The sequence below is a fragment of the Erigeron canadensis genome, chromosome 2 (genome assembly GCF_010389155.1).
Source record: "Erigeron canadensis isolate Cc75 chromosome 2, C_canadensis_v1, whole genome shotgun sequence".
Classification (NCBI taxonomy): domain Eukaryota; kingdom Viridiplantae; phylum Streptophyta; class Magnoliopsida; order Asterales; family Asteraceae; genus Erigeron; species Erigeron canadensis.
In genome coordinates this window covers 14,686,570-14,758,658 of record NC_057762.1, presented here as the reverse complement: position 1 = coordinate 14,758,658, position 72,089 = coordinate 14,686,570, and the positions used below count along the sequence as shown (strand labels likewise).

At 35.3% G+C, this 72,089-nt stretch overlaps 2 protein-coding genes and 1 long non-coding RNA gene across 3 annotated transcripts; 2 read left to right on the top strand and 1 right to left on the bottom strand.

The window, feature by feature from the left end:
* Positions 1-11,681: 11,681 nt before the first annotated feature.
* On the bottom strand, positions 11,682-13,466 carry LOC122587763. Its single transcript, XM_043759929.1, has 3 exons — positions 12,981-13,466; positions 12,171-12,902; positions 11,682-12,005 (listed from the first exon to the last, which is right to left on the bottom strand). Exons 1-3 carry the CDS (start codon positions 13,464-13,466, stop codon positions 11,682-11,684), a joined length of 1,542 nt encoding a protein of 513 aa, XP_043615864.1.
* A 28,974-nt stretch (positions 13,467-42,440) lies between these two features.
* Positions 42,441-56,637, top strand: LOC122587762 (probable serine/threonine-protein kinase At1g54610). Its single transcript, XM_043759928.1, has 7 exons — positions 42,441-42,899; positions 44,735-45,019; positions 46,557-46,874; positions 51,564-51,785; positions 55,196-55,290; positions 55,741-55,849; positions 56,243-56,637. Exons 1-7 carry the CDS (start codon positions 42,441-42,443, stop codon positions 56,591-56,593), a joined length of 1,839 nt encoding a protein of 612 aa, XP_043615863.1. The 3' UTR covers positions 56,594-56,637.
* A 7,989-nt stretch (positions 56,638-64,626) lies between these two features.
* LOC122586526 lies at positions 64,627-66,200 on the top strand. The gene is made up of 3 exons (XR_006322020.1): positions 64,627-64,722; positions 65,570-65,718; positions 66,056-66,200. It is a non-coding gene; the product is annotated as an uncharacterized LOC122586526 (long non-coding RNA).
* The last annotated feature ends 5,889 nt before the right edge of the window (positions 66,201-72,089 follow it).

The window sequence follows — 72,089 nt, the reverse complement described above, 5'->3', positions numbered from 1 at the left end:
ATGTTGAGGAGAAGAGTGTTGAGGAGAACGGTTGTGATGAGATGACAAAGCGGGAGGTGACAAGTGTGGTGGAGATGGTTGTGGATTTGTGTGATGGAGAAGTCCAGCAGCTTCAAGTTCTTTAAATAGTTGGCGTTCTTCTGGATTAGCTTTAAGCCTAATGCCATCTGGATTTGGAGGAGGGCTAGAAGTTGAAGAGGAGGATGGAGAAGTGACCGGGGCTTTTCCTTTATTAATAGGAGAACAGAGCACACCAATTGGTGGCGGTTGAGTTGAAAGAGCAGGAGCGGCCAACATAGATGTCATTTGCACACTTGTAGGCTCCGTAGGGTTTACAGTGTGGCCTGAATGGTGTTGGCCATCAGGACTTCCCAATGATTTATGAAGCAGTTGCTCTACATTGGTTATTTCAGAACAAGTTGGCTCAACACAAGTGTCGGGCTCAACGTTCCGGATGGTTGGACTTCCGGGTTCTCCAAGATTGCCCGTTGTACTGGGAATTGTATCCCCAGCGCCTGTCATATTATCATGAGCAGGACTTCCAGACACTCCTTGAGAAGGTGGAATCACCGACTCTCGGTCTGTTGTTGCAACATCCAAAGGATGTGCGTGCTCAGACACATGTGACCTAGGCGATCTAGACTCAATTGTGTGAGAAAAAGAAAGTGGGAGAGAGGCAAGAGTCCCCGCTGCTTCAATATCGACATCCTCCGAGTGAGGAATTGATAGTGGATGTGGTTGGTGCCTGTGCAAAAATGAAACTGGATCCTGTAAAGAGAATCCAGAGTAGCGAGTAGGTGAAACAGGCGAGGGTGGGGAATCGTTTTCTTTTTGCCCTATTCATAGCCCTGGCCTCTCATCCTCTCCAGTCTGTTTTTCAACCCCTCCCTCAGGACCACCTTGTACCTCCGGAATTTCCAACACATTATCACAAGAAGGAATTTGATCGTTAATATCGTTGTGATCAGAGGAAGAGCGTTCATCATGTGATTCCTCTGGAATTGGTTGAAGAGAAGATCTTATAATGTTAGTGGAAGAAGGAGAAGGTGATGAAATAGGATCGGAGGAAGAAGATGAAGGAGTGAGAGGAGAAGGAACAGAGAATGTTGATGAAGTTGTTTTCGATTTTGATTTTGATTTTGAGTGATGACGAGTTTTTCGTTTCTTTTGTGAAGGAGCTGAAGATTGATGAATTTGGATAGAAGAAGAAGAATGAACAGATAAGCTAGGTGTAGAATCATCTTCTAACCCCTCTTTTCTTTTTCGAGACCTAGAACCCTCACTTGGTGACCTATGCGAGCGAGGGGAAGGCACACCTTGGTTTTGAGTAGCCATACGCTCAGCTAAATACGCTCTGTAAATCCTGAGATCAGGATTATCTACGGGCACCTGGCTGAGCAGAGATTCAGAAATTGGCATGAAATTGATGTGAGCAATGCGATTGTTTGTATATACATGACGAAAGCTGGAGATAACTACACGTCTTGAAGCAAGAAAACGTTTGATGTTGTTGTGAGTGTTGACAAAATGCTGCATAATGACAGACAAGAAACGGATAAACGCGATATATTTCTTGTTAGCAGTGTGTTTACCGTTAACTTGGAGTCGAAGATGATCAAAAGCAATGGCAGCAAAATCTAGATGGACATCGAAAGCGATTCCAAAAAGATATGTTAGAGTGGCCTTGGTGAAGTCGTTTTGACCTTTTCTTGATGGACATCGAAAGCGATTCCAAAAAGTTATAAGGTACAATGTGAAAGTTGTAATGTGCAATGTGAAAGTTTAAAGGTGCAATGTGAAAATTTTGTGAGAAATGCATACGTAAAAGATTTATGAATTATGATGTTGAACTTTAAGTAGCATATGCACTATAAAATAATGTGATTATTATGAAGCATGAAATTATTTTTGAATACGACTTGTTTAAGTTACTGGGTGATGAGACTGATTATCTAAGAATGAACTGAAAGGGGATATAGGTATGACGAGTAATATGAAATTCTATAGCCGATATGGATATAAGAGCTTTTATTCTCTAAGTTTGGACTATTTGAAATATGGATATAAGAGCCCTTACTCTCTATGTTTGAGCTATTTGAAATTAGCGTGTGAATATTGTGATGATTATGTAGTCATGCCTTACTATTGAGATACTTATTGCACCCTAAGGTTGAGTTATATAAGGACTAGTGCGTAGATGATGTAATGACTATATAGTTGTGCCTAGTTATGAGATAGTTCTGATGCTCTAAGATGTGACTATTGAGAACCAATAATTGCTTGATATGATGATAATATGGTTAGTCCTTACTATCAAGATAGATATTGTATGTCGAGATTCGACCGCTTGAGAACTAGTGATTGCCCTTGGGAAATTCATTATAAACTAGAAATTTTCTAAGTATGAAAGTTGTCATTAAGTACCCCTCCGATATTCGTTCACTCGTGCTTTTTAAACTATTCAATATCCTTTTTCTTATGACACCGTTATTCATTATTTACATACGACGACGCGATATCACCTATAAAGCATCCACTCACGAGCGTTTGACGATATACTCTAAGGATTATAATTCCAAGATATGACGCGACTTGAAGATATCTACGCACAAAATTTTTATGCGATCTGAGATGGCGCAAAACATATGGGGAATGTCAAACTAAGTCGGAGATTTACAAATGGTGAGCGGCACTAAGGCCTTATCACGATACAACGTCACCGGTCAAACACGTACCCATATATTCTAGATGACACACTGTGAGGAATGTAGCCTCGAAATTTGGTGCAATATTTCTATTTTAACACGTATACACGAACATCTATCTATACTATCTAAGTCGGTGCGACATATGTTGACGTCATCGAAAGTTGGAGTCCAATGGGCAACATAACACATAGAAGTGATTTCTTTAACTCGCGCAAAGAGTCTGATTCAAGTCTTAATGAATCTTTTGTTTCTATATCGTTATTTCATTCATTCGAAACCAAATTCTATATCCTTGACATTCTCATAATTCAAAGTATTGATCACCACCGCTTCCCTTCAAAAGTTAATAACCTAACAACATACAACTCACTTACCCAACACTCAAAAATAGCAAAATCAAGTAAGTGATACCCTACTCTCGCTGCGACATCAAGAGGTGCGAATGATGTTTAGTCATCAGATGTCCAAAAGTGACATGCTTGGGATAAATATATAGCATAGAAGATGCTATTGGATCACAAACATAACATAGGCCATGAAAGATATGTTGTATGTCAATCAAAGTACAAAGAAGCAAATTTTCGCAAGCGGCGTTGAAGCATTCCGTTTAACTCACCTAAAGATATTAATCTGGGTTGACGTCTTATTCTCGCTACGAACTCTTACTCCTCACTTCCACATTGAAGCTAGCCAAGTGAATTTTGACAAACTCGAGGACCAAACACGATGAAAGCATGGTCATTCTTCTTTTCCAAAGATTTACGATTCCCTTAATCCACGGATGACTAGACACAACACCTGAAAGTGGTGAGACCAAATAGCTAACACCACCCACTCGCAATGACTTTAAGAGAAGGACTCACTCGATACAAGGAAATTCAAGAAACTAGCGAGTCAGAGAAGTATAGTATAGAAGATACTATAGACTAGTATACCCAATGAAAGCGATGCCTTGGATATGGTCTACATATGAGCGAGTGTAGAGGCAATTGAACTGAGGCCTCAAAGTGATGAAGGAATTAAAGGTCCTTTTATCCATGTAAAATGAAGCCTCGACGGAAATTAGAAGAAATCCAAAGTTACCGTTGGAGCGAAGATGCAAAATTGAGAAGGATAGGAAGTAATGTAAGAATTATGTGACCCCGTGATTTGAAGATAAATGAAAAATGATTTGGGACTACACTAGAGGACTAGAGTAGTTACAAGTAGGATTAGGAAATCTGGAGAATGATAAGAAGTTTTGGTGGATTGAAGACTGGCAAAGAACGTAAAAAAACAAGGTGATTCAAGGAACCTAGTTAAGTAGGTGTCTGAGGAGCTTGCTTAGAGGAGATAGCGAGATGATACGAAAGGCATGAAATCCCTTACATTTTTCTAGAGGAAAAATGTTAAGGGGGTAATCACAACAAAAGACGATAGTTGAAACAAGGAAAGCGAAGCGCAAGACTATACTTTATCGTTCAAGAGGAGTTATTCAGTAGCATCACTGAAGGTAATATAGAGCAGAAAGTGAACTACAGGAAGGCGATTTAACCCAAACGGCAAAGTGAAGACATTGACGTCATCTACAAGATGTAGTGTTAGAGGTGTTCATCTTTATGGCGCTCCTCATGTTATTCTTTGAATATCACATGGAAAACCTCCACAGAAAGACAAGCTACTATCAGAGCATATCAACCGGGCTAAAAAGAAACAGGTATACGCTTAATGCCGGTAGAGGCTAGCCCTACCAAGGAAGAAAAGTATGGTAGGTGAGTAGAGAAAGCACGATGACTTGTGATGGCTACTTTCTCAAGATCAACAAATCGTATGGAGGTAAGCTAAAATAAGATGAATTTGGGTGAGAAAAATTTCAGAACACATGGTGAATAGTCAAGAGCCATCGACCCACGAAGAGGTGCGCCCAAGAAAAGTGAAGAAGGAAAACAACATGAAATTTCTAAGTTATTTGTGAAAGCAAATAGGGAAGACGACACTAGAATTCAAGGCACATATTGCCGCAACGATCAAGGAAGTTGATCGCTGACCTAAGTCTCAAACAACTACGAGGTCTGGAAACAGCTGGTCATGGAACATTTGAATGAAAGTGTGATAATTCGCTTATGTGATAAGCCAGGACTAAAGATGAGTACCCCTGAGATAAACTCCAAGAACCATCGGCTACGCGTGTGTCATCCATGATGACAATTACTCTAGTAAGAGATGGATCCGAGTAGCGAAATGGCAAGGAGTATGGTGAGCCATAAGAACACGAAAGAAAAATGGAGAAAACTAAATGGTTGATAAAAAGGATGAGGTGTGAAGCTTCACCAAAATTATGTTATTTCACAACTCCTAAGAACAATAGGCTAGCGTACTTGAAAATGGGCTTAGCTTAGAAAACTAAGAATAGATATGAGGCATTAGAGAGCAAGCTCATTGGAAATTTTGTGGAGGCCTGAAAGGACCCAAATACGAATTGTCCTTAAGAAGGAACCCATACTAATGAGGGCTTGAAGTGTCTGTCTTATCAAGATGGTGAGGACATGATGTAAGCATAAGGATTGTGTAAACTCTATCGTAAGGAATGCATAAGAATAGAAGAGAAATGGAAGAGGTTATATGTGTAATGCTGAAAAAGGGGTTAGCCGGAAATATGTCGTAAAGGGGTAATACCTCTACATTAAGAAGGAAGAAATAAAGGTGCCATGAAACGATTCGAAAGCCAATAACAGCAGGAGCAAGAGAAATTAGTAACGATATGACTTAGCGAATGACGGAAAAAGGTGACTTTGGGAAAATAAGGGCGAAGTTGAAAGAACATAGGTACGTATAAGGAATAAGATGGAACTATCATCATACATTACATGACCAATTTCCCTTGCACGCCATGAGACACTAAAGACGAACTAAAAACCCTAGAATGAGGTATTATGGGGATGTATCCTTGAAAACTTTAATACAACTTGGCATCCTGGATTAGCATCACCCTTGTTAAAGGGGTAATGCCTTAACAAGTGATTAGTCACAAATGAAGTTAATATTTTCTAGTAGCGGCAAGCGTGTCCAACATCAAACCAAAGAAAGATAAAAGTAGGCGAGGAGCCAGCGGAGGATTCTTTATTGGGGAAAGCAAACGATAAAGGGAAGTATACAAAGTGACAATAGGAAATGAGTGGCCACCAACGATCGATATTCCAACGTCTCTTACTATTTTTGTTATAACTCACGTTACGAACCGTTTGCTCATATTACACCTCCGCATTAATATTCTTGTCATCATCCCATTACTTAACATTGATCTCGGTAGAATGGACAACCCACATTGATTTCTTACGATTAATCTCAGGACGTCTCAAGAAGTGAGCGACAACTATAACTCTTTCAAAGCTTTAATCAAGTGATATTTAGGGCACCAAGGAAATAGATTCCCCCGACTATAGAGGTTAAAAAGTTCGTAAGTAACCGAAAGGTCGTGATAGTACATATATGAACTCTCACATTTTGTACGACTCCGTGAAGCTATCCTTATCGTCAATCTATTCATTTTATCACCGTGTGAACGAGAGAACTTCGTGGACGAAGTTGATGTTAAGGGGGTAATGATGTAACAACCCTCAATTTCCAATTAGGATTACTTACTTAAATTTATCTAGGTGTCGATCCCTAGAGGTTTGCTAAGAGAATTGACCTACTAGATATTCAAAGCATAGTGATAATTGCTCCTAGTTCCAGTAAAATGCCTTAGAAATACCATAGATGACTAGCTATCTTAGATTTGCCATAAACAATAACTAATCATTTAAGACAATCTTAATGTGATTAAATTATGACAATCTTATGAGAATGTAACTTAAACAAACAAAATCTATATATCCAAAATTTATTCAACAACTCAAAGCACAACAATATACATCAATGAAATTAACAAGTCAATTATAAATATGTACATGCATATACACGAAATATGTGTATATATTTACGTACTTTCATAAAAACTAATATCTAGCATAAATCAAATTATACTTACACAAGTTAAATTTATATCATTTTAACCACTACATCACAGTTTGTTCCAAAAATCACCCTCAACATGAACCTAGACCAAATTGAGACCATATTCAAACTCCACACCACTCACTACACCTCCTAACCAATGGCTATCACTCCACCACTTCTAGAGACCAATGGACATGCCTCCGACTTCCTTTCTCCTGCCCATTCACATTGCTATGCCCCTCTCCCACTTTCATTTGCATCAAACAACACACACACATCAAGAAATGCTCTCAAACTCTCTCAACTATCTCTTCCTCCCCTCCTCTCCTTCTTGGCAGAAAAATTGGGTAAAAACACCCCCAAATCTTAACAATAAATTATGAAACAACAACAATAACATAATAACATAATAAGGGATCAAGCTATGGTGGATTGGATCATGCATGGTGAAGCAAAACAGCCCCGAAGAGCTCTCAAAATCGTGATTCAACTGCTGTCCGAACAGCCCTCTTTCTTGATTAGTTTACATCATCAAAGGTTGATTTTAATGCTTCTCTTTGTTGTCTCTTCCTTGTCCTTTCATCTTGTAACCTTCTTGCCCTTTTTCCTTCTCATTTTCGTGTCATCACAGCCCCCAAGGAGCTTGAAATCTGCCCTCAAGAACAAGACCCAACAACACTCTTAATCTTCTTGTTTTGATCTTCGAAGGTTGATAACTCGTAATCTTTTGATTATCACTCTCTTTATCTTTCAGTTTTATCACTAAAAACACATAGATCTTCACATGCATGCATATTTAAAAGAGTGATCTAGAAGAAATAATTATGAATGCAAGAGATAATAATGGATTTAGTGTATGCATGATAAGATTTGCACTAGTTTAATTTGGTTTTGATATGGGACTTGAGATGGATCTTTTAAGGATGATTGATGAACTTGAAATTGATTGAAATCTGTATATTTGATGTTAAGAGATACAAAATAAAGTAATAATTTTGTTAGTGGGAATCTAGAAGTTAAAGCAAGCAAACAAAACCATTGGTGGAATGCATTAACCAATAAACATTCTGACAGAATTGGTCTTCTGTCTTGTAACGAATAAACTGAACATTTGAGGACCTTTTCAAGAAAAACTATCAAAATAAAAGCTGTAGACAAATGAGTTATGATTAACCTCCAACTGGAATTACTCAAAAATACTAAGCCAAACGAAAGATATGATTTTTCTACTGAAACTGGTCAAAACTGTAATTTAGTATGAATATCTTATAAACTTTAACAATTTTTATCTCCTAATCCATAAAGTTCCAGGAGGTCATACTTGGTGGAAAGTAATTTCAATGTGTTGTGAACTTAAAATAAACTCATGGGATTTTTCTAACAACCAGAACATCAAGAACTTTTATAAAACTTCTGATGTCGCAAGCAGTGCCCATTCGGGACAGTTTGTGTTTGGATAATTTTTACGGACACCAAACATCATCTAAAAATTCACCAAAAATTCACAAAAATACTAGATACATGTAGGTCACTGTGTAAAAATCATGAAGGTCCAAATAATTCGTCTTGACCCCAAAATAGTAGCTATCATTTCTTAAAAATAAAGTATAAAACAGAAAATTTGTAAGTAATCTTATAAATGGCATAATGGGCTAGGTAATGAACTAAGAACCATAATGGGCTAACCCGGCTCAAATAATGAACCCAAATAAGGTAAAGCCCAATAACTAATGTAAGCCCAAAATATTTAAAAGCCTATGACACTTAAGGCCCAATTGGTAATGGCCCATAACACTTAAACGAACTTCATGAACCAAGTAATCGTAAGACAAATCGAGGAATATACGAGTTGAAGATAAGTATAATCACAATAAAACAAAGATGATTAAATGAGATTGACATAAGTAATTATGTTAACCAAGCTATACATTGATATCACAAATGTTAATTCACGCTAAAATCGGTTACACAACAAATGATGAATAAAGAATAACATAACTTAATATGACATTTCTATATGATAACCTAATATATCAAGTGAAACCGCAAATGAAGCCAAGTTGCCGAAAATCTAACAACTTATAACTAGCTACGTAAGTTTAATCTGTCGTCTTCATGACACGACCCCAAGTATAAGTAAGGCACTTGATTGACAGCTTGTGCAAAGATAAGAAGTATTATAAAGCTTGGACTTGAAAATGGTAGTAGTAGTGGCTCAAGCATTTACTCATCAAAATTATGTAAATTATGCCTTCGTGGCTAAATGAAATTGATATTGAATTATGCCTTGTGGCTAAGTGAAATTGATATTAATATTGTTAATAATTGGAAATTGTTTGAACATACGGATTGGGTATCGTCCCTCATATGTTATCTTCAAAGACGTTGAAATTGGTGATATTGAAACGATTTTGGTAACTGAATGATTTTGGTATGGTATACGATTAATCGATTTATATACTTTTTCTCTCCTGATGATTTGACGAATGAGAATCCGAAATTTTATTATGGATTTTTCCAAGTCTTGATATGACATTGTGGTATTTGGAAAAAAACTCGATAATATGATATGAGAATTTTTGTCGGTCATATGGTTTGGGTGTTTCGAAATGTAATAGTAATCGGTTTTCTAAGTAGTAAAACGGTGATGTACCAAGATTTATATATAAAAACCTATGCACTCACCAACTACGTTTTCGTAGTTGACACTTTTTCTTCATGCTTTTCAGGAATTAGCATAAGCTTTGAGGATTTATATGCATCATGATTGTTTGCATTGCACTTTTAGTCGAATATCAAACCTTGTGAAGGGCAATGGAATCCGCCCTGATCATTGTAGTATACTATTCATGTGCTTGATATTTGTTTCGTGAACTTAATATTCAAGTATGGTGGACGCATTTGTACTTGGAAATTGGTTCACATGCTTGTACATTTGTAAATTCCTTTTTATCAAATAAAGTTGTGGTGAATGTTATTTATAATCCTTTGTTTTGAATACTCGACTTTCTGTACATCTCATTGTTCCGCCTTAGTTGGGGTGTTACACCTTCCACATATGAAACACGTTTATCAGACTTGACTCTCCTAGATGCATGTAAATGTCTATCTTTAGGAAGCCAAATACTTTGACAGTTTAAACATAAGTCACCTGAAACATGAACAGTTTTAGAATTAGAAGAAGACTGTTTGTGATGAACAGGAGACACTCATTTCTTTGGAGTAGAAGAAAACCAACCATATTGATCTTGGTATCTATTTATTCCTACAGCTTCATCTCTAAACACCTTTAAAGTGCACCTAGGTGTGGTTAGAGATTGTTTAGGGTAACCAAAAAGCTTTCGATTCTTGGGTTGTTGTTGAAGTTTCATTTTAGTTTTGAGAGAGGGGTTGGTGTGGACTGTAGAAGTCTGGGAGTTTTTGTACTTGCAACTGTCAAGCAAGTTCCTTGGTCTAGTAATGATTACCTTTTGTTTTGGTGTCTTCCATGGTAATGAAGCTGCTTTCAAGGGATGTGAGGGTGGAGTCTTTTTCAAAGAAGGTTTGTTTTTCTTGAAAAATTTATTTTCAAAATCCGGATCATAAGTATTATTTTCTTCCAAAAATTTGTTTAGATCAGGGATTTTAGAAATATTTAGATTAAAACCGTTGTTCTTTGAATCGGAATCCACAGTCACTTTAGAAACAGAAGTCTTCAGAGAACTTGAAGTCTCTTTGTATGAATTTGATGCATTATCATTTGGACAAACGGGTTGGTGGCTCATTAGTTCTTGAATGATCTTACAGTATCGCTTTTCTGTTGTTTCAAAAAGTGTTGACTTAATTTGAAATTCCTTTTTTACTTTTTCTAATGAGATGTTCAATGCATCAATTTCATCCAAAAAGACTTGGACATTGATTTGAGAAGTGGTCGAGTTGATGGAGGAGAATGAAGTATCAGTAGATGACTTTGAATCATGAGACAAATGTGGTAGAGTCACATTGGACACAAATTTTGAAAAAGGACCTGAGGAAAGTAACTTTGTTACCTTTTCAGTATTGTTATCCACAAAAGCTTGAAGTATAATGTTTTTATACTCCATTTCAATCTTAAGTTTATTGAGTTTAGTGAGCAAATTCAGTCTTTGATTTCTTTCAAATTCATATTGTTTGGAATGAGCGTTAAACTCGTTACAATACGACTCAGTTTCTTTAGAAAACTTGATTGGCTCAGTATCAAATAGATTTGGAAAAATGTGTTCAATTTTATCCACCGACATTTGTTCATCATAATCTTCATCATACACACAATCAATGTTAGAAACACAATCATCTTCAGTTTGGGTGGCAACAGAATTGGTCTTAATTGAATCCCACTTGGGATGCACAGAAACATCTTCAATGTCACACACTTCATCATTTAAGGAGCAATTGTTGGGATTCACAATGACACACACAGGTTGGCTAAGATTAGTACAGTCATAAACAACACTGGAGGAGCTATTGGGGACAGATTTGTTATGGTGATTTTGAGATAAAAGAGCATTTATCAATCTTGTTTTTCAGTTATAGTTTGTTTCAAATCTTCTATTTGTTTTTCCAAAACACTTTGTGGAATATATAGTCGAACTGGAGCTGGTTTTGGATGAACGAATACTTTTTCAAGTTTGGGCTCACTTGTATGAACAACAGATTGTTTTTCAGTTGAGTCTGCACTTGAGTTTTCATCCAGTTCAACTATAGTAACAGAGTGTTTTTTTGGTTTAGGACAAAGTGGAAGATTAAACAAATCATAAGAATCATTGATTTGATCATAGTTAATTTTGATTTTACATTTGAATAACTGTTCTTCTGTATCAAAATCATCATAACTGGGTCGAACAAATTGAGTTTGCAAACCATATCGCATCATGTTTGTTTAAAAATCTTCAAATCATCAAAATCTCTTGGTTTGTTTAAAAAGATTTGCTTGTTGGATTGATCAATTCTATAAACCTTAACTTTATAAAACTTGATTTAATCAGTGAGTTCATCAATTTTATTTTCAAGTTTTTGGTTCTGAGAATCTTTTATGCAACATGCATGATTTAAATCAGAAATTTGATTTTGTAATTCTTTCACAGAAGGGTTGGAACTGTTGAACTTAGACTGGAGGGCTTCAAGATCTTCAGCCAAAGCATTTGCTCTAAACATTTCATTTGATTGAGCAATTTTTAAATCTTTGATGGTTTTGTTTAGTTCAAATACTTTGAGCTCAAGTTCTTGATTGGCAAGATGTAATTCAGAAGAAGCAGTAAATGAAACCGATGCATTACTGGTTGAAAGATCTTTAAAGTCCTTCTGAAGGGTTTGAAATTTGTTTTGAAAATCAGTTCAAGAGTTTTCTTTTTCTTGTAAAGCATTGGTTAAGTTTGCTACTTCTTCTTTTAGAGATGTATTTGTGAGAGCAGTCTGTTCACATTCATGCAATAATTGTTCTAAAGCAAGTTTCGGAATTTCGCATACCTCATCATCATCAGTTTCTGATTTGTTACCTTCGTCACTCAGCTCATTGGAACGCTTGATCTTAGTCATGAAGCACACATTAGCAGCAAGTTCTTCAGTTTCTTCATCAGAGAGATGTAGCCATTTGTCATCTTCAGCAAAAAGAGCAACTCCACTTTCTTGTTGCTTCACTAACATGAGTTTGTTTTGATAGTATGTGGAGTTCTTCTGACGAGGCTTGGAACAATTGATTGCTAAATGACCAGTTTGACCACAGTTGTAGCATTTCCTTTCTTTAGGTTTCCTTTCAGCAACTTTCTTCTCAAGTGACCTTGGAGATTCAAACTTCTTTTCACCAGTTGTGTTTCTCGGATACTGATCAAATTTAGGAGCTTGGTTGTTCTTGACATAAGATGAAACAGAAGATGTTCGAAGTTGATTATTAGTCGGTCTTCTTGTCATATACTTTTTCTTGAAGGATCGAGTAAAATATGCAAGATCTCTGCACATCTCCTTTTCTTTATCATCCATGTCAGATTCGATGAGATCATTATCACCAAGATCAGAAAAGGTGTTTTCATCATTGGAGTTCATAGAGAGATGTGACATTCTGTTGGCCATAAGAGCAAGAGGATCAGTGGAAGAACTTTCTTGAAATTTTGCTTCTTGTTTCAGAACAGCTTTTTCATTCAATCTCAACTTTTCATAGAGATTGTGAATGTTAAGCTTATTAAAATCTGGTTGAACGTTTATCTGTGTGCCATAAGGTTCTCAGACTTCTTCCAAGCATCGGAGAAACTTCACATTGAGCTCAATCTCAGTTTTGTTCACCTTTTCTTTTCTTAAATCATTGATCACATTGTAGAAATGATCATATGTTTTCACTAATGGTTCCCCTTTCTCCTGTTTGAAGGTCTCATACAGATCAATTACAAAAGAAAGTCGAATGGTTGTTGAGATTTCTGACCCTTGAAACTGTTTTTCAAGTTCATCCCAAATTTCTTTCCCAGTGGTATACGAATCAACGTTTCGATATATTTCATTAGGCAGAGCAAAGTACAGATATGTAACAGCAAGATCATCTGCTTGGGATCGGTTTCTCTGAGTGGTATTCCAACTCTCGGGTGGTAAAATTTCTTTAGTTACAGGATTTCTATGAATAGCCAGTCCTTCTTTGAGAGATGTCTTTACATCAGCACCATTAGGTTGTTTAGCAACCCAGTTCAGAAAACGATTCCTCCATTGGGGATAGCAGTCACGATAGAGGACAGGTGGGCGAGTTTCAGAACCTATGATTAAAGAATCTTGAGAAGCCATGACACAGTGTGAGGAATTGGTATTCAAGCTGAAAATTGAGCAGCGTAACTTTTCCACAAAATTGATGAAAAGAACACTAACACCGATTTTGGTATAAACCAGGTATTACAACATACAACCACACAGCAAAGCACAACAGAAACCGGTTTTCCAGAAAGGAAGAACTAATACCGGTATTCGTAAGTAGGAATACCGGTTTTTAGGACAGAAATTGAACAGAGTTTTGATTAAGAAAAATGATTAATGGAGGAACGAATACCGGTTTTGGAGTAAACCAGGTATTAATACATTCAAAACACAACTTAAACCAACAATCCTTGACTAAAACCGGTAATCAGTAATAAGGGTACAAATACCGGTTTTCTTCAAAAAATTTGAAGATAATAACAGCTTGAAATTTAACTATTAGAGAAACAAATACCGGTTTTGGAGTAAACCAGGTATTATAACATTCAAACAATGGATCAAGTACTAATACCGGTATTCTAAAAGTAACAGAAAACCGGTTTTTGAGAAATTAAATCAAGATTAATTAGAGTTTTAATAACCTATAAATGGGAGAACAAATACCGGTTTTGGTATAAACCAGGTATTCTTATTGAAATTAAAAGTTCTTGAGAAAAGTAAAACCGATATGGAAACCCCGTTTTAGTATGTTCTAAGCAGACAGAAACACCGTATTAGAACTGTGAAGGAAAACCGTGATTGAATCTCGGTTTTTGAAACAGAAACCTAAAATTTGATTTCAAGACATTGTGATTAGAGATAGGAAAAGATACTTTATGGGTGATATCTTGGGATGATAAGGAGTGAATTAACACAAGAAATTCAATTACTTTAACATGGTAAAGGGAAAAAGATTGAGGATTTCGGTATGGAAGTAAAAACACAAGGATGAACAAGGATGAACAAAATCAAGCTATGGATCTCTCACACGTTGTGATTTTGCTCTGATACCAAGTGTAAACTATGCTAAAATGTGAATTGAACCTTTATAAGAAATGGAAAAGTAGGTATTTAGAGAGAAAGTAGGTATTATAACTATGAAAGATTAATTGGTCAAAAGGTTAACTTTTCATTATTTGTGGAGGTTTATATAGCCACATAAATTGCTATTAAACCCCTTGGATAATTACAAACAAGTACATGTCTAATTACATGATAAACCCTTCACCAAAACATAATAAACATAAAGGACAATACAAATGTTAATATACAAAACACGCACTACAAATTATAAAGCTAACAATATCTATTTTCAATATTCACCTGATTCGACGAACCAGAAGTACCTGAAGTAGACAGTTTAGAAACTGGTCTATATTCAAACTTCTATTTTTGCTTGTTAACATGCACACCATGTTTAGAAGCTGCCTTCTTTTTCTTGGACACTTCTTGGAACCCTTCAGCGTCGATAATAGGAGTTTTCTGCACCTATTTCACAGCTTTAGGTCACCCATGGTTGTCATGCCCAACTACCTTGCAATGATCACAACGAGGAGGTTTCCATTCATACTCTACTTTCATATTTTCCTTCACATACCCATCGCCCTCCATATCTGGAATTGCCATAGTCAAAACATCCTTAAACACGTTATTTGCAGTTAGTTCAATCATGGTTCTTGCGTAACTACTCCTGCCCCATGATTCTAAACACATAGTAGATATGTAAGAGTCTAATAATTTAGGTCTACCTAACTTTGTAGCAAGCAAGCTCAGTCCATGTTCAGTGTAAGCAGCCATAGGAACGTTATGTATCTTCACCCATACCGTTACCTTTTTAATGTCTTATTTCCTCAAAATAGTTGACGGAGTCTACATATTGAGGAAAATAGGAACATTACGAATCAGCCAAGGTCCTCCTTCAAGCACATTCATCATCCCTGTTTTTGTTGCAAAATTAAAAAAGAAAAAACCATTGGCATTCATCATCAATCGTTTAGACCAAACTTCGACCATACATTCTTTGCAGAATTCTCAACAACCGGGAAAGCTTGCCTTTTACCCAGGAAATAACCACACAAAGTATTTGCAAATCTATCCTGAACCACTTTTACTGATTCCCTTGGCAAAACAATGTCAACTTCTTCCATTTTTTCATCAGACTCTAGAGTCCGAAAATTAACAGTTCGTCTCTTTTGATTAGTTTCGACGCTAGAGTTAGCATCTTATTTATTGATCCTTTCTTGAACCTTCATAGCATATGAAACTTGACCAGGGGGTGGTGACATATCAGTAACCACATCAGGGTCCACTTCACTTATGTCAACTCGATCATCAAGTGGTTGCAGGACTGGTGGCCTATCAGTGGCCACATCAGGAGCCCTCACACTAGATGGTACCGGTACATTCTTTTCCAAAGATGCATTATCAGAATTTTTATCACTAGATGTTGCATTCAGATCATTATCATTCTTAAAGCTAAAAGCAGCATCAACCGCCGCAGCTTTATATGGAGAAAGAGGACTCAGAATAGCTTTTCAAATCACCCGCATTTTCAACAAATGGCACACCAGCAGATTTTCAATTACTAGATTTAAGGTTATCTTCCTTTTTAGGGTTTCCACCCTTTTTCTTCTTTCCCAACATGGTTGGTCCAGAAATTATCTGCTGGCCATTATTACCAGTCTTCAATCTATTAATGCGATAGTATATTTCTTGAAAACTTAAAGAACTATCTCTCTTCATGCAAAAAACGAAACCATGCACAGGCAGAAAACGGAAAAAACGACCTCAGCACCAGAAAAACCAATGAACGGCAATTAAAAAGGAAACAAAGGAAACCCTAACCCTGTGGAGCCCTAAAACCAATTCTACCCTCTTAATCTGATAGCAAACTTCTAAATCTAGCTGGATTAATCAAGTTAGACGCGAATAGATAAAATGCTATAAGATCAGAAACGGTTGAAAAAGAATTAGGGTTATGGAGGAAAAAAACAAACGATTGAAAATCTAATCAAAAAAATCAAGACGAATCCCAAACATGCACATCAACTGATTCGAGAATCAGTGAGAGTGACACATTTACAAGAAACACTAGATAAGATCGATTAGATTGACATGGGAAAGAGGAGCAGATTGCCGAACATAGGAGAGAGAGTTAGGGTTTTCTTTTAATAATGACAAATGCGAGGTCGTATTTCCGGGCTAGCAAACCCCTAAATACGAGGTCGTCGCACTGTTCATCTTCCCCAACATGGTTTCGCGATTTACCCAACCAAAACTTGTAAAAATTGTATCTATACGTTCGTATGTGTCTTAGCTAATTCAATCTCCCTTTTAAGATCAGTTACTTCGCTAGATAAGCCTATGCTATGATGACTTACAGAAACAAAGGTGTGTAAAGAAAAACTTACCTGTTGTTCAGGAGCTTCAAGATTTGCTACGAAGTTTACTAGCTCTTCTGTGCTTATCTCAATCTTTACACCTTTGTCTTTATTCTGCAATTGTGAAATGGATTCAGCTTTCGTGGAAACCTCTATGACCTTGGCAGTTTCGGCTTCAGTAGAAGCTCCTCTAACTTCAGCTCTTACTGGTTGTGATGGTTCCGTTTCCTCTTCTACCTTCTGATGAAGACTATCATGATCATCCGTGCTGGCATACAATGTATAGTCGAATGAATTATCAACAAGATCGTTCATCCCTCCATCATGATTCTGATCATCGGTACTAGTTGAACCCCATGAATGCACGATTCTGATCATCGGTACTAGTTGAACCCCAATTATATGTACCATCAGACTGAACCACCAATGCTCTTGAGTTGTCAACCTCTCTTAAGTTGCGGTTCCCAGTATTAGCATATGGACGCCCTAAATTCTGACCAGCAATAGAACCACCTTGATTGAAGTTCGGACGACCTGTAGCTGAATTGTTGTCCCGTCTTGGCCTCTGACACTCACATGCAAAATGACCAAAGCCATCACAGTTGAAACACTTCACCTTGGTTTTATCAAACCCTACCTTGCCGTCAATGACCTTCCTTCCAGTTCTATCAGTGAAACGCTGAACACTCAATGTTAACATAGCCAATTTCCAGTTAAGGTCCATTTCTTCCAGATCATCTGGATCAACTTGCTTGTAATCCTCCCTAACCAGTTCAGGATCAGTCAGTTTTCCTCCAATTAGCTTTTCATGAGCCGACACAAAAGAAGCGAGCATGCCCAGATGCCCCTCTGCAAATCTTATGCTCATCGGCATACCTGTTAAACCCGAGCTTGGAGAACTACTATTCTGATTACCGTTATGCACAACAATCGTTGATTCCGGAGAGCTTACATACAACAAGTTGTTGTCGGAATCCATCGTCCTCTTCATTTTTTATCATCTCTACTGTAGAAGGTAGTAATCCCTCCACTTGAAGATCTTGAGGAAGGAATGCTTGTCTTGCTATGATAGAGTTCCAACGCTGAACAAAATCACTGCTGCCTGCTTCCTTCGATTTTCTTTTCATATCTTGGCTTCTCAGCTTTTGAATAATCTGTTCCAGAGTCCATCTACTGAAGTCGGGATTTTGTTGGATAGAAGTGATAAATCCTTCCCATTTGATAGGAAGTGCCTCCAACAACTTCTCGATCACGTCTTCTAGATCCGGATTGTACCTAAAGTAGGCAAGCTCAACCAGCAGATGACTATAACGAACCAGTGTCTCGTCAAGAGTTTCATCTTTAAAGCACATAATACTGCTTCTTCAACAAGTCTTTCCTACTCTTCTTGAGATCATCGTCACCTTCACAATGCTCTTTGAGTGCATTCCATAAGCCTTTTGTTGTATCATACTTTTCAAACAGATGCAGAACTTTCCCTTGGAGAGCCATTCGAAGAGAACCCAATGCCTTGCTTTCGGCTTCATAATCTTTCTTTTTATCGATGTCCATTTGCTCATATGAAGCAAGCCTAGGACTCCTCGAACCAGGAGTGTCACCTGGTATTGTAGGAGGAGTATAACCATTTGTAATACATATCCACATCCTCACATCCATCAGCCTGCAGTATGACTCGAATCTGCCCTTCCAATTGAAGTATCTGTCAAGGCTTATCAACTTTGGTGGTGAGTTGGCCTTTCCGGTTTCATGAACCATCAGAATCATTTGATTCAGCAAAGCCTGATAATTTGCGGGTAACTGAGACGTCATTTTCTTCGAGCTAGCAAAGTTCACGAACTTCTTAAAATAAACGAGGTCGTAAAGTTTACGAGGTCCAAGAATACGAGGTCGCAATTAGAACTCGAGGTCGTAATTGAGCTCACGAGGTCGTATACAAAATACGAGGTCGTAATTGAACAGGCGAGGTCGTAATTAGCTACCGAACTCGAAATACGAGTTGGATGAGGTAATACGAGCCCGCGAGGTCGTAAACGATGCTCATTCGATGATTCTCTTGAATTCAAAACCCTAAAAGCCAGAAACACACAAACGACGGCTGCAAACACTAAGATATACCATGAACAAGAGTTACGGTCATAAACTCGTGAAGGAATCAGTCTAAATGACCCTAAATCGATGTTGTTTATCACCAACAAACTATAACCTTCCAGTATTAAACCAAGAGGATCTGATAGCACTTGTAAGTCCCCTTGAAGCGGATCGTTAATAGTTTGATCCCGTTATCCAGAGGTGCGGAATCCCTCTCTATAACGTGGTGACTCACAATGAAAGCCCCTAGATCATCTGCCGCCTCGCAGATCTTCTTCGGGCTAGCGGAACAACCTTTGACCTATTAACCTTCACAAATATGCTTGATAATTCGAAAAATGTTCAACCCTAAACTCTGTTAGGGTTATGTATTTATAGGAAAACTCGACATGGGCTTCAGCGAGTCGACCTCGCATTTCCTGCCCAGCTCGACACCTTTACGAGGTCGTAATTGTGTCTTTGCCTCGTATTTGACCCTGCAAATACTAGGTCGTATTTTCTATATGTTGCCTCGTAATTGACCCTGCAATTACGAGGTCGTATTTCACTTAGCAGAATATTATTACACATTTAATACTTCAACTTAATCTAGTATTCTATGTATAATACAAAGTTCATTAATGACAATCACATGACAAAGACATATTACAATATAAGCCCAAACAATCTAGACTGCTATTGACATAGACGTGCACTTACAACTAGTCTTTATCTAGATCAGAATTACTTGCCAGTCGGGTTACTTGATATACTTGTTTTATCTTGTTATATTCGACTAACATCTTGTATAGGGACTCACATTTGGTATCAGAGCCTCCAGGTTAAAATTAATTAATTTGTACAACCTTTTGATCCTACAAGATGTCTGGCACTGAACAACCTAGCCCTAATGTTAATGCTAATACTCCACCACCACCTCCTCTCAACAACAATATACCTCAACATAGCGTCCATGTACCTTTTCCAAACAACCCTGTCCCTAAATTTAATAGGGACAGTGACTCTTTTATTACATGGAAGGCTTGTATGATGAAGTATATTGCTGGAGTTGAAAGACATTTGACCACCATTCTCTTAGAAGGACCTTATGTACCCATGAATGCTTCAGACTCCTAGGCAGTCACATAAGGAGAAGGATCATTAGTCTGAAGAGGATCATAGGCTTGAAGATCTTGACTCTAAGCTTCAGAATATGATTCTCTTTGTTGTTCCTGAGAACTTAAAACCCACTCTTGTTCTTCTCGAAAACTCTAAATTAATGTGGGAAGAATTAATGACAAAGTTTGAAGGTACAAAGGAAACAATTGTCACCAAAAAAGTTGCTTTGAACAAAAATTATGAATCTTTCTTTGCTTACCCTAATGAAACTTTAACTCAGACTTACATTAGATTTCCAAATCTACTAAACTAATTGAAAGCATAGGGTGTTGAAAAAGACAAAGAAATTTTGTTGGAAAAGTTTTGTGACATTTTATCTTCTAAATGGGAAAATTTGATCTTGGTTTTGAGACAAAGAAAAACCTTGCACAGCCACACTCTTACCTCTTTATATGGAGCTTTCAGATATACTGAGGAAAATAAGGATGAGAGAGCTATTGCTGAACAAGATGCAAAGAATCATGCTTCTACCAGTTCTGCAATGGTTCAGTATTTTGAGCCCCATGGTACTGCTCTACTATCTTCTAAGAGTGACAATTCTAACTCAGTGAAGAAGATGGTAGCTGAATTAATGAAAGCTGGTATTACTGATTATGCAACATATGAGTGTGATGAGGATGATAATGATGATCTAGTTGCAATGTTGGCTAAGACCTTTAATCGTTTTAAAGCTAAATCAAACAAAAATGGCAAACAATTTTCCTCAAACAATTCTAGTGATAAGTCTAATCTTCAATGTTTTAAATGTGAAAAGAAAGGACATTTTATGAAGGAATGTAGATCAAATCAATCCTCCTCATCACAATCAGCCCCTAACCATTCTATCTTTCAGAAATCTAACGATGTGTATAAGGCCAAGTATAAGAAATTGAAGGCCCATATTGCACTCATGGCACAGGAAGAATCCAACAAGAATAGCTGCATGGTGGCAGATTCAAAAAAATGGGAGAATTCTGATATGTCTTCTGATGATGAAGAAGAAGTGAGGGACATGTGTTTCATGGCTCGTGAAGATCAAGGTCATGTTGTCAAATCTGATGTGGAATCTGGTCGTTGGGTGGACATCATAATGAAAAAGATTAGTAGTTTTGGATTTGAAAAAGACCAGGAACAAAAATTGAAACTTTTAGTTCTTTTATAGGCCGACATTACTTTTGTTGAAACTTTGCGTTCAGAAAGTTTAAAAATGTCTGAAATCAATACTTTCTGAACTGAATGCCAGTCAAGCAAGGCTAAAGGAACTAAAGGATGTTCAATTGACCTTAAAGAATTACGAGTCTATGGTTGCCAAACTGGAAGTAGAAAACGAAGAACTTAAAATCATTCTTGAAAAAGAACAAAAAATAATCAAATCTTGGATGAAATCACCTTTCCCTGAAGCTGCCATTAAAAAGACTTTTGAAAATAAAAGAATTGCTTATGGAACTGGTGATCTTCATCTAGCATCTGTTATAATTGATTTAGATGCACTTCCAAAAGAAATGAGACCAAAAATTATTTTTAAAGAAATTGGCAAACCAAAGAAGAAAACTAATAAGGTCCCAGAACAATCTGAGGGTAGATCTGAAGCACGTCAGACCAATGTTTCAGAAAAGAATGCTAAATCTAAGAAGCCATCCCCTCATTCTTCATCTCAGATTCCTAGAAACCAAAAGAAGAAGAAATATGTCTCCCCTGCTGAGCCTTCTACCTCAGATTCTGGTAAGGCTCAGGTGTCTAATGAAGAATCTATTTTGTTAAGGATGGAAAGTCAGTTCCAAATGTTGGTAAGACAAGTGCAAAGCTGTAATGCACGATTAAAAAATGTGGACAGCACTCCCCTTAATCCTAAACAAAACCCAAAACCTTTTTCTAAACAAATCAAGCAGAGGAAACAAAAATCTAAGAAGAAAAAGGTTGAAGAATCCATCAAACCAACTGTTTTTATTTCATCTGAAATTTTGACTGAGATCCCCTTTGATCCTTATGTTCCCCAGATACCAAAGAAATCTGTGGCTGCTAAGGGAGAGCCTAGTGGACCCATCATGATATGGGTTCCTAAAAAGAACTAATCTTTGTGTGTGTGCAGGGAGATAGAAAGAAGTATATACGGTATCTGGACAGTGCTGCTGGCAGAACCATGACTGGTAATAAAACCCTGCTAGAGGAATATAGGGTGCAACAGGGGCCCTCAATAACTTTTGGAAATGATGGCAATGGACAAACTGAGGGATATGGTGTTTTGAATATTGGACAAGTCGAATTCACAAACGTTGCATATGTGAATAGTTTGAAATATTACCTGATCAGTTTGTGATGATAGCTTCAAGGTTTTATTCGATGTATCTCAAGACACCATATTTAACAGAGATTGGAAGGTAGTATTGGTTGCACCAAGAAAAGGCAACATTTATGTCACTCATATGGAAAGTTGACCTAGTGAACAATGTTTCTATACAAAGGCAGATGAGGACACAAACTGGTTATGGCATAAGAGGTTGTCCCATCTGAACTTCAAAAATATAAACAAGTTGTCAAAAAAACAACTTCCTGAAGGGATACCTCCAATGTCTTTTAATAAAGACAAGCCATGTCTAGGTTGTGAAATGGGAAAGAAGAAAAAAGCAACATTCAAGACCAAGCAAAATTTCAGTATCACTGAACCTCTCCAGATGCTTCACATGGATCTCTTTGGTCCTGTGAATGTTCAGACAAGAGCTGGGAAGAAATAAACCCTTGTAGTTGTAAATGAATATTCAAGATATTGTTGGGTAATCTTCCTTAGAAACAAAGGTGAAGCTACTGCTGAAATTATTGCCCTCATCAAATAAATTGAAATGAAGCACAAGCGAAAAGTACGTCAGCTCAGAAGTGATAATGGCACTGAATTCAGAAATTCCACTCTGGAGTCCTTCTGCACTGACACTGGCATATCTCAGAACTTCTCCTCAACTCATACACCAGAACAGAATGGTGTAGTAGAAAGAAAGAATCGAACGCTGATAGAAGCTGCCACAAGTATGTTGAATGAATCTGGTCTTCCTAAGAGTTTCTGGCTGAAGCTATTGCAACTGCTCATATGTCGTATTTTATACCCATTTCTCATGGTTAATATAGTTAAGTTAGCATGTTTGTTGAGTCGTTTTTGTATACAATTGTTGTGTTTATGGTATTTGTTAGTGTTTGAGGTGACTGACAAGTATGTGAGCGTAAATTTGGAGAAAATGACTTTCTGGAGCTAAAACAAGTGCTAACGGATGAATTCTGGAGCGTGTGGATGAAGAAATCAGCTGGTCAACAAAAGTCAAAGGCCATTGCGCCGCAACTCCATGCTGCGCTGCAACAATAAAGTCAAGGAATCTAGTTGCACCGCAATGAAACGATGTTCCACCGCAATACATCTAGTCTTCAGTCAGATCAAGTCAATGAAAGTCAAAGTCAATGCGAAAGTCAAACTTCATTACGCCGCTACTACTTGTTGCACCGCAATGGGGATCGGTTCTGCACAGATTTTTGGAAACATATATATATAGCGTGTTTCATTATTCCAGCCGAATTTTAGCATACTTTTGAAGGGTTTTTCATCTGAAGTTATTCTTGGAAGATTGCTAGCACGATTGGAGAGTTGTTTAGCCATTGTTTATCATTATCAAACGATTTCTACATTCGGTACAATATGTTTTCATATATTATTGTTTGTTTTTATTTGTACTTTAACATGAGTGGCTAAACGTCTTTTCATCCACCTTGATGGAGTGAGACAATATGTAAGGGTTGCACAATATTTTATAATTCAAGTTGATTTAATTTGACGTTGTGTCGGGATCTTAGTTTATTAATTCTTTGTCATTTAATTATTGGTTGCGGATAATTTTTGCACAATCTCAGTGGCAACTCGGGTTGGGTAGAAGTTATTTTGATCGCTTGGTTAGAAGCAATTGGTTCTATGACGGGTACGGTAGAAGGTAATTAATAATTAATAAGAATTAACGGGTTAAATGTAAGTGATGGACGCTTCCCAACTCATGACCCATACATCCATCCACGCCTTCCTCGCAATCATCCTTACCATCTTGGCCCAAGACAAGGAGAAAATCCCCACCATCCCGTTTATGGAGTACCCCCTCCACTTCCTGTGGGTATGACTCGGGAGGAAAGGGAACGAATGTGGGATATAGCCGATGGATTAAGGGATGCCCGAGTGAGGGTCCGACATCAAGAAGTCGTGATGGAAAGAGCCTTGGGAGTAATGAGGCGAATAGGAGATGATACGGGCATGGCAATAGATGGAGTGCGCCGGATTTATGAGGTGATATTCATGATGGGATGTGTTCTTGTAGTGGTGTGCTCCATTGTGGTAGTTCTTGTGCTTAGGAGATGACCCTAAGGATGTTTTATTCATGAACTTATTTGATAGACAAATGTTTGTACTTTGTTATGATTTTCTTGAACTTGTTTGTGGTTGTGTGACTATGATCACATGGTTGTTGGCATATGGCAATTTTGTAAACTAATATTGGATTATTTGAATGTGAGCTTGATGCCTTTCTATGATTATACGATGTGTTAATCTCTATATGTTATAGTTATGCTTATTGCAAAGTGATAGTTACAGCAGGAAATCAGTTCTGACCACTTTTGGTAGAACGGCCATATCTGGAGTTCTCTTTGGTATTTTGACCTGATTCCAGTTGGAGGTGAAACTTAACTCATAGGGCTACATTTTATATTTTATGAGTTTTTCCTAGATCGTCCATCTTGAGCCACTTTTTCGTGCTCCAAGTTCATACACAGATTCTGGAAAAATCTGTCTAGCAACCTAAAGACAAGATTGATATGTTTTAAGTTTACCCAATCTTTTGTTATTCATAATGATGAGTAGGTTGAGATTCAAGGAAGGAATATGAATTTAGAAATATATGTATACATATGCATACAAAGGAGGCCTTATTACACTAAGTGACTTAGATAAACACGTGTGAGATCAAAAGTCGTGAGTCGGGTCTATGCCATATAATCCTATATACGAATGACTAAACTATGTTCTCCTTTGTAGAGACATTGCACCACGAAGGACCGGCGAAGAAATAAGTACTGAGGCTAGGCGTCAGGAGGAAGAGGGCCGAAGGAGGACCGAGCTAGCCGACCTCATTTCTCAACAAATCAACTCCATTATGCCAACCATTGCCACCCAAATCGCTGAGAATGTGACCGCCACACTTAACACGGCTAGGAGACAAGATGGAGGAGGCAATGACAATGATAGGAATGCCTACAAGACTTTCACTTCTTGCAACCCTAAGGAATTCTATGGGATGGAAGGTCCTGTTGGTTTGCTCACATGGTTTCAAAGAATGGAAGCCATCTTGAACATCATTGATTGTGCACCGACCGACCGTGTCAAGTTTGCGGCTAGCAAGCTCCAAGGAAGAGCACTTGCTTGGTGGAACCTCCAAGTCACTACGAGGGGTCAAGTCGTGATGAATGCCTTGACTTGGGAGCAGCTCAAAGAAGAGATGAAGCGGGAATATTGTCCTAGATCAGCCGTGCAAAAGTTGGAAATCGAATTTTGGAACCATGATATTAAAGGAATGGAGTTGGAAGCATATGCAATTCGTTTCCATGGGTTGTGTGTGTTAGTACCCGACATGGTGAACACCGAGGCAAAGAAGGTTGAGAGGTTAATTTACGGATTGGTACCTGAGGTAAGATTGATGGTCACGGCAGCAAACCCCACCACACTTGAAGAAGCAATGAGTTTGTCAACAAGGTGGGTTAATGACTTGGTTAGGACCAGGAAATACTCGTGAGGCGAGTCAAGTTCAAGACAAGGAGGAGGAAGCCGATTTGGTGTTGCCGAAGTTAACCCCAACCCGAACCGTGGGAACTATGGTGTTGCCGAAGTTAACCCCAACCCGAACCGTGGGCAGCCTCAGAAGTGCAATCGTTGTGGATACAACCATCTTGGTGAGTGTAGGCATTGCACGATTTGTAACCGATTGGGATACCTTGCCGCAAGAGTTGGGGGAAACCCGGGAGTATGTCATGAATGTGGTGGTACAGATCATTGGAGGAACGCATGTCCTAGGCTGGAAAGAGCTCAAGGTAACCGAGGAAATGGAAATGGAAACCGTGGCAACTATAGGAATGTAGGCAACCATGGGAATCAAGGAAATCAAGGAAACAACAGGAACCAAGTGAATCAAGGAAATGGTGGAAACAGGGCAAACAATGGGAATCAAGGAAACAATGCAAACTGGAACCGTGGAAATCAAGGAGGTCAAGCACGAGGAAGGGTGTATGCAATGGGCGTGAATGAGGCAAGGGATGACCCTAATGTCATCGTAGGTACATTTCCATTAAATAATGTTTATGCCTCTATGTTGTTTGATTCTAGATCCGAAAGAAGTTTTATTTCTTTTGAATTTAAGGAAATGATTAATAAGAAACCTAGTGAGCTTGATGAAACCTACTATGTTGAATATGCTAATGGAAACGAGTATAGGACTAAGGAAATTATTTCTGATTGTAAGTTAACTTTAGACGAGAAAGATTTTAGTATAGACTTGATTCACATAGAGATAGGAAGTTTTGATGTGATAGTAGGAATGGATTGGTTGTCAAAAATGCATGCTGAAATACTTTGCCATGAAAAGGTCATTAGGATTCCCTTAGATAATGATGAAGTGCTTATAATACAAGACCATAAGGCGGGAGTCCAACCCAAGATAGTGTCATCTATGAAGGTAAGGAAATATTTACGTAAAGAATATCACACATACTTAGCACAAGTGGTGGATAAGAAAGTAAAAAGTAAGGACCCTCATAAGGTAATGGTGGTTAGGGACTTTCTAGATGTGTTCCCTGACGAACTACCAAGACTTCCACCCATGAGGCAGGTGGAGTTTATGATCGATTTAGTTACCGGGGCAGCTCCCGTAGCTAAAGCACTGTATAGGTTAGCGCCCTCCGAAATGCGAGAACTCTCTGAGCAATTGCAAGAATTGCTTGATAAAGGTTTAATCCAACCTAGTTCTTCGCCTTGGGGTGCTCCAATTATTTTTGTCAAGAAGAAGGATGGATCTTTGAAAATGTACATAGATTATAGGGAGTTGAATAAATTGACGATCAAGAATAGGTATCCGCTGCCACGAATAGATGATTTGTTCGATCAACTTCAAGGAGCGTCGCATTTGTCAAAAATCGATCTTAGATCCGGTTATAATCAATTGAGGGTACGAGAAGAAGATGTACCTAAAATGGCTTTTAGAACTCGCTATGGGAATTACTAGTTTCTGGTGATGCCATTTGGTCTCACAAATGCGCCTGCCGTTTTCATGGATTTAATGAATCGAATTTGTAGGCCGTACTTGGACAAATTCGTGATAGTATTCATTGATGACATTCTGATTTACTCTAGAAGTAAGGATGAACATGAGAAACATCTGAGAATAATCTTGCAGCTGCTTAGAGACGAGAAGCTATACGCTAATTTTTCTAAGTGTGAATTTTGGCTCCGACAAGTCCAATTTCTTGGACACATCGTGAACGAAGAAGGAATCCATGTAGATCCGGCCAAGATAGAAGCGATCAAGAAGTGGGAGACACCCAAGACGCCAACGGAAGTGCGTAGCTTCCTAGGCTTGGCGGGCTATAATAGAAGGTTCATCCAAGGATTTTCTAAGATTGCAGCGCCTTTGACCCAATTGACTCAAAAGGCAAGAGAGTTCGAATGGGGTGAAGAACAAGAGCAAGCGTTTCAAACGCTTAAGAACATGTTGTGTGAAGCACCAATACTAACATTGCCGGATGGAATGGAAGGATTTGTAATATTTGTGATGCGTCGAATAAAGGACTTGGATGTGTGCTTATGCAAAGGGATAAGGTCATTGCCTATGCGTCTAGACAATTGAAGCCACATGAGAAAAACTATTTGACACACGATTTGGAGTTGGGAGCCGTGGTATTTGCCTTGAAGATATGGCGACATTATCTCTATGGCACTAAATGCACCATATTTACCGACCACAAGAGCTTGCAACACATCTTTGATCAAAAGATGTTGAACATGAGGCAAAGGAAATGGATGGAACTACTCAATGACTATTAGTGTGAGATAAAGTATCATCCCGGGAAGGCGAATGTTGTTGCTGATGCACTCTGTAGGAAGGTGAATACTAAAGTGCCAAGGGCAAGAATTAGCCACCTACAAGTAAGAATGTCTCTAAGAGATCGTTTCTTAGAAGACCAAGCAAAGGCCTTTGAAGGGAAGAATATTGAGAATGAAGCATTGTGTGGTATGGAAATGAGGTTTGATAAGGATGATGAAGGTATTTTATACTTCAAGGGGAGAACTTGGGTACCGAAAGTGAATGGTCTAAGAGATGTACTTATGAATAAGGCTCATAATACGAAGTATTCAATTCATCCGGGCGCGGATAAGATGTATCAAGGCCTAAAAAGGGATTTTTGGTGGCTTGGAATGAAAGGCGATGTAGCTCGATATGTGAGCCGATGCATGACTTGTGCGATGGTCAAAGCTGAGCACCAAAAGCCATTTGGTCTTTTAAAGCAGCCAGAAAATCCCGAATAGAAGTGGGAGCAAATAGCAATGGACCTAGTGACGAAATTGCCTCGAACAAAGAAAGGTCATGATGCTATATGGGTGATTGTTGATCGTCTTACGAAATCAGCCCACTTAATTCCCATCAAAGAAGATTGGGACACCGAGCGTCTAGCTCGCTTGTACATTGAGAAGATTGTAACATTACATGGCGTGCCTTTGTCCATAATATCCGATCGGGATAGTAAATTTACCTCACGTTTTTGGGGTCATGCGCAAGAGGCAATGGGCACAACATTAGCATTAAGCACGGCTTACCACCCTCAAACGGATGGACAAAGTGAGCGTACAATTCAAAAGTTAGAGGATATGTTGAGAGCATGTGCACTCGAGTTTAGTGGAAGTTGGGATGAACACTTGCCATATGCTAAACTTACTTATAACAATAGCTATCATTCTAGCATACAATGTGCACCATTTGAGGCCTTGTATGGGCGAAATTGTAGATCACCCATGTGTTGGATAGAAACGGGTGAAAGAAGCCTTGCTACCATTGATTTTGTCTAAGAGACAACGGACAAGGTAGCGATCATTAAAGAAAAGCTTAAAGCTGCCAGAGATCGGCAAAAGAGTTATGCGGATCAAAGAAGAAAGCCCTTAGAGTTTGAAGTCGGCGACAAAGTGCTCCTAAAAGTGTCACCAAGGAATGGAACCGTAAGGTTCGGCAAAAGAGTAAAGTTGAGCCCTCGATACATTGGGCCATTTGAAATTGTTGCTAGAATAGGCCCCGTAGCCTATAAGTTGAAGTTACCCCCAAGAATTGGGAGATGTTCATGACACATTCCATGTGTCAAACTTGAAGAAATGTTTAGCGGGTGACTCGAAAGTTGTCCCACTCATGGAACTATGAGTGAAAGATAAGCTCCAATTTTGTGAGGAGCCAATAGAAGTTCTCGATCGCGATGAGAAGCGTCTTAAGAGAAGCAAAATCCCCATCGTTATAGTTAGATGGGATACAAAACGCGGACCCGAATTGACGTGGGAACGTGAGGACTTCATACGTGAGAAATATCCACACTTACTCCCCGAGCAAATTCAAATTCCGGGACGGAATTCTTCTAAGGGGGGTAAGGATGTAACAACCCTACTTTTTAAATATTATATATCTGCTAGTTAGGTTGTCTATGATCCCGCAAGCCATAGTTATACTTGAAGCTAGTAGATAATGGCCCTAAATTAGCAATCTAAAGCTATTGTTAGTGTTAAATTCAATTTAATAAAATGTCATTGAACAAAAACTTCAATTAATATTTAATTAACTTATAAATAATAATATAAGTCTCACAAGTTGAGCTAGCAATCAAAAATACTTATAAATGCCCAACAATTTAACCATCAAGCCAACTAAATAATATTTGGTCATGGAAATATATAGTAGGAGCATCGTGAAAAATTTGTAAGTACTTTATGTACATAAAATGCTTGAATAATAATAAGTATATGTATACATGTTTAATATATATACAAGATTTATAACCAATGTACCATGTAACAAATTAAAACACCAAAAATGTATACACACATATATATAAACACTAGACTAACTAACTAACTTATACAAACAAACAAATACATATTACACTTATAATACAAACATCCATCTAAATATATACAAACACACACACACACACATATATATACTTACACTTTATAAAAAAAAAAAAAAGTAAAAACCCCTTCATTCCCCCTCTTGGTTGTCCCCCCCTTCACCCACACACACACAATCCATTTTGAATTTACATGCACTCTTTTTAGTCTTGGAACTCTCATTTCTCACACACTCTTCACACACTAGTCTTTATTTTCTCTCAAAAAACTCTTTCTTCTTCCTATTTTCTTCATCATTTTCGGCAGCCAAAAGGAGTAAAAAGCAAGGCAAAAACTCATATAAATTCATAGTAATAATAAAGGTTCTTGCAAGGTTAAGTAAGGGTTGTATTTATCTAAGGTTTAAGGGTTATTGTGAGGTTAGAATAAGGGTTATTTGGTGCAAGAAAGGCCACGATTTTCTGCCCTCTTTTCTTCATCTCAAAGTGTTCTTCAAGGGTATATATCTTCATCTTTTTACTAGTTTAATCTTGTTCTTGTTTATATTAAAAAGGTGTTATCAAAAGATTATGTTTTCTTCATTTTTTTTTTTTAATATACACTTGATGAGGACAAAGTTGATAACATCTTTCTTTCCATGCTCATGCATGTTGAATCCATGAAGAAAGATCCAAGGATTTAACTAGTTTAAGACCCAAAAGTGTAGATATAAATTATATAACTTTTAAAATGAATTTTTCTTTGAAAGATGGTCATATTTATATATATATTGAAGTTATATTTTCTGGAAAATTTCATAAAAATATGTATTTGATTTGTGTTGTTAGATCTATGAAAGTTTGCATCAAAAAATATGGTTATATGATGATAGTTTGTAAAGGGACTTTTTGCATGAAAAGATGAATATGTTTTTATATGATTTTTATATATATTTTTTTGGAATTTTTCATAAAAGAATATTTTTTTATGTTGTTAAATAGAAGTAAGATAAAGATTTATTGTTAAAAAGTTGAGATAATTATATGTTTGCTAGATTTAAGAAGGTTGGATTTGTTGTTGGATTATGAGATGAAGCTAGGCTTGTCATAAGTGAAAAATATGTTAATCTTGATGTTAAATATTCTGGAAAAATTCACAAAATATCAAGGATATAAAGCTTAAATCAAAACTTGTTAAAATATGCTTGAAATCGTAAACTGAAAGCTTGCAAAAATGCATTTTGAGCACACACATGCACCATAATATTATGAGCATAAAAGTATAATAAACCCACTGGAAATATTGTATTTCAAAAGTATAAAAGTCATGTCATATGACTCATGGCAATAACAAGCTCAAAAATCACCTTTTCAGGTTAATTAATCACTAACCGAAAGCACAAATTTGCACATATCACACCACCACCACTACCACGACTTGCACTATCAAAATATGATGAAATTTCTAGAAATGCTGAAATAAGGACAAAAATCCAATTGGAAGTACTTAAATTGCTTGAAAAATGAGGCTAAAATCACTATTTCGATAAACGATTTTTAATCATAAAGTCCTCAATTTAAGCTATACACAAGAGAGGTTGAATTGATACAAATTTATCTTGATAAAAGTTTCCAAAAATGCCTGGGATTTTTGGACAAAAGCTTGTATGGTGATTTCTAAATATTTTTGTGATTTAATGAATTAAAATGGTAATTAAAGGATACATAAATTAATAAATAAATTATATAAACCATGAACTTGACTAAATTTACATCACAATGGTAAAATTAACTAAAACCTACTGGAGAAAAATAATTACAAGAGAAGAATCAAATTTCATACAATTTAAAGGTAATTTATTAAGTAAAAACCACTAATTAATCACTAATATCAAATAAATAAAAATAATGTATAAATAAATATATAAATCATAATATCACAAATAAAAAGATATAAAAATCAGTATATAATCCAAGTATAATTATCCATGTATTTTAAAGATGATTTAAGAACTCAAAAGCAATTACAAGGAATTATTTAATTAATAAATCAATAAAATGAATAAATAATTAATTAAATAATATTAAATTAAATAAATAAATAAAAATCAGAATTATATATTAACATTTATATTATGAGAACACAAATGTCAAATAATATTCCTAAACAAAGTATACAATGGAAATTATATAAAACAAAGCCAAACTACCGAAATTTCCAATAAACGTACAAAATCGTACAAATGACTTTCACCACCAAACATCTTCCAATCAAATGATGTGAACAAAATAATGCACTTGAATTCCATAATAAACAACAACCAAAGATGGGCAAGTCTACTAGCGTACATCTCATGATCTAGTTTACTAGTCATGCAACACACACTTACATTGTGTATATTTTAAATACCATGGTTTAGGCTTGCTTGATGGACGACACCACTAGTCGAAGATCTCGCGTTTGATCAGCCCCTTTTCGTACTCCAATCAAGTGAGTCATAGCCCCCTTTCAAACTAATTTATGTGTTTAACTATCGGGGTGAAAAACATAATATATAAATTAAATTGTTTATATATATATACGAAATGATTCCTGATATAATGATTATGAAATGAAATTGTTTCGTACGTTCAAGGTGATAAATGTTTTATGATGAGCTTGAGTTCTGTCAACCCGTTTTCTTTCGGTACACTATTATTTACTCCGAAAGTGGAGGCCTGTAGTTAGAGAGTTGCGCAACTAGGTTTCGTCCACCCACCCATAAGTATAACAGTGGAAGGTTGGTTGCCTTTGTGACGACCTTCACTTCCAGTCCGACCATAGTGGTGCTCTAGCTACCTTAAATTTAAATGGTCGTCTCCATGGCACGACCCTATTATTATTAATACGGCACTTGATTGACAGCTTGTGCTATGCAATGAATTATATATATTGTTGGACTTGATAAAATGGTAGTAGTAGTAGTGGCTCAAGCATTTACTCATCAAAGTTTACTTGAATTATGCCCATGTGGCTAAATGATATTGATATTATTATGTTGGATATTATAAGTTGAACATACGCTTTGAAAATGATTATTTGAAAGTAAATTTGGAAGTTTTATGACTCATTATCCTTGAATATGGTTGGTATATATATATATATATATGTTGTTAGTTAAAACCTATGAACTCACTCAACTCTCGTAGTTGACACTTTTTCTTCATGCTTTTTAGGTTTAGAGTAGTAAGTTAGCTTCATGGACCGCCTCTTGGATGTTATGTATTTGTTGTATGGTTGGATAAGTAACACACAAATTTGATCTTTTGATTATGAATTTGGTTATGTAATGGATTTAAACATCATCTTGAACTTGTAATCTTTTGGGTTTGAATATCATTTAAAACTTGTATTGATGTTTTATATTTAAATCTTTTGTGCCATGTCATTCTGTGGCATCTCGTGTTTCCGCCTTAGTCGGGGTGTTACACTTTTTACCGAAAAGATATTGTTGAACCAAAGTATATGAAGCGTAGTATGCTGGAAACCCTTGAAATTCTTGATGATATTCGTAATTATTTGCGTGTTATGGGTACTTCTAATGATCCTGATGGAAATGTAATTGATAAGGAGTTTACTATTTGGGGTGATGTGTTTAAGAATAGGGAAATTATTTGTAAGGAGTGGTGCTTGGAATTTTACTCCACTATTGCGCTGGCGAATATTGATAATGTTAAGAATTTGTTTACCGAGAGGTGTATTACCTTTCGTTGTGGAGGGGTTAATAGGAACCTCACTATTCCTGAGTTTGGTTTGGCTACTGGTATGTATACTCAGGAGATGTTAGAGGATCCGGCTTTTGAACAGCTATTATTTAATTTTGTTAGGAATATCTCTGGATTTCATATAGACACCGGGAATGAGAGGGCCTATTATTCTCGTATTTCAGGGAGAGTATGGAAAGGAGCTTGTGCGGCGAGTACCATTCAGTCACCTATTCTTCGGATATTGCATAAGATGTTAGTTCACTTCTTTGTTCAGCAGACTAACCATCCGGACAAATTATACATGGATGACTTATGGTTGTTCAGGCTATTTGATAAGAGAAATGTTAATAGGAAAGCTTGTGCTCTTTATGTCTTAGCGAGGCATATGGGTTTGAAAGGTGCTCAGAAGCGGTGGAAGTTGATTAAGCCCATGAAGAAGGATGGTATTCCACAATTGATTGATTTTGGTGCATACGATTCTGATGATGAAGGGGAGGAAGCTACTGGTGACGATGATGAGGAGATGGCTGATGCACCCAAGCAGCAGCAGCCCGAGCCTGTACGACGCCCTAAGCGTCGTGCCACTACTCTTGATGCGGGGGCATCTTCTTCTTCTACAGCCTCCGCAGGCTCACTTGATCTATCTCCTCTAACGACTTTAGTTAATCAGATGTGGACCTCCCAGCAGCAGTTTCAGGAGAATATGGGTGGATTTCAGACTAGGATGGACCATTTTCGACATCAGGTGGGAAGTGATTTGACGTATGTTGGTTCTGGTTTGGGCAGGGTTATCTATGATTCTAGACGATATCAGCCTATGTTGGAGGCCCAATTTACAGGACGAGATTATATCCCACCCCGGATCATTCCTGAGTATGATCCACCCAGCATTTTTATCCCACAACAGAGGGTTGGCGGTGGATTCTATTTCCACCGGATCGCAGGTTTGAGGAGCCCCCTCGTCATGATCCAGGTGCACTTGGACCGAATATGCCGGTTCGTTTTGGTAGTCATGATCCTCGTTATGCAGGTACCCATGCAGGGATGGATGTTGGAGAGACAGGAGGTGCTGACCCATCCTTTGCTGAGCAGTTTGTGGGATCGTTGTTTGATTACGGTAATATTCCTGGCTACCATCCTTATCCACCTCACCCTCCGCCGCGATAGTGATCAGATTGCAGGTGAAGATTGGAAGCCGTCTGTCAGTTTTTTTTGATCGCTTGTATTATGTGTTTGAATAATTTCATTTCTCGTACTTTCTCATCTTCTTAGTTGGTTTGTATACACCCATCGAGGTGCTAGACATCGTATTTTCTTTCCATTTCCATGAATAAGTAGGGTAGGATGATGGCATGTTTGATGATTTTATTATGTTGGCTTTATTGTGTGTTAATGTGTGATAGCAAGGTTGTTATTTGCATATGCAGGCAGTAAGTTCAGCCCTCATTTTCTTGTTGGCATCATTCACGCATGGAACATACAACACCCGACAAGTTTTTCTTGTTCCTTCTTTTCCTGTTTGTTTTACTTTTCCCTATTTCCTTTAGTTTGCCTTAGTTTCTTGGACATTGAGGACATTGTCCAACTTAAGTTGGGGGGGGGGGTGGTAAATAGGAAAAAGTCGGATATTTTTGAAGATTTTGCATGCTTATCCTTGTAGTTAATTGCTTTTGTCACTTAATTATAAATATAAATGAGCAATGTAACTACACCCTTGGTACAAAATTTTAGTTTGTGGAATGTGTTTTGACTGATTAACGTGGCAATCCCTTCTGGATTAATAACATTGCTAGCATGCTTATAGCACCAAAACACCAAATTGTGAGATTATTGATTAATTACTAGATATGATAGGTGTATGGTTTTGGAACTATTAGCCTTGTAAATTTGTCCCTCTCTTAGGCTTTTGAATTTATTCGGAAGTAAGGGTCTCTTTTAGAGCTCTGAACTATGATGTGCAAGTTTGAGGTTGATTTTCCATTTCCGAATTGTTTCATTTGCTTTGAGTATGTCGGTGATAGCGTTGATTCTAGAACTTGTCCTGGTTGATCATTCTGTGGTTTTCTAGATGAAGAAGAGGAAAATTTAGGATAAAACTTTTGTTCTTTGTTTATTCACCCCTTGTTTCGTAAAAATTTGTTATGTGCATGTTTTGTAATATGCTTAGTAGCTAACTACACTGGTTAGTGAACCACCCGTTTAAAACCCTTATGTTGCACTCATTTTTAGTGCAAGAAACAATAGAAAATATGTTGTCATTAGCTTGTTCTTTGTTATTAAATCCACCTAAATGTTCACCTTTCCTAGCCATACCGATAGTCAAAGTCCTGGTGGGTCATTGGTTGCCTTGCTGGTGGATGGTTTGGGTTTTGCCCTATTATGTCGGGTCGTGATATTCTCATTTATTGAGGGTAGTTTGATTTCGTCATGGTTTTTGGAAAAAGTGTAGATTGTTCATCTTAGCGTATTTTATAAATGATTTGTCAATGTTTCAACATTATTAAGAGAATACCAATTAGTCAGAGTAAAAGTAACTCATTAAAAAAAAAAAGAATAAAAGAATTGAAAAATATAAAAAAAAAAAAAAATGAAAGGATCTTGTAAAGTTATAATTTCCAGTTGTTATTAGTAAGTTGGCAAGTTTGTTTAAGTCAACGGTGGTTAGATTTGGTTGATAAGTTGTTTGATTGTCATACACTACAATGGTGTCGGTTTTTGATCGTTCTATTGGGGGTTATGGTCGGGAGAACTTCTTGGGATGTGGACCGTTGGCAACTAATGACATGGGTTTGTTTGGACTAGACTATATGTGAAAACTTTATTAAATGTTGTGTTAGTTCTTTGTTAACACTAATTGTTTACTCAAATTTCCATACCTTGTTTAAATACCTTGTTAAGCCTCAGACATGTTACAACCCATAAAGTCCTCTTATGATAGACGTTATAGGGCACTAGCGCCTTGGCGATGAAGGAACGAACCTAGTACAAGCCAACGGTTAAAAGATTATGCATCACGACTTGGCTATTGAGTGGTTATTCGAATATTCAACCTCAAAAGTAAGTTAGTTGGAGTAGGATAGGTGAAATATCATTTGTTCGTTTCATTTGTGCTTAGTCGTGTTATTAAGGCTTGTATATCAGTCAAGTATTGTCAAACATTCCGGATTTCATTTAAGATTAAAACTGCCTAACCATCTATTCTCATTCTTGATTATGGTTGAGCTTCTTTTTGATTACTGATATGTGGTTCCTTAATGTACCAAGGTTTGATTTGTTTTCAGCTTGGATTTGCTTGAGGACAAGCAAAGCTTAACTATGGGGGGATTTGATATATCGTATTTTAGACCCATTTCCCATGGTTAATATAGTTAAGTTAGCATGTTTGTTGAGTCGTTTTTGTATACAATTGTTGCGTTTATGGTATTTGTTAGTGTTTCAGGTGACTGACAAGTATGTGAGCGTAAATCTGGAGAAAATGACTTTCTGGAGCTAAAAAAAGTGCGAACGGATGAATTCTGGAGCTTGTGGATGAAGAAATCAACTGGTCAACAAAAGTAAAATGCCATTGCGCCGCAACTCCATGCTGCGTCACAACAATAGAGTCAGGGAATCTAGTTGCGCCGCAATACATCAAGTCTTCAGTCAAATCAAGTCAATGAAAGTCAAAGTCAATGCAAAAGTCAAACTTCATTGCGCCGCAACTACTTGTTGCGCCGCAATGGGGGTCGGTTCTGCACAGATTTTTGGAAACATATATATAGCGTGTTTCATCATTCCAAAACCCTAGCTTGCTGCATCCAGCCGAATTTTAGCATACTTTTGAAGGGTTTTTCATTTGAAATTATTCCTGGAAGATTGCTAGCACGATTGGAGATTTGTTTAGCCATTGTTTATCATTATCAAACGATTTCTACATTCGGTACAATATGTTTTCATATATTATAGTTTGTTTTTATTCGTACTTTAACATGAGTAGCTAAACATCTTTTCATCCATCTTGATGGAGTGAGACAATATGTAAGGATTGCACAATATTATATAATTCAAGTTGATTTAATTTAACGTTGTGTCATGATCTTAGTTTATTACATCTTTGTCATTTAATTATTGGTTGCGGATAATTTTTGTACAATCTCAGTGGCAACTCGAGTTGGGTAGGAGTTAATTTGATCGCTTGGTTAAAAGCGATTGGTTATATGACGGGTATGGTAGAAGGTAATTAATAATTAATAAGAATTAACGGGTTAATAGTTGGGTACAATCAATAGACACAATTGTTATCTGAAATGACCAAAACCATTGTTGAATTAGTGATGTTATAAAAAGGCATCTCGGGTAACGGTCTTAATAACGGAAATAGTTTAAACAAGAGAGTCAAATGAAGTTGTTAACTTGACGGGTACGGGGTTGTCGATCAATTTGAATCTCAGTTATTGAATCAATTAACTAAATTGAATTTGAACTTCATCAAATGTGAAATCTTAACATGTTGTCGAGCGAAATCAAGATGTGTGACCTTTAATTTATTTTTTTTAACCACAAAATCTTCTTTCGATTAATCCTAAGGGATTACTGACCCTTTTCACTAACTGCTTGCAACGTGGCAATTCGGCCACAAAAAACCCCCATTTTACTTGAATCACTTAATTTCTACAATTGCTTATAAAAGTCCTTGTGAACGATCTCGGCTTACCGATTTTTACTATGCTGCATGCGATCAGGTACACTCCTGTGAGTGTGTAGTAGTCAGTCTTTTGGTAATTCCTGTTTATAAATTTTATTGCTAGATTTCACACATCAACTGCCTGCTACATTCAGAACAAATCCATTTATGTTAAGAGACACAAGAAGACTGCCTATGAAGTGCTCAGAAAAAGAAAGCCTAATGTTGGATACTTCCATATATTTGGATGTCCAGTATATATTCTGAATGATTCCAGCCAGTTGGGCAAATTTGATGCCAAGGCTGATGAAGGTTACTTCCTAGGTTATTATACAAATCGCAAAGCCTTTAGAGTCTTTAACGAAAGACTTGAAAAGGTTGATGAGTCAATTCATGTTACCTTTGATGAATCAAATTCCGCAATCTTTAACAAACCAATTTTTGAACCACCCTTAGAAAGTCCTATCAGTTTTGGTGAATCTGATCACAATTTTCAATCTGATCAGTCACCTGAACGTGTTTCTGATCATCTTAGTTCAGAACCAGTGAAATTTCAGCAAAGCAACATACCATTTTATCCTTCAGTCAGTTTTAAACTACCTTCTGAACTGACTATTGGATCAGATGTGTGTGCCGCTTCTCCTCAGATATCATCTTCCATTGAAGTACCTCAGAATGAAGAATTTCATGATGCAAATCATGATTTACAAGAAGATGATGATGAGACTGAAATAGTCTTTTCTGAAGCTCCTCCTGAGATAAACCAGAGGAATTCTTGCACTGATATCATTGTTCTTCCTGGTCAATACTCTAAATGGAGACAATAACATCCAATCGATCAAATCATTGGAGATCCAAGTTAAGGGGTTCAGACCAGAAGAGCCACAAGCGATCAATGCTTAAATGTTAGCTTCTTATCACTGATAGAACCAAAGAAGGTTGACAAGGCTATGAAGGACCCAAGCTGGGTGGAAGCCATGCAAGATGATCAGCTCAACCAGTTTAGGAGGAACAATGTATGGGGGAACTTGTTCCATGTCTTGGCAATCTGAAGAAAGAACCAATTGAGACAAGATAGGTCTTCAGAAACAAGGTGGATGAAGATGGTCATGTAGTTCGAAACAAGGCAAGATTGGCTGCCAAGGGTTATGCTCAAGAAGAAGGTGTTGATTTTGATGAGACTTTTGCACGAGTTGCTAGACTTAAAGCTATCAGAATTTTCTTAGCTTTTGCAGCTCATCATGAGTTCAAAGTCTATCAGATGGATGTTAAAAGTGCGTTTCTGAACGGAGAATTGGAAGAAGTTGTCTATGTTTATCAACCACCAGGATTTGAAAATAAAGAAAAACCTCACTGGGTGTACAGGCTGAACAAAACATTATATGGTCTGAGACAAACACCTAGAGCCTGGTATGATACTCTAACTAGACATCTCTTAGATAAGGGTTTTAAACGAGGTGCAATAGATAACACTTTATTCATCTTGCATGAGAAAAGTGATATCTTACTTGTACAAGTTTATGTTGATGATATTGTCTTTGGGTCTACAAATGAAAAATTATGTGAAAAGTTTTCTAAAATTATGTCTTCTGAGTATGAAATGAGTATGATGGGTGAGCTGACATATTTCTTGGGTCTTCAAGTAAAACAAACCAGAGATGGTATTTTTATAAATCAAGAAAAATATGTCAGAGACTTATTAAAGAAATATTAAGTTGCCTCTGTCTCATCAAAAGATACTCTTATTTCTGCACCATTAACTTTGGACTCAGATCCTAATGGAAAACCAGTTGATCCCACAAAATATCGTGGTATGGTGGGATCTCTCATGTACTTAACTGCAAGTAGACCTGACATAATGTTTGCAACATGCCTTTGTGCAAGATTTCAATCTGACCCCAGGGAAGCACATCAGAATGCTGTGAAAAGGATCTTCAGATAACTAAAGGTGTCCCCAGACTTGGTCTTTGGTATCCCAAAGGCTCAATTCTAGATCTAATGGGTTATTCAGATTTTGATCATGCATGTTGTAAGTTAGATAAGGAAAAGTACCACAGGTGGTTGTCATTTCCTTGGTGGCAAATTAGTTAGTTGGACGAGCAATAAGCAGACTGCAGTATCTTTATCCACAGCTGAAGCTGAATACATTTCTGCAACAAGTTGTTGTGCTCAGATTTCGTGGATGAAAAACTAACTAACTGATTATGGTGTTAAGTATACAAAGACTCCAATCTTTTGTGATAACACAAGTGCCATTGCCATATCTCACAATCATGTCATGCACTCCAAAACCATTCAAATCGACCTCAGGTATCATTTCATTCGAGATCACATTATAAAAGGTGATATTGAAATTCATTTAATTCCCACTGATAAACAACTCGCTGGTTTTTTACAAAACCTTTAGATGTCAAAAATTTTAAACATCTCATTAGTGAGTTAGGAATGCTAAATCCTGTTTAGCATTTCAGGGGGAACTGACAAAAATATTTTTGTATTTAAAAGAATCTCTCTGAGGGGGAATTTTTGCCTCAAAACTATTTTGTCTGAAATGGTTCAGAACATGAGAGAATTCAGAATTTATTAAAATGAGATGGTTCATATTGCACTTCCTAACCATCCTCAGAATTTATTGAGTCAAAATCTGAAGTCACTCATAACCTTTTAATGCCTAATGGATACTTGGTTGGTATGTGTACACGTGAAGGTTATATCACCTTGTGTAACAATAAATCAAATAACATGATAATGACCTATTATGATTTTTTTAATATTCAAATATCGCTAAGTATGTCACAATCTACAACTTTGATGGATATCTTATAATTTTGTAATATTCAAATATTGTTACGTATGTCACGGTAAACAACTTCAAGGAACATAACTTCTTAAAATATTTCACTATAAAACTCAATTTTATATTATAAATAATTTTTTATCACTAAAAATTGTAACTAAGTTTTAAATCATAATAAACTTACATCTAATATTAGTAAATTTTAACATATTATTAGATAAATATAAGCTATTATTATTTATTTGTTATATTAAAATTATTGAGTAAAAAGTGAAAATTTGTGATGTAAAATAAAAAAAGTGTAAATTTAAGTAAAAATTGAAAACAAAAGTTAACATTAAGAAGTCGATAACTGTGATTGGTCGATAAGTTATTAGAGTAACTGTGCTTTAATATAATAATCAAACATAAAAATAAAATGTTTTAATTTAATGGTTCTTATAATTTATCCCATTCAAATGTTTTTCTATGTTTCTCGCCTAAATTTCCTCCTAGATTATCATGTGCCCACGTGTTGTAGCGGTTAAACAGTGATGATAATACAATGAAGGAAGAATTGATTTGCGTGTGTAAATAGGAAGGAGAGAAAAAAGTTACCGTATATTAGATCATGGTAGGGTGTTTGTCTGATTGTGTTTAGAAATATAGAATTAGAGGTAATGTGTGAATTAGGGTAATAGTGGGATATTGAAAAAACTGCCTAAATTAATTAAAATAGAGTTTTAATATGTTTTATAAGGGTTAGATATAGATATTCTCTAGGATCACCCTGTTATTATTATTATTCTTACTTATGCTAACGATAATGCATGGATTCCATTTCTCGTCGTTATTGTCCATATCACATCATTCAAGCCGGCCTTCATTCAACTTTTGCCTATCCTTCATCAACCAATCTGTCTTTTTCTTCATTTGATTCTCTCAACCAAATAGCATTCGTTCATTCATACAATCATCATCGATCAGTTCACCATTGGCGTACATAGTGTAGTGTGTGTACGTTTGTTTGTTCAAGTAAACTACTGGTTTCTGTTCCGGTAGTGATCAAAATATATAATATACATATAATGGGTTGTGTCCAGGGAAAGCCATCACCAAGTTATAATCACCAACAATCATGTGGTGGAGGAGGTAGTGCCAGTCTTAGTAAGTTGAAGTTTAATAATGAGTATGTTACAGCTGCAAGTGCCAAACATGTTGTTTCACACAAATCCTCTTCCTTAGTTGAAGTATTGCCTGTCATCGATATGGAGAACAGTAGTGTGAAAAGTAATCATGTTAACGTAGATGATATTAATGTTAATGATAATGGTAATACAAGCAGATTAAAGGAAAATGAGAATGATCAATTAAGGAAAATTAGTAGGCAAGGAATTGGGAATGTTTCTCAAAGAATGCTTAAGAAAATTAGTTCAGATGAACTAGTCGATGGACGATGGCCTAAATGGCTTGTCGATAATATCCCAATCAATGTTTTGGCTAATTTGGTTTCTAAAACTGCCGATTCTTATGATAAGCTTGCCAAGGTTAGTTGTTTTACTTTGCTTTTCTTTTCTTTTCTTTTCTGTATCAGACTTATGATGCCGATTACATGGATGTACGTGAACTGTTATCTCATATATGCACTTTTATCGCGTGCACAACCGTGTTAGTAAAAATACATTTTTGGTTGATGACTTGATGTTATGATTTAATTTTTAAGCATATATGGGTAAAGTAAATGTGGTTGTCTTATACTCAATTTCGGTGAAAACTTTTCACCCACTATTTTTTAAATGTTGTATAATAAATAATTGATTGGCCCTTATCATTTTTAGGGAATAAAAAATTGAGATATGAGGAGTTTTTCACTCAAATTTGGTACGAGACAACCCCACCTATATATATAATTAAAAAACGAATATGTAGTTGTTAGATATCTAAGTTTGGAGTAAAACCCACCAAATACTAATTTTTTAAATGTCTTATATAATATATACTATGTATTGTATGGGGTGAGTTTTTTTTAGAACTCCTAAAAAAAAAGAACTCAATACACATTCTGGACTACACATTTTTTTCCTTTTTCTCTCTCTTCAATTAAATATAAGAATTCACCTAAATCATTCAAAATGTTCTAACACACAAACCGTAAATCGTTAGACAAAACAAAAAGCATGGGTAGTCTTAAAATTTCGTCATTTTTCATTAGAGATCCAATTCGATATACTTTTGACGACTTTTTAATTTTTGTTTTCTTTTTGGTAGTTACACATAACTTACACATGTGTAGGTTGAACAAAAATTATGATTCGGAACGGGCTTCGCCCTTAAGGATATTCATAAACCAAAGCTAGTGGGGGTGATAGGTCATAGATGGTGATAGGTCATAGGGTGATAGGTCATAGAGAGTGATAGGTCATTGGGGGTGACCAGTGAGGGGTGATCTACCTAACGGGCTCCGCCCTTAGCCGCTATTCCTCCGCCATGGACTGACGGGCTCCGTTCTTGGCTACCATGGCTCTGTCATGGATTGACGGGCTCCGCCCTTGACCTTCATTGTTGTGTACATATGTTCATTTACTAATTTACATGTGAAAACAATGATCTTACACATATGTAGGATGAACCTACAACCTACACATGTATAAGATGAACGCGATGGGGAAAAAAACGAATATTAAAAAGTCGTCAAAATTATATCGAATTGGATCTCTAATGGAAGAGGACGAAATTTTAAGACTACCCATGCTTTTTGTTTCGTCTAACGATTTACGGTTTGTGAAATAAAACATTTTAAATGATTTGGGTGAATTTTCTTATTTAATGGAAGAGAGAGAAAATATAAGAAATGAGTGGTCCAGAATTGTTCTCACATTCTTTTTTATTTGTTAGTTCCCAAATAACTCTTCCTCTATATTATATAATATATAAAGGATTAACCCTCATGTTTTTTATAAATTAAAAAATTAATATATAAAAAATTGTGCATCCAAGCTTAAATATCTAACCACTACATATTCTTATTCCTCGTATATAATATACAAGTACAAACATTATAAACAAAATTAGACCGTTATAACTTTATAGAGATAGATTGATTTTATATGAAAATTTATTTCACATGATATACTTAACATTATTTCACGTTGTATATGATACGGAGTATATCGTGAGCAAAATTAATTGAACATTCACATAAAATTTGGAAATTTTTTAAGAATAGATTGCGTGGACAATACAATTGCTTGTACATACAAGAAAAAGAGAGAAAACTGCCTCGATCAGATAATACTATTCTCATATTGATTTATGTTCTTTTCTTTTTTCGTGTCTGTAGTACTAGACTATGTAATTTGAACACCACTTTTTTGCACTGTAGATAGGCCATGGAACATATAGCAATGTATATAAAGCTCGAGATAGGGATACAGGAAAGATTGTAGCTTTAAAGAAAGTCCGTTTTGACACATCAGAGCCGGAGAGTGTGAAGTTCATGGCAAGAGAGATAATCATTCTACAGAAACTTGACCATCCAAACATTATCAAGCTTGAAGGTCTTGCCACATCTAGAATGCAATATAGTCTCTATCTGGTCTTCGACTACATGCAATCAGATTTGACCAGAATTATCTCTCAACCGGAAGGAAGGTTAACCGAACCACAGGTTTACCTTAAACACCCTAAGATCTTCAAAAATTTGCTTTCGTTCTGATCTATTTACTTGAGTTGGTTGGCTGGTAAGGAAACACTCGGTGACCTTATGGTTCCAACTTTGATCCCCGCTTGGCACAGACAATAATTCATTTAAGTTACCTGTTATTAATAACATAGGTACACATGTGAGTAAAGATGCGGGTTCAATCCTTCAAGGTGCCTAAATCATGTGAGGATTAGGATGGAAGTATCATATTGACGTCTCATAGCTTATATGAGGTGACCCAATGAATATTCAATTGTGATACCGGGCTAGGGTTCCCCATTACCCTTTTTAAAATGGGCCGATTTGGGTTATACTTTTACTGAATGGCAAAATAAAAAAGTAAAGTAATGCCTTATGCCGTCTTCCGCGGGTTTTTTGTCCCAATACTATATTCGACGGTGTATGGGGGAGATTGAGATATAGACAACTTTATCCCTACTAAAGTTAGAGAGGTTCCTTCTAGGTTTTACCAAAGATAGAAAATGACCCCCAGCCTTACTGAGCATGCGGATCAAACCCTTGATCCTCGTGACAAGTAAATACTCGTAAAAGAATTTGGTATTAAAATAGAAATTGGCAAAATCACAAAAAGTGATTCACACCAACTTTGCCCGACCAGTTTGTACCATACAAAGAATTACCTGTGTTGACCCAAGCCCGAATTGACCCGGCCCACTCTTTTTCCCATTCATGCTTGCCATTTTCATGTTGATTTCTTCACATGAATATTGCAGCATTGACAGTTTTTTTGGGTTCATTTGAACTAAACTATTCTCTAAATAAAGGCCTTTTGAACTAAAGTTGATTTCCTAATATACAGAGTCGATGATATGAAACTATGTGAACATGGTTATGAATTCTTCTTATCATATAGCATTTATGGCCAAATTGTAGATAGCATTGAATAATATCAGAGGCGACAGGTAATTAGTAAAAAAAAAAAGAATATTGGGCAGGTTGACCCGTTTTTGTCCATATTAACAATCTAATCTATTACTCCTTTTTTATGAAAGAGTTATTTTATGAAAGAGTTAGAAAATAGTTAGATGAAAAATTACTTGATTGCCCTTAATAAACAACCCTTATGGAAAGGGTTATTAGATATTACCAAAATTACTCTTAATGAATTAATTTACACTTTAAACATTTATCTTCTAAAATATCACTATCATCATTGTATCAACTTAGACGGTTAGACCACTCGACACCAATTGTCAATGTCATCGATCACCACCCATCACCAACACCATTAAACCACCGTCGCCGTCACCGCCGCCGCATTGCGCGGGTACAATGCTAGTCTTTTCATAAAGAAAGTTAAGGGGTTGTAAACATTTGAAGACATTGTCATTTGACCCAATGAGGAAAAATCAAACAAAATGAATGATTTTTTTGGGTAATTGGATTAAAATTTCCACTGCTAAACTATATCCTTAAACATTTGTTTTTAATATTAGAAGATCTGATATGGAACTACTTCATAATATTTTGTAAAAAACAGATCAAGTGCTATATGCAGCAGCTGTTGTCTGGTCTGGAACACTGTCATGGAAGAGGGATTCTACACCGGGACATTAAAGGATCAAACTTGTTAATAGATCGCAATGGGATGCTAAAAATAGCAGATTTTGGGCTTGCAAACTATTACATTCATAAACAGAAACAGCCCCTAACAAGCCGAGTTGTGACACTTTGGTATAGAGCTCCAGAGCTGCTTTTAGGCACTACAGATTATGGAGTCGGTATTGATCTTTGGAGCACAGGATGTCTCTTGGCTGAAATGTTTGTGGGTAGGCCAATAATGCCCGGAAGAACAGAGGTTAAAGTTCTAACCAAGTACTAATATTTTTTAAGAAATTTTATTTCTAAAGCTTTTGCGGTCGCCTCTAGTAAAACTTATTAGTAAAAAACGATATTCTACGAATGTGCAGACTTGCATCAGAGTCGAGTTATCTATGTGCATAAAGTGGCACAATGGCATTGTTGGGAGGGTTGGGAAAACTTAAGAATGGGCAGAAAACTTTAGGACTAAAAAGGGTTAAATTTTTCTTTCGTTTCTATTCACTTTTTTCTCTAAAAAACTTAAGAATGGAAAAAACAAATTATTTTTTTTTTTCCTTTCCTTTCTATTATAAAAACAACTCAAGAATGCAGTGTTGTCCAATATTTTTAAATTTCTGAATTATTTGGGTATCAGATAGTATTACATATTCAATAGTATTACTAAATTCAAGTAAAATTGTTGGGTTTTTATTAATTGTACAACTACTTTGTAACTACAATGAATCTTCATCTTTTAAAAGGTTATGAAAAATGTTTATTAAAACTTAAGATCTTAAAGTGTAAATTATTAAAACTTTTAATTTTGTGAAAACACTTTAGATTTTACTAAAACGAGTTAATTAAAAACTATGAAGATTCTTAATTAATCTTTATTAGTCTTATGTAAACGAATCAATAGAAATTAACCCGTTTAAATAATTAATCTAGTCTAGTTATTAAAGAGTAATCCTATTAATTATAAGTGCGGAATATAATTAATAAAACAATTAAACTAACTTTAATTCCCTAACTACGCCAAGATCAACATACATGCAAATATAGCAAACTAAAATAGATAAACAAATAAATATATAGAAGATAAAGAATACTAACAACCTTAGTAGCAAAACTCTATAAGTTCGATGGCTCTGAACACGGGGATGAGGAGGACTTCTTGTCACAAACTAGAGCTCAAGTGTAGGATACCTCAAGAGGTTTACACACATAAACAAATAATCAAAACTTGCTAGGTGCTAGCCTTAACTTGAATCGAACATTGTTCGATATATAAAAAATATAACCAGAAAAGCTTTAGTCAGAAACCTCCGATGAGAGGAAGGTTTTGACTAAGTGCTTCAAAGTAAGAAAAGAGGGATAATGAAAACCTTAGAAAAATCATCTATTTATAACGGTGAAAACCCTTTGAGGTTTCTCTAGACTTTCAATGTGGGATGGAAATAAATTTCCAAAAATTCTTCCCCCCCCCCCCCAACCTTTTCCCTTTGTTCATGACCAGGTCAATCTTGTGTTGGCAGGGTGCTTAGGTGTCCAATCCGATTTTGACCCGTTTCGCGGTTTCAACCCGAATCTTATTTCTAAATCTATTTTTGGAAAGTTCTTATATCTTACATATATTTACAAATTCAATTAGCCTTTCATTATTTATCGCGTGCGACTCTTTTTGGATCATATATAAATGGCCGTATAAATTTCGTTGAGATATTTTCATAATTACAACAAAAATTATGTAGACGACTTTGTGTAACAAAAAACACATTTAAGAATAAACCTTCTCAACCCGGTGTTTCTTTTACAATATTAGTCATTAAAGATATAAACACAACATAAGTTGAACCATTACATGATTAAATTGGTTTAAACTGTCACCTCTAGATTTAATGATACTTTGAAAAACTTGTTGATAGAGAGAAAATTATAAAAGAGGGAAATTGATTGTTTAATATCACTATTACATATTCAAGTATTTATAAAAGAAATGAGAAATTACCTTTGTTGACTATTCAAACAATCATACAACTAATTACACATTACTACCTTCAATATCTAAAACTATTATTTTAGACTAAAACTCATATAGGATGTATCAACTACTCTTCTTTTAAAGATTTTTGACCTCAAAAATCAAAACTAGGAAACTTGCATTTCAAATCATCCAGATATTCCCAAGACGCTTCTAAAATTGGTAAATCAATTGAATGCACTAACACTTTAACATTCATCTTAGAACCCCTTTTGACCACTTGTTTGTCAATGATAACTCATGGTTGCAGCATAAGTTGACGCCCTTAAGGTAATGGTGTGACCTCATAGATAGACCCATCCAACTCTTTTAAGGAGAGACATACAAGATATGGCACATCTGAGCATGTGCACGTAGATCCAAGTGATAACCAAGTGAGCCTACTTACTTAAGTACCAAAAAGGAACCAAAGTATTTTGTTGAAAGTTTTTTATTGTGAGGTGTTTGAAGTGACTACTCAGCAAAAGGGTGATGTTTGACATACACATAATCCCTATGTTGGAACTCTATCACTTCTGTGTTGGTCTGCAAGTTGTTTCATCCTGTTTCTCGCACTTTCCAAGTTGGTTTTGAGCTTTTTAGTTATACAATCTCTATCTCTGTGCAAGTCTTTCTCAATTCAATATCTGTTTCACCAGGAATGAATGTTATGTGAAGACTTGATTTGACTCCAGACTAAGCTTCAACTAGGGACATCTTAATTACAGAGCACCAGTTTGTCTTGTACCACCATTAGGAAAGTGGAATCCATTTAAACCTATCTGCATCCAAACACATGGTTCTAAGATAACTTTCCAAATATATGTTAGAGTGTTTAAAATGCAACAATCGTATAATCACTTTAAATTTCAATTCCAAACCATCTTTTAATAATTTAAGTGTTTATTCAAGAATTGAAAAACAATTGTTGTAGGTCTGGATCGTTTAGTGAAAGATTAACACTTAACAATAATGTAAATGAATATTTAAGAACTCAAAGTTAATTTTCAAAGGAATTCTTTATTAATGAATAATCAAATAATTGCAAAGACTAATGCGGAATAAAAGGATTAAAAGATAAACTCTAATCCTAAATTACTCTTCATTGAATGCGGATTGTGTTTGATAAATACAAAATTTATCCGTGTTTATCAAACACAAAGAACTACCGATGGACAGATTTCTTGAGAGAATAATATTTGAAAAACAAAAGTTACAAATATATATTACTGCGCGGTAATTGGATGAACACTGTCCTCTAATGGGTTTCTTTCCTTTTAAAGACATGGATTCACTTTGGGATTGATGCATTCCACTTGTCCAACTCTGATTTGACAAGTGCATGTTCTAACACTTTGGACCCATCCCGTAATGTTCTTTTTGTCCTATCTTTCGGATAAGACATCTTTGTCTTTATTCATCAGCAACTGCTGGTGAATCAGCAGGTTTCTAAGAAAAATGTTGTAACTCCAAATTCTTCTAAGTCTTTTAGCTTATTATTATGGCTTATTCAGTAAAAGGTTACCCTTTGTTAACTTTTATAAATCACAAATAAACAGGTGAAATGACTAAACGTCACTTCGGCTTTACAAAAGATGCACTAATCGTGCAAACATCCATGAAACACATACAACTACTACTATCAATCTAGCAACTAGATGAAACAAATAAACAAACCAGCTTCTAACTAATGAAAGAGGCAGCTTCCAAGTCTTCAAATCATTTTCCACACTCAAAGTCTTTTTGAGACGAAAAGTTATTAACTTCAGCCTAATCGTCTTCAAAATAAGGTCAATCAGTTGCTTAGGCGATCTCTTAGTCTTCAAAAATAGTCTTGCATTCTGTTCTTGCCAGATATAATATGTTGAAGCCGCAAGCAGAAGACGTGATACAACACAGTTAACCGATCTCCTCTTACCAAATGACTTAAAAGCAGTAAGAATGGCATTCCAATCAGAAGATATATGCATATTATGCGCTTCCTTGCAGACACCAAACCAAGCCTGCATACAAAAATTGGCATTCAAAGAAAAGATGATTATGTGAATCTGTGTCTTCACAAAATGGGCATGACAAGGTAACAACAGATGAAGCATGAACATCCCAACTTCTCAATCGATCTTGTGTCTTCAGTTTTTGGTTACATACAAGCCAAAGATGAAATGCAGGTTTTGGGATCCGATGAGGAAACCACACCAAGTCGAACAAATCCACTTTCTGATTACGCGGTCGAACATTATCCCATACAACACCCACCGAGAAATCATGAAATTACCATCTTGATCTTCCCGTAAGAAAATATTCGAACGAGTCTCATCCAAAACAGGAGGAATAGGCAACGATAACTTTGATGACCATTCAGGAGGGAAACGCCAACGTGAATTCAATCATACATCCATTAATCTTGCATTCGAAGAAAAACCAGCTCTAGATATATCTCTAGGCGATAAGTACTTGCTAAGTGGACAAACATCAGACCAATTATATGCCAAACATGAATCAATTCACCTTTACCCACAAGAAAATAGAAAAAAGGTTTCACCAAGCTACGGGCTTGTAGAAGCTTTCTCCATGACCACGACATATTACCACGACATCTTATGGTGAAAACCAAATCCAATCAAAACCTGCCTAAGAAAACTCCAATAAACTGTATCATATGCCTTTTGAATATACAATTTGAAAGCACATCTCGATGGACCTCTATCCAAATGGTAATTATGCATAAGTTTTTGTGTCAAAAGGATATTGTCAGAAATACTTCTACTCGGTACAAATGCAGATTGATTATCACTAACTAAATGCCCCAAATGACCTTTTATCCGATTAGCAAGAATCTTCGTAATGCTTTTAAAAACAACATTACATAAAGCAATAGGTCTAAAATCATTGATTATCACTAACTTATTATAGCTTATTGTAAATCCAGTGTAATATTGTTTGCAGGTTGAACAGCTTCACCGGATATTTAAGCTTTGTGGATCTCCAACCGAGGACTACTGGAAAACCATTAAGCCACCAACAACCTTTCGACCACCACAAAACTATGTCCCTAGTTTCCATGAAGCATTTACAAATTTTCCAACTCCCTCATTTGGCCTCTTAACCACACTACTAGCTTTAGACCCAACGTCTCGTGGAACTTCTGCTTCTGCACTCCAAAACCCAGTAAGTTCAAAGTACTTGCTCTTAATTAATTGTTTTTGTGTTTAGATTTTTACATGAAATGAGAAGAAATAAGATGTGCTTGGATGAGATCTTGACAATGAAGAACGGATAACGATAGAAAATTGGAGAACTTCAAAGCTGTTAAAAAAATTTTGAAGCATTGAAAAGGATTACTTATTTAAACAAAGTGGACCACTTTTTCAATAAAATTTAACAAATCTTCCAATAACTATAAAATAGCCCCTTAAATTCTTTTTAAAAAAAACACAACCATTAGATGAAAAGCAAAACTAAATTGTAACCTTTGGATTGATTTGATGACTTTATACATTCATAAGTTTTATACTTAATTAATTTAAATAAACCAATTAATTTAAATGAACAAACTTTTAATAAACTAATTAATTAATACTATATTTGTTTCAAATTAGAAACTAATGAAGTAATGATAAAAGTTGACTCACGTTCTTTCTCTTTTCTTTTCTTTTATTTTTAAAAAAAAAAAATTATTATTATGTTTTTAAAGTTATAACAAATTATATTGGTTTTAATTGATTTTTTAAATTTTTTTGGTTTATTATGTTGTTATGTTTTCATGGTTTAAATGATTTAAACTTGCTTTTTTTTTTATATGAATATTTTTTTCTTAGTTGATTATTTTTTATTTAATTTTTTTTATATTAGTTTAAACAATTGTATATTAATTATATTTGGGTAATGATAAATAGACCTAATTGGTATGCTTAAGGATAAGATCATGACACATTGTATGATGAGTGGTAAAGATTAAGATAGAAAAACACATGATACATGTATCAAACATTTAATCCGTTAGTCATATCTTTAGGCATTGTATTAGGCATACCAATCATTATCCTTTTTATTTATAGTTTGTTATAGGTTAAATTTTGTTTCAATTTCTTATTTATAACTTTTGTTGTTACAAAACACGTATTTGGTTCATAGTTATTTAATTTAAAAATGTCTTGAGTTTTAAATTGATAAGTGTATAAATTTAAGTTTACAATTTATCAACATGATAAATTTTAAATTTAACTTTTTTGTTACCAACTCCTCCAAAGAAAAGTTCGTAAAAGTCATGGTCACAAGTTCGATTTTCTTACCGCATGTAAAAGTTTACAACTTTAAAACTAACATGTTATTCATGCAATATATCAGGATGGATTATGTCATAAACAATCATTAATATTGGTTGAGAAATACATAGTGATATGTGATACTATGATGATTAGTTTTTGTTTTTCTTTTTTTAGTTTTAAGATTGATATTGTGCTAAAAGCCCTTTTGTTTTATAATTTAGATGAGAAGTTATTTAATTTCAAATATATACTGGGTCTTAAATTAACAAGTGTATGAATTTAAGTTTACAATTTTTATAAACATGAATTTCACTTTAACTTTTTTTTTTTTTACTATCTCTTCAAAAAAGAGTCAGTAAAAGCCATGGTCATAAATTCGATCTTCTTACCGCATGTGAAAATTTACATAATTTAAAACTAACATTATACTCACGCAATATATTAGGATGAATATAATATATCCTAGAAATCGCTAATATTGGTTAAGAAATACGTAATGATATGTAATACTATGATGATTATTTTTTCCTTTCTTTTTTTAGTTTTAAGATTGATATTGTGCTAAAAGTCTTTCTGTTTTATTATTTAGACAAGACGTTATTTAATTTCAAATACATCTTGGGTCTTAATTTAATAAATGTATAAAATTAAGTTTACGATTTTTATGAACATGAATTTCAAAATTAACTTTTTTTTTTACCAAACCCTCCAAATAAGAGTTGGTAAACACGTTGACTACAAAAGTCATGGTCACAAGTTTGAATTTTTAAAACTAACATATTACTCAAACAATATATTAGGATGGATATAGATATATTATGTCATAAAAAAATGTTAATATTGGTTGAGAAATACATAATGTTGCGGGTCTGTGGTGGTGGTGGACAGGTGGCGTTGGCGGCGATTGGTTGTGGCGGTGATGGTAAGTAGTGTACTTATAGATGTAAAAGGGGTAGTGTAGTTATTTTAGGAGTTAAGGGAGATGTCGTAGATTAATTTCATTAAGATTATTATAGGTATTTCAAATAAATATTAAAGGTATTTCAAATATATATGTTTAAAATTGTGAATTAAAAAGAAGAGTATTTTGATGTTATTAACTACTTATTTGGAAAAAAAAAAACCAAAAGCTTTATAATGTATTTTGATAAAGATATTTGTATTATTAATGATTTTATCTTTGATTCAATATCCAATAATCTTTGGAGAAAAAACTAATTTGTAAATTAACCCATTTTGATTTGATAATAATTAACTCGACATTATCATTACTAAAAATATATCTGCACAATGTGAGGTGGTGGGTAAGTCTAAAATTTTTTTAAATTTTGGGTAAACCAAATTCAAGAATAAAATTTATAAACTATATATAGAACATGAAGCAAGCGTTGTGATCACGGACTTAGCACGATTTAACGTACTAGAATATAAAAATTGTGATATTTAGCAAATTTTAAAAACGAAATAATTAAGCAGAACAAGAATATATAATTTTTAAAAAGTTAGGTCTCTAAATTAGTCTCATAATGTAGTATATGTAACGTCTTATGTTATTATAAAGAAATTTTAATACCATATTTTAGGAAAAGTTTATTTCCGGTATTTAACTTTTAGGTAAGATAATATTAACTTATTTTGATATTAAAATTTTTATATGGCTTTCATAATTATAGTAGCTTTTAAAGGTTAACCAATGTAATTGAATTAATTACATATACAATTAAGATAATGTATGTCACCGATATTCGCGATCAATTCAAATATTTAATAATATAAATTTATGTACCTAAACAAATATAAAACATCCATTTAGTTTTGTCACAAATTAAAATTTAAAAACGTGATTACTACATTTGTGATTTTGCATAGAACGTTTATAATATCACATAATAATATATTTTTTATATGCATTTTGTTTTATGCCGTTAATATGTAAAGATATTTTAATAGATAATACAACAATTATTTGTATATAGTGGATATCATTCTTTTATTTGAATGCGTCAATATTTGATATTATGGAAGAATAACATTTCATTAGTATTATATGTTTGCTCGCGTATTACACAGAGTTAATAATCTATTAAATAAGCAGTATGGTTGGATCAGTGGTAAACCCTTCCTGCTCATAAGTCATAACTTCACTATATGCAAAGGGATCAAGGGGAACGCCCATTTGCTCAGAATCGAAAGCAATTGGTTTTAAAATGGAACATAATTAAGATGTCAATCAGAATGGAAAATAATCTGTTTGATACGTTAATTAAACACTATTGTTAATAGTTTATAACAGCTTATTCTTGCTGATAGTTCTTCTATTCAAGTCCATTAGCATGTGAGCTCTCGGGTTTGCCCATTATGAACAAAGACGAGGATGAACCGATGCACTTCCATGATAGAAAGAAGTATGTTATCTATTCAGTTGATTCATAATATAGCTTAATTAATTCTCCTGGCTTGTTAAGAATACAGATTACAAATACAACTAAACGTGTAAAAGTGGGTTGAAGGGGTTAAAAGTCATCCAAAGAGTGTTTTAAATTCAAACGACCCTCTAACTTGTTACTGCATATTTTTCTAAAAAAGTGAAAGTATTTCATTATAAACGGATATATATAGTTTTTGCAATCAGTAATTTATTACACCCATTACTGTATTATTTATAAAATAGAAAGTTCCTGTTGTAAAAAGAGTTTTTATTGTCGATCGAAGCCAACTTGTTTCTATACTTAGTTTTATTGATGCGAACCCCTAAATTATCTAGGACTCCGATTTTCCCACCTTAAAAAACATGTTTATGTGTTGTATATATATATAAGACAAGAAATTACCGATATTTGTGAGTTGTCTCACAGAAACCGAACCTTGAAATCTAAGCAAAGAAGTGGGAGATCTCGGAAAGGTCATGCAAGAAACACCTCCATTTCTGAACCCTCAACAGAAATTTCTGGATCATCTAGAGAGGTAATTACATTCTCTGAATTATGAGATGATTGTGATATATAACATAATTGACCAACTTAAGTTTAATTAACCTCTCATTGGTCGAATTCTTGAACTTAAATGCCCGCCTTTTGGTCATGAAACATATGAAACATGTCAAGTGGGTTGAAAGTTGCCAAAAGAGTTATTATGTTTTCAATATCTTGTATTGATTTCAAACAAACCTCACTGCATGAAATAAATTACCCAATTTGAATAGTTACCCAATTCACACGACTTACACATTTTGTGACTTCCAAAACGTATGTGTGCTGTGTGTGAAAAAAAGATATTTCCTCATGTGATCTACCATAGAAAATGTGTTTGAGACCTGGACACTTTTAACTAGTTATTTCTTTCTTCCGTAATATGCAGTATGAGAAGCAGATTGACAAGAACTCAATATGCCAAGAAATAGATGAAAGAAAATGTAGCGCCTCATTCAGTAAAGGGACAAACATGATGACAACGGCGCCCTCACCACCATTTACCCTGGCCTTCATTTCTAATCCTCCTAATGACAGGTCTGCAAGAACTGAAGCTCACCCTAATGCGTTAAAAAACATAAAGAATTTCCCTTTGTTACTCGCATCTATCACTCAAAGTGTCAATCACATGGAAGAGAACCGGAATGGTCTCAACCGTCGATCCATGTCTAATGTCGATTTTCGACATCTAGATATTGAGAAAATATCTAAACTCTTTGGATTAGATGATGAACGTTAGAATTTTGTTAGACACTTCATTTCATAATTCATGTTTTACCTCTCTTTTCTTGTCCATCTCTTCAAGTTGTTATCAACAATTTAACTAGAAAACGAATAAAGTTTAATTATTTGTCTGATTGTTCATGATTGCTTTTGGTGACTATCTATAACCTTTAAATATATTAACAATAACTGTATCGTTGTTTGGGTATACGCGGTTACAACATACATACATTAGACGGTTTTCGAAAATTGAATACACTCGTTCGATTGTAAATAATATTCATTAAATATTACTATAATTTTACGGATAACTATAGTATATATCTGTTGGAATGTGTTTATATCAAAAATCAATATACGCCCGGAATATACGTGAGTCTATAGGGTCACACACGCATACACCTAGATGCCATTAACTTTCACTTCCTACATTTACAGGAGTGGATTGTTATGGGAGGTTTCAAGAGTCATGGGTTTCATCACAGGCTTGCGTAGTTCGTGCACCGCGTACTGACCAATTGGATGTCACTATGGTGTCTCGAATACTAATCGCTAATTACTAACTACTAACTCGCTGTTAAAATATATATATATATATATATATATATAGGATAGAGATCATGGAAGAAGGTGTCTTAAGGAGAGAAGGGAGAGAATGTACTATAGGCCAATCAGAACGCGTCGTGTGTCAAATTAAATTAAAACACGCGGTGGCAATTTTGTAAATAATTCAAACTTTTGTGAAACTTGGTCAGCTTGGGTTCTAGGTCAGCTTGGATTCTGGGTCAACTTGGGTTGTGGGTCAACTTGGTCAGCTGGGTTGGGTCAGCTTGGTCAGCTAGGTTAGGTCAACTTGGGGTTGGGTTGGGTCATCTTGGGGTTAGGTTAACTTGGGTTCGGTCAACTTAGGTTCGGTTAGCATGGGGTTGGGTCAGCTTGGGTTCGGTCAGCCTGGGTTGTATCAGCTTAGGTTTGGGTCAGCTTGGGGTGTGGTTGGACTAGCTTGGGGTTGGGTTGGGTTAGATATGTGAAAGTGAGCTGAAATACTCAGAGTCAGACTGAGTCAACTTACAAAACACAAGCACAGCGGAATATAAGATATTTTTGTAGGAATTTTCTGGAATTTTATGACAAAACACACCCAAGCTGACTATAAGAAGAAATAGTACAACAACAACGAAACAGTGGAAGTAAACTGAAACAAGAACAACTAAACAAGGACAGATAATAATCTAATACTTGACTCGTAAAATACTGAACCACCGGAATCAAATACCAGAAACACTCCAAAACCACCACTATATTTGATAAAGGTTGAACCACCACAAATACAAATAGAAGTAATGAAGATTCTTAAGATCTCGCCACAATAATCAATAAAGGCAAAGCCACCAAAATTACTGATAAAGGGACCACTCAAACTACCAAGATCAAAGATTCATAAAGATAAAGAAGATTTTTAAAATGAATAGACTTCAGCTCTATCAAACTTTCATAAACACACACCCCTTTTTACAATAAAAGGCAGCCTCTATTTATAGAGGAAATACAAAAGACAAGGAATATTCTACCCTAGACAACTGATACAAGGTTGTTATAAATCAACCAATAAGAATAGAGAATACAATCTGCAGCTGTAGGGTAATGGACGTTCTCTCTCTTGTCCCCACTTGTATTATTCTTCTCCCACAATCAGGTGTCACCAAAACAAGACAAAAACACATAACTGAATTCTTATCGTTATTCAGATGCATCTAGAACAGCCACACACACGTGCTGTAACACCCTGCTTATAAAAATGTGGATTTAAAAAATTTTTCCAAAATAAAACGTAACTCCGTTAAGTAAAGTGCGGAAGCGTCGTTCAAAAATCCCATTTGATCCATAATGGAATCAATAAAAACATAATAAATGTCTTAAAAGGTGTTACCAACAATATCATCACAATAGCCCAAATGAAATCCACAATCAACGTAAAAGACAACCGATATAAAAATGGCCAACGGCTAAATAATAAGTCTACTTAAATAAATGCAACTATGGGTAACTAAAGCCACAATCCTCAAGCTCCATAAGTAACTACCCATCTCACCATCTACCGATCAGCTTCAAGTCCTAACCTGGGGGCACAACATTTTTTCCACAAAACACAAGTGTCAGCTTAAAAGCCGAGTAAGATAACAGGTTAGTACAAAACAAGGATTGCCAATTAAAACATTTTTATAAAAAAATATATCTCACACATATGTATAGGCACAATCACCCAATTCCACGTTAACAACATCATAAGGATATTTAAACCTATAAAGTGCCTAGTTATCCTTATTAATCCACGTTACAACACAATTTCCACGTTCCACGTTATTCACGTATAGTTATGCCATTATAGTCAACAATAAAGTATTTGTGTGTAGGTAGTCATAAGACCTTACAGGAACCTCACACCCGACATGATGGGTAACCTTTCGGGGTCCATCGGCGTCGTTATGGATAGGCATAACCAAATCCATGAGCAAACCGTTTCCGCACGTATGGTGGTCAATCACTCCACCCGGTCTACTCTTTCCACGATGATTGAGTCACACGGGAAGCATGTACATTGCCCCCAAGTGATCCACGCATACAAGAGTCCATTGGACTAATGTGGGTTAAGCTTAACACTTTTCCACGTTGTGCTCGAGACTTAAACACTATAAATTCCACGTTAAATCACACGTAAATTCCTCGTTACATTATTAGGGCCCCTAACGTGCTTCGTGACATGGAAACTTAAATAACTCTAGTGTACTATGTGTACAAGTCCAACAATAACCACACGTCACATTCACCATCACACATCATTATCCATATAGCATACATAATTAATAAATTCCCAAATAACCGTCCAAGAAAATCCCATACCACACATATGTATGAGATAACTACAATAATTAAAAGGGGTTATATTAAAACTACGTTTTGTTGTGTCCCCCAGCGTGACAGAAGTAAGTTATCTTACCTTTTGAGAGCTTCACAAACCACAATTAATAATAATTTACCAAACTTGTTATGTATGCCCAACTACCTATAAACGATGAATATATAAATATGTCAAACAAAAGGACTACGCAAAAACGTAGATAATATCCACAATAAAGTCACGAAAATAGTAAACATTAATACTGCCAAGTTTAGTATCATCAAATAACCCTTTATTTATCTTAGCTTTGTGCCTGCTATGATCTGACAATGATGAAGACAAGCTAGAACAGTATATATAGGTCTCGACATGTAGCAGCCACTTGCAACACAACTGATTCCTTTTATTTTGTCAATTTACATATATTATGAATAAATATCACCAAGGACAAATTCACCTATTTTCTTCCTTTTTTGATCCATACGTAATATGGACACAAGAAAACAACAAAGACACACAATCACTTATTTATTATTATATATATGTACTAGTCTGTGTATGGGCCAAGCAAAAAATATATATATATATTATTATCTTCATTCTATAAAACCTGTACACACACATATCAACAAAAGCATTTGTTTCTTTTCTCTTATTATTTTGTGAAAACCACTAACAATGAAAGAACATGACAACTTATAATTATTTATTATCATGTATATATATATACTTCGGCTTATAGATAAAAGAACAAAAATAATCCACTTTCCTTACCCTTTATCTTTTGGCTGCTCGATAGATCCCACACAAACAATTATATCTTATGTGAATCAAAACTATCTTCCTTTTATGATCTTTTGATGATGGCTACACCACAACCCTTGTTCTCTTATATGTATATATTTTTGTTTCTCTTTTCTGGGCTCACCCCTACATCCACGTACATAGGGGATCTCTTATTATTATTTTTGATATTGTATCTATTCTTTTTAGTGATCGACGGTTACAGTACAACTCAAAAACCCTTACTGTTATTTATTATTTGTTTGGGCTTGCACGTAGCCCCCACACACATATGGGATCACTTTTATTCTATAGCTGGCCAAAAGTTTGTTTAAATGAGATTAGGATTTAAAACGAAATATCATTGAACTTATCTTAATTACTACTACAACTAATATTAGTTGACAATTAAGCTCAAGCTTCACAATACATTTTAACTCTGCTTAAGGCCCGAATTTATCCACATATATGACACTCATTTTTATTTTATTTTTTACTTAATTAACACACATATTAATCCACATAAATATATGACGCCACTTAACAAGAGGTCAACATTGACTAACGGTCAAAGTTAACAGAATTAGAATAAAATAGTTCGGGATGTTACACGTGCTAATCACATAACTTGACCTGGTTATTGAATGCATCAAAACAGAATAAGTGTTTGAAAATCCGAAGTTGATTCAGTTCCAAGCTGACTCTGTGCAAGCTGACCCAGACTGGTCGTCTCAAGCTGACTCTTCTTCCAAGTTGACCCAGATTGGACGAATTTGGGAGCTGATCTTCAAACTTCCCTCATATTTTAGTCTTCCCACTTAATTAAGGTGAATCCCAAGGGGCAGATAGGATCACCAATCATCTTCCCAAAGTGTGCCATTGAGACAACCGTCATCGGAGCATATTTCCGAGACACTTTTCCGGTCATTTTTAGTTTGTTTTGTTTATGTACGTCGTTAGACTTTAAGACTTCATAAGGGAATAAATGGATATGTGTTTATTTCGGGCTTTAGAGCATTTAGACTTTAGAAAAAATTGCACGTGGACTCGAGAATAAGAGAAATACTAGTTGTCTTGTGGAAATGTCAAATTAAGTAAAATACTTAAAATTAAATAAATTAAAGATTTAATAAACAAATATAGACATGTTTATAACCGTTGGAAAGCTATTGAAAAACTACATTCAAATATGTTGACAAAATGAACTTACGGGTCTTGAGTCTTCTTGAATGGTCGAGTCAAAGGAGTTTTAGTAGGGTCAAAGATGGGTCAATCTCGGTCAAACTTAGGGAAATGAATAAACAAAACCCTAAAATCCCTAACCCTAATTTCTCCTTCCTCATTTCTCACACACACACTTCTCTCTCTTCTCCTTCTATTCCCAACCGCCCCCCTCTCTTCTCTTTTTCTCTCTAGATCGGCCGCCGCCAACCACCACTATATTCCGGTCGGCCGCCGCCACAAACCACCATCTATCTTTATAATTCTTCATCTTCTCTTCTTATTCTTTTACATTTGGGTAAGTATTGATTGTTAATCGTCAAAATCAAGAATCTTCTTTCACATTTTCTTATAAATCTCGGCTATGTGTATATATATATATCCGAAAAACTTTACAAATATATGTATTTAAACCCGTTTTTCTTGAGATTTCCTCATATATATATATATATTTTCGGATTGTGTTTGAGTATATATATCTTTAAATCCGATTTCTTTGACAAAAAACATATGTTTTCGGTTGTATATGAGTATATGTATATGTATATGCGAAATCCTTTAGATCTGAGATGTTTGAGCTAGATACCTTTAAGATCCGAAATCTTTTCATAAATATATATGTATTTCGGTTGTCTAAGTGTGTAAGTATATGTTTATGTCCGAAAACCTCTAAATCCGAGATGTAAATGCTGAAATCTCTTGAAATCCGGAATCTTTTCACATTGTGTATATACTTTTCGGGTATTTATCTTTATGTGTAACCATGGATCCGAAAACATAGTCCGAAAACCCATAAATCCGAGATGTTGGTCCGAAATCTATGTTCTTGTTCATGTGTATATATATCCGAAAGTTGTTAAATCTGAAAATATATGACTTTTGAATAATTTTGATTAGATCTTGTATAAATTTGAGTTGTAAATCATGTTTGTGGTCTTGAAATCGTGTTCTTCATCTTTGTTCTTGATTTATGTTTTGGTCAAAGTCGGTCAACTACCGGTCAACGCCGGTCAAACTGGACGGAAAAATGCTTTAGGTTTAAAAAATTGATTTGGGTTGTGTTTTGGTGTCTAGATCTAGTTTTTGGTTCGGTCAAACTTGGTCAACGACGGCTTATTTATAAGGATTAGGGTTTGGATATTATTTTGGTATTTTAATCAAAATAAAAGGTTTTAAATAAAGTTAAATCATAAATTTTAATTAAATTTATTCATATTTAAAGTTAAATCCCAATCTTCATAAATAATGAAATTAATATAGAATTATATATAAAGACTAAATTAATTAGTCATATATATATACAAGTATTAAATTGATATGGACATATGTATATATACATACAAGGATTTATTTAATATGGACTTATGACTATATACATATGTATATATATCCAAGGATTTTATAAAGACAATACAAATCATACGATTTTTCGAACTTGACAAATTATATCGTGACGTTCCAAATGAATACTTGACGAGATATAAACATGAGAAGTGACATTATTATTGGAAAATTTATAAGGACAACAAGACTATTATATATATTATGATATTTGACAAGACATAATGACATTTTCTAAGACACTAGTATAGGACATACACGAGTACAATCAAATCCAAGTACTGACTGGGTGACTTGTGGACAATGTAGGACTTTTGGACAGATAGTGAGCTTGTTTCGGGTGTATCTGACTGTTCGTGTTCTTGTTCGTTGATCTAGGTTATTTAAACTTGTGCTGCTTTTCGGTGAGTTTCGTAGCCCCTCTTTTTACATGTTATGGGGTGAAAAGTATACTAGTTCTTTTTAAACAAATTTGTCGATTTCTGTTTATGTTCAGTATTGAGCTTGTGCGTATAGAGTTACTTATGTCATTTGACGTGCTTCTATCTTGTTGTATGTATGTGATTATGTGTTTGTTGTTGTGCTTAATGACGTGCTTAATTGACGTGCATTTTGTGTGTATTGGAGTGTAACATTCGCGAATTTTGACCTATTTGACAATGTGATTAATTGTAACACTCGTGGTGATGGACTCGTTGACTTTCGTTAATTATGCAGGTAACATTTGCCTTTTCTTTTCGGATTCATCCTTCATGTGTATAACTCGTGTTTCTAGTAGACTAAATGTGGCGAAATCAGAAAATAGACTAATTCCCAGAGTAATAGTCTAAATAGACAGAGTGAGACTAATTCTTGAAGTAATAGTCTAAGTGCTGGAACCCCACACCCCCTTATCTTAGACTTATTTCCCTTCCACCCATTTCATTCTATCTTACATTTCTCTCTCTACACTCTATTTTCTCCTCCTTCTCTCTAGAATCCAAGAACCAAAACACCTTCTTAACATTTGTTGTAGATTTTCAGATTTTTAGGCTTGGGTTATCATCAAAAGTGTTAGTAAATTATGTTATAATAATAATATCCTCCAAAAGTCCAAGATTTACTTGGTTTCAAGGTGTTCATCCTCCTCCTAGCTCCAAATTCGGATTTTATGCTTGTAGGACGAATTGGTAAGTGAAACCTAACTTAATTTCTCCATTTCATGTCATTAAACATGTTTCCTAGTCAAATCTTATGGGTTCTTGCTTGATTTCCGGTCAAAAACGGATTTGGGTCAATTTAGGGTTTTATTAGGGTTTTGGTTGAATTTGAGGTGAATCCGGATTTGTATGATGTTATGAATCGAATCTATGATAGGGATTTTGTTTGTTTATGTCAAATGATGTTTGTTTGTGCTTCAAAACATGTCTTGAACCTTCGTTGGTCGACTATGGGGTCAAAATGGGTGTTTTTGAGTCGTTTATGGTGATGAACTGCTGCTGTTGGGTGCAAATTCTTCTCACTGCGGCGCAGTGGCATTTTTCTGGTCACAAGTCAATTTCAAACGCTTATAACTTTTGACCCGTAAGTCCGTTTTAGGCGTATGACCTATCGTTGGAATCTTAAGAGAGTCTACTTTATCATGGTATAATCCTTGTAGCTTGAATCCACTGTCATTTTCAAAAATGATGTGATAAAGTGCCCTTGTTCATATTCGGTTGAACCAATAAGACACTTTAGGGTTGTGACGTAATCGAGTTAAGTCCCAATTTCCCTCTAAGGTTGATTTGCTTTTCTAAAACCTACTTAGGGTTTGACACGTGATTTGTAATGTATATGTTTATAGGTGGTGCACGCTAAGCGATTGTTGGACGTTATAACTCGATTATAACATGTACATAGCTTGCACATCAAACGCTAAGGTGAGTTTCGTAAACCCTCCCTATTCAATTGAGATTCGGGCTGAAAAGTGTACGTGCTTGTTATTTTTGTTTAATCGCTTGATTCATTGTTTGATTAACGTATTGACTTGTTGCTCGGTTAATTATGCTTCCATTTATGAATACTTGTTGTGGTTTGGGTAGTTGTACATACATGGAAGACGGTTATACTTTCAATGAATAGGAGATGTGGTGGGAAGGCTGCGGGTGACCCTATATATAAGCGTCAATGATTCCTCGAAATTAGAATCATAAGAAGTGTATGTGCATTGTGTTGTTGATTGATGGAAAATGTTTTGATAAGGATCGGGACATAGGATTTCGCATGATAACATTTTCCCCCTTAACGTATTATAGATTTGTGATGGTGATAACGATTAAGTCCATGTTGATGGCATAACGATAAGCCACGATTTGTGGCATAACTTTGTTGTTAACGATATTGTTTAACATGTATATTGATATTACGCATTTGAAATATATGTAAGTCGTGCCTATAACATATTGTACGCATTTGAAATATATGTAAGTCGTGCCTGGAACGTAGTTTACGTATTTGAAATATATGTAAGTCGTGCCTGAAACGTATTATACGCATTGTTTATCATGTAAGTCGTGCCGGTTTATCGCGCATTATTTATTATGTAAGTCGTGCCATTATAACTATGATTGAACGTAAACGTTGATTTGTGTTGATTTGTGTGATCATGATTAGGTATCCTAATCCTCGTGTATCGCTAACGGTTGTTATCCCGACATACTTGTTTCCTATGACTTGTCCCTACGAATTCACCAACTTTATGTTGATGCGTGTTAGTACACTTTTCAGGTGACAGGTTAGCTCAAAGATGTATTGGATGATTGATTGCCTGATTTTGCTAGAATTGGATTTGGACTTGGACTTCTTGGATCCGTGATTCATTATTCTCGATTAGGGTTTATGCTTAGATGTGATCCGGTTGCTTGCACTACTAAATGGTTTGTATGGATTTACTTGATCCTTTTATGCATTTAGTTTGCTCTACATAATTTCCATGTCGTGCTGTGCTTTATCGTGATACCCCATGATTCCACCTTGTTGGGGTGTTACATGGAGACTTGAGACTTTGGACTAAGGCAGGTACCGTAAGGCCGGACTTTGAGTCATTGAGACATTTGGACTTATTATGGCGTTACTCTGCTCGTTATATATTGAACTATTACTTGTTTAGACTTAAAAGAATCGACAAAAGACTTATTTATTTGACTAGACTTTTGACATAAAACCTACGAACTCACCAACCTTTGTGTTGACACGTTTTAGTATACTTTTCAGGTACTCAAGCTAATCAGGGATAAAGACTGCTATGCTAGGCTTGGACTTCAGAGATCAGTGCTCCTTTATTTAATGTCAGACTTTCAGGCTACATGCCTTGGATTATTTCTTTATGGACTTGGTTGTAATAAGCTATTTTAGCACTGTTATGACTTTGAACTCGTGTTTTAGAGAATATATTTATTATATTCTATTTGATTTAGCAGTATCTATGTAATTCCATGTCGTGCTGTACTTTTCATGACACCTCATGTTTCCACCGACGGTGGGGTGTTACAGAATGGTATCAGAGCCATGGTTGTAGAGAATTAGGTGGAAAAGCCTAGACTATAACCTAAGAACCCCGTATAGCATTTACGATAGGAATCATATATGCATTCTAGACGTGCTAACGTCGCATATATTTTGAGTTTATACCCTATTGAGACTTATTATCCCTGTGTTTAATTTGACTATGGCTATCATTTGGTGACTGAGTGCTTTTGGTGTTATTGTGATTATTTATGTGTATTAGAGCAAGATGAAGTGATGGCGCTAACTAGTATCGCATAGCGATAATCATAGAAAAACCTGATCAACTGTTCTATGATTACCGCCATGCCTTGCGACAGTATTGACATCAGTGATTGCACTTGTAGTGAGAGTGTGGTAGCTACCCTGGGCTGCTTAATGGGTGTTGGTTAGGTGGAGGGTTAGCCGCTGGTACACCTTGTATACATACCCGACCAATACCAGACACTACAAGAAATATGGCCTTTTAGGACCCTTTGTGTGGGACGCTTTTAAAACAGTGTCCTAAAAAACTCTTTAATAGGACAAAATTACATTTAAGGTCCTTTTATAATACAAGTTAATTAAACGATGTCCTAAGAAGTTATTTAATATGACACTTGATAATCAGGGGTCCTATTATAACATAACTTGATAAGACACTTGGTAAATAAGTCATAATAGATGAGGATTATGGGACATTTATATCACAGAGTCCTATTATGACATAACCTAATAGGACACTTCAAACTTGAGTTTTATTAGTCTAATTTTATAAAACGCTTATTTTTTTATGGTATTATTATAACACACCATGAAATGACACTTAATATTTAAGTCATAAAATAATAGGTTTAAAGAACCATAATTTGATAGTGTCCTATTATAATATAACTTAATGGGACGCTTGACATTTGGGTTTCATTAATTTAACTTTTTTAGGACGCTTATTTTTTGTAGTATTATCATCATACATCATAATAGGACACTTGATATTTAAGTCATTAAACAATAGTTTTAGAAAACCATTATTTGATGGAGTCCTATTATAACATAACTTAATAGGACACTTGACATTTGGGTTTTATTATTCTAACTTTTAGAGGACGCTTAATTCTTGTGGTATTATTATCATCCACCGTAATAGGACACTTGATATTTAAGTCATAAAGCAATAGTTATAAAGAACCATGATTTGATAGAGTCCTATTATAATGTAACTTAATAGGACACTTAACATATGAGTTTCATAAGTTTAACTTTTATAGGACGCTTATTTGTTGCGGTATTATTATCATACATTATGATATAGGACACTTGATATTTAAGTCATAAAACAATAGCTTTAAAGAACCATTATTTTATATAGTCCTATTATAACATAACTTAATAGGACACTTGACATTTGAGTTTTATTAGTTTAACTTTTATAGGATGATTACTTGTTGCAGTATCATTATCATATATCATAATATAGGACACTTGATATTTAAGTCATAAAACAATTGCTTTAAAAAACCATTATTTGATAGAGTCCTGTTATAACATATCTTAATAGGAGACTTAAGATTTGGATTTTATTAGTTTAACTTTTATAGGACACTTTATTTTTATGGTATTATTATTATGCAACATAATAGTACACTTGATATTTAAGTCATAAAACAATAGTTTTAAAAAACCAAAATTTGATAGTGTCCTATTATAACATAACTTAATAGGACACTTAACATTTGGAATTTATTAGTTTAACTTTTAAAAGACGCTTATTTTTTATGGTATTACTAGAGTGCATGCCCGTGCGATGCACAGCTAGCTAGGTAAGTGGGTATACAATGCACTCGTGGGTAAGTGTTTAAGCAATAGAAGAGGACCAAACTCGTTCTGAAACTCATGATTGATGTTCTTAAAAAATGTCGTTCTTTGCATTTTGGGAAACTAATCTTTGATTATAGTTAGTTGTTTTTCATCATGAGTTGGTTGAAGGACCTTATTATATCATATTCCAAATTAGACAGGACATAGACTCCATATCAAAACAACAGTATGTTAAATTCATTCTCTGTAACCAAGAATAACTCCCACCATTTAACATTTATTTTGGTTCCAATCCAAAGATTTATATTAGTTTCAACATGTCAAACCCAACTAATTTAACCATATTCGTAGATCCAACTACAAAGTACACATCAATATAGTTTCTGATTAAGCCATGTTCCATCAACACATATCTTTACTCACATAAATTAAGACATATATAATCCAGTAATCCACATCTTTTTAACATATCGTTATAATAGTTTGAAAACATTAAAACATCAAGCATATGAAATGAAAATAAGATATATATGGCGACAACATAATAAACCAAAATACATGGAAACAAAAATAAGAAGATAATAAAAATCATCAAGATTATCGCTTTTATTTGGCTCTTCATTTTCACGTCATACTCCTTCCACTGGATAAACTTAAAATCCAGAGTTCTAACAGGAAAATCTTTTTTCACAAATATTAGTAATATCGGTTGGTATTCATCCTTCTAAAAGTACTTTGAGAAATTTATACAAAAATGAGAATCCAATATCTTCGTAATGATTAATATCTCCATTCTTTGTGAGAAAATAAATCTTTCTTGAGCTCAGGCTACAAACTATGCTCATCAGAGAGTACTTTAAGCTCATTACAAAAAAAATCATAGAAATTATGAGAGCTCATTTTTGCAAACAACTTTGCTTTCTCACAAAGGTCTTGTTAATGGCAAATGACTTCAATGGCCAACTTCTGTTTCCAGTTTCCCATGTGAGCAAAAGAGATATGTGGCCTTGCCAGCTCGACAACATCAAGAAATTGACCCCATTCTTCTGCTAGCAATAAAAGTTCATCATTGTAGCCTAATGACCTTAAGAATACTCGCTTAGATTCTGTTCATGGAAATGAAGTGCAAAACTCTCCAAAATTTCTTGCTCAATTTGTTGTAGTCCTGTACATTTAACATCCACAGGCTCTTTCCAATATCCGATATAGTGCATACTTTATGCAAACCAATAGATAATTGGAGATCTGGTCCCCTTTGGCATAGGGCTTCAGCTGCTTCACTAAAACATCCAGTTAAAATGAAACATTCTGCAGTTGCATCATTTTTTTTTGCACTTGTATAAGTAAACTTTTTATGCACAAATAAAAGCATTTCAAATGATGTTAAAAATTGGAATATTGATGTCCCAACCCACCCATTTCCATCTCTAAGTAATAAACTAATTGGGTTGATGGCTCGAATCCAAACATCCCTTAACTTACGTGCTGTTTCAGAAAAAGTGTTATCGAATCCATAACACACGGTATCAAGGCTTACCTGATCATCCTTTGAGTAGCTAGCTGCAGGGCTACCTGGCACAACAACAGCAGTGTATTCCATGAAGCCCATTGCGGCTTTCCCGGTTTCTTTACATTTAGTGAGTCATTAACTGGGCTCCTGAGGCCAGCTTGTATTATAGCCATAGTGTTTATTCTCATTACCCAACCCACCCATTACGCCAACCCAAACTATCCCCAACTATACTACCGTCAGTCCTTATTTAATCAAAAACTAATTCAGAAGTTCAAATCCTTAGTGATGAGACTCAAAAAGCCAGGGCAAATCAAATCCATATAACTCGGAGAAAGTATAAGTTGATGTACCACTTGAGATTCCCAACTGTGAGAACATTTGAACGAATATATTTCTGTATTGCATTTGTAAATTTATCAATTGTATTGGTAGTTGTCGGGGGATTTACAAATAAGCACTTGTCGTTTTATGCAAACTACGAATCAACAAAAACTTCAACTCCAAACACATACACATCTTTCAACATGTACCCATTTCTATTCTTGAAATACTCAAGAGATAGTAGTTTGTCAAACCCTATATTTTCTTAATCTCATTAAACCTTGCCCTGTTCCCAAATCCCAATGTACACATATAGATTATATCCAAAAGGCCTGACTTTTCGTAAGTATACATACCACAAATGAGATCAGAAAATAAGTTAAAAAGACAAATTACCTTAGAAAATTGCATAGCTATCCTTTTACAACACTTATCCCTTTGAAAACCTACTGCATGATCATATAAAGAATTAAAGCTCAGAACCATTTAGATGATAAATTTCGAGTTAACCAAAATATTCTTTGTAACAGTTTCCTCTTTAGTTGCCAAACATTCATTATCACTCGATCATTTTAAACATTCTTCCAATCCAAACATCAAAGTAATCACATGCCTGAAAGCTATACCTCCACTTTGTGACCTCTGATTTGGTGTAGTTCACCCTAAGCGTTTGGCCATGTAACTCCTGCAAATTTTGTTCAAAACGCGTCATATTAGCACATACTTAAAAATCTCTATAGCAACCACCTATGTCCGTTAGACGTTAGTAGAAAACTTTCAATAGCAACCACCTATGTCCAATTATAGATATATATTTAGTCTCACAGAAATTTGAACGACTCTACGACTACCAATACGGGTCAAAGCCAAAAGACCAGCATTTTCACTGAATACATAACTATGGTGTGACCATGACCATTTCAGTTATCTCACTTATGAACAGATGGGTTATTTATTCTCTAAAAGGTCATATGGGTTATTTCAATATGAACAGATGGGTTGTTTGGTTATTTATTCTCTAAAGGTCAAATGGGTATATAAAAAGTAAACAATTAATAAGTGAAATGGATTCAATCGGATTAAAACTTAAATGTCCCCGAACCCTGTACTTTAAAATCTACTACATTGAATTAAATAAGTATTGTAATCATGTCTATGTCTATTTAACAATGACAAAAAATTGTTGCAGGTCAACCCTACTTGTTTCAAACAGCACCCCCACACTTGATACATCAGATGATCCAATAAAACCAGTACGCTAAAGAGGATTCCCAAAAAGAAATTTAAAGGCAAAATAAGATCATGCGTCCTAAAGGCACCATAAATACGGTAGGAAAAATTTAGCTATATCAAAAAAATTAAAATGCCCGTTAGAAGTTAGTAGAAAACTTTCAATAGCAACCACCTATATCCGATTATAGATATATATTTAGTCTCACAGAAATTTGAACGACTCTACGACTACCAATACGAGTCAAAGCCAAAAGACTAGAATTTTCACTAAATACATAACTGGAAAACAAAAAGTTACTGCAGGTCTAACAAACTACCCTAAACCATTTTTGATCCATTACCCAGCCTCCTGACCCACCCATTTTGCCACAACTGTCTAAAATGAATGGAATCTACCAAAAGAAGACATTACCATGATTCAACTTAACGTCTTTTGCATTTGCCCGCAAAAAGAAAAGGTCACAAAACTTGTTATTATATGAACCAGCAAAAGCTACAATAAACATTCTCTCTTATTATCTATGTAATAAAAAAAGAAAAAGAAAAAGGAATTTAATGTAAAACTGTTTCAGTTTGTAATATAAAGTCACAGATCATACCTTATTTATCATGTAAGACTTCTCGAAACACGACATTTGATGTGTACACACCTTCACGATCAAACTGTTTTGCTGGCTTCACTAATACCTTAGTATTGGCTCGTGATATTCCCCTTGACAGTGCCACGTACAGCTGCCCATGTGAAAATACGAAATCTGGAAGGTAAACGCCGACATGTGGTATTGTTTGTCCTTGAGCTTTATTAATGGTCATAGCAAAATTCAGTCGAACTAGAAACTGTTTTCTTTTCAGCTTGAATGGGAACATGTCGTCTTCAGT

Bases quoted from the DNA above. Each gene is read 5' to 3' on its own strand.
- LOC122587763 (XM_043759929.1), bottom strand. From the start codon at position 13,466: ATGGCTTCTCAAGATTCTTTAATCATAGGTTCTGAAACTCGCCCACCT. The intron at 12,903-12,980 runs GTGAACAAAACT...TATGGCACACAG, and splicing joins ATGATTTAAGAAAAGAAAAG to ATAAACGTTCAACCAGATTT. The intron at 12,006-12,170 runs GTATGCGAAATT...CAAACCCTTCAG, and splicing joins CAGAAACTGATGATGATGAG to AAGGACTTTAAAGATCTTTC.
- LOC122587762 (XM_043759928.1), top strand. From the start codon at position 42,441: ATGGGTTGTGTCCAGGGAAAGCCATCACCAAGTTATAATCACCAACAA. The intron at 46,875-51,563 runs GTTAAAGTTCTA...TATTGTTTGCAG, and splicing joins TAATGCCCGGAAGAACAGAG to GTTGAACAGCTTCACCGGAT. The intron at 55,291-55,740 runs GTATGTTATCTA...GTTGTCTCACAG, and splicing joins CACTTCCATGATAGAAAGAA to AAACCGAACCTTGAAATCTA.